The 68704-nt window shown below is 43.4% G+C and overlaps 1 protein-coding gene across 2 annotated transcripts; it reads right to left on the reverse strand.

Moving 5' to 3' along the window:
• Positions 1-12622: 12622 nt before the first annotated feature.
• On the reverse strand, positions 12623-60292 carry Basp1 (brain abundant, membrane attached signal protein 1). 2 transcript variants are annotated; one of them, XM_039103039.1, is made up of 2 exons: positions 26156-26223; positions 12623-14214 (listed from the first exon to the last, which is right to left on the reverse strand). In XM_039103039.1, the coding sequence occupies exon 2, from the start codon at positions 14203-14205 to the stop codon at positions 13540-13542; it is 666 nt and encodes a 221-aa protein (XP_038958967.1). In that variant the 5' UTR covers positions 14206-14214; positions 26156-26223; the 3' UTR covers positions 12623-13539. The 2 variants fall into 2 exon arrangements, with proteins under 2 accessions (XP_038958967.1, NP_071636.2); NM_022300.2 differs by lacking the exon at positions 26156-26223 and adding an exon at positions 60089-60292 and having other exon boundaries at positions 13394-14214.
• Positions 60293-68704: the final 8412 nt, after the last annotated feature.

A 68704-nucleotide genomic window follows, 5' to 3' on the forward strand; every position in this document is an offset into this window, starting at 1 on the left:
TTCAACATCTTTAGTCATAAGGGAAATGCAAATCAAAACAACCCTGAGATTTCACCTCACACCAGTGCGATTGGCTAAGATCAAAAACTCAGGTGACAGCAGATGCTGGCGAGGATGTGGAGAAAGACGAACACTCCTCCATTGTTGGTGGGATTGCAGACTGGTAAAACCATTCTGGAAATCAGTCTGGAGGTTCCTCAGAAAATTGGACATTGAACTGCCTGAGGATCCAGCTATACCTCTCTTGGGCATATACCCAAAAGATGCCTCAACATATAAAAGAGACACGTGCTCCACTATGTTCATCGCAGCCTTATTTATAATAGCCAGAAACTGGAAAGAACCCAGATGCCCTTCAACAGAGGAATGGATACAGAAAATGTGGTACATCTACACAATGGAATATTACTCAGCTATCAAAAACAACGAGTTTATGAAATTCGTAGGCAAATGGTTGGAACTGGAAAATATCATCCTGAGTGAGCTAACCCAATCACAGAAAGACATACATGGTATGCACTCATTGATAAGTGGCTATTAGCCCAAATGCTTGAATTACCCTAGATCCCTAGAACAAACGAAACTCAAGACGGATGATCAAAAGGTGAATGCTTCACTCCTTCTTTAAATGAGGAAAAAGAATACCCTTGGCAGGGAAGGGAGAGGCAAAGATTAAAACAGAGACTGAAGGAACACCCATTCAGAGCCTGCCCCACATGTGGCCCATACATATACAGCCACCCAATTAGACAAGATGGATGAAGCAAAGAAGTGCAGACCGACAGGAGCCGGATGTAGATCGCTCCTGAGAGACACAGCCAGAATACAGCAAATATAGAGGCGAATGCCAGCAGCAAACCACTGAACTGAGAATAGGTCCCCTATTGAAGGAATCAGAGAAAGAACTGGAAGAGCTTGAAGGGGCTCGAGACCCCAAAAGTACAACAATGCCAAGCAACCAGAGCTTCCAGGGACTAAGCCACTACCTAAAGACTATACATGGACTGACCCTGGACTCTGACCCCATAGGTAGCAATGAATATCCTAGTAAGAGCACCAGTGGAAGGGGAAGCCCTGGGTCCTGCTAAGACTGAACCCCCAGTGAACTAGTCTATGGGGGGAGGGCGGCAATGGGGGGAGGGTTGGGAGGGGAACACCCATAAGGAAGGGGAGGGGGGAGGGGGATGTTTGCCCGGAAACCGGGAAAGGGAATAACACTCGAAATGTATATAAGAAATACTCAAGTTAATAAAAAATAAATAAATAAATAAATAAAATAAAAAAAAATATCATGGACAACATTTTACTTCATCACCACTCAGCACACAATGTTTGTATTGTCTCATCCCAGACCCGGCACTTCTCTTCTCTCACTGCCTACATACAGTCATTATGTCCAGCGAAATGCTGTCTCATCACAACCAACTCAGTTTTACCCTTGGCCTTCTTTGAACTACCCCTTTCTTTCCCTTGGTTTTGCCGAGGTGCCTCAGGACAAATCACTACCCAGCAGCCATCTTACCTAAGGTTATTTTCCTCCATGTCCCCTACCACTGCTTGGAAAAATTATTCCATCACCTCATGGAAAACAAGAGGGCATTTTGACATTTCTGCCCTTTGTCCAGACGATCCTCTTCCTAAAACGGTCATAGGTTTCTAGCCATGTCTTTCTTTCTCCAAGTCTCTGCTACTAGCTACTAGCCTCCAAGGTGGCAATCCCTTCCACAAAGCTCTCTGCTGCTTTTTCTCTTGTAATAGGAAGGATGTCATCTCTACCCCTATTGATGGATCTAGTGTCATGTCATCAAGTCTCATGATTCCCTAAATAACAGTGTCTCCAGTTTCTTCTTCCTGGCTGACACCTCCATTAGTTTGCCTGCAAAGAACTTCACGGTCAGGGTGCTGGGCCCTTACTACAACCTCCAAGTTCTCCACCTTAAATCCACAGTGATTATTCTGCTTCAAGCAGTCTATGGTTTCTCATAATCCTTGGGATAATGATTTGAGCCCTCAGTCTAGCCCATAAGGGTCCGCGGGGTCAGATCCCAGCCCACACCACACTCATTGCTGCCTACTTTACTTACTCACTTCAAACACCCACCACCATGGTCTTCTATCTCTTCTGGCCTGCCTTCTCCCTTGAATAGCAGCCCCTGTGGCACCTATTCCCTCTGCTTCAGTCTTCCTTTTCTTCCACCTGTATCTGGTCAGGGTTACAGTTTCAGGAGAAATTGTTTAGGTCTCCTCACAGTGACTAATTCAAGTTTAATTATAAATATTGTTGGGTGATGGCTTAAATTCTGTACCCAGTACCATTGATTTATTCATTCCCACAAATAAGACCTCCCTGTGCTATCCACAGAGATATAACATTAAATGAAAAGGGTCAGAGGTTCTGCTCTATAGAACTTATAGACACTAAGCATCTATAAGACACTATCACCATCAAAGCTCGGTGATTTCTCTAAGGAGAAAAAAAGAAGCAAATGTGGAGGAGATCAAGTTGTACATGTAAGGAAGCTCTTGGGTGGTAGGTGGCAGTGTAAAATAGGTGGTCAGGAATAATGATGGCCTTGTTTGGAAGGGAGTGAGTTCGTGGAGGAAGTGGGGTTGTTAAAAATTCCAGACAGATGACTAGCAAGAATGAAGGCCTAAAGGCAGCCCAGCACCTGCAGAGTGCACGTCAGAGCAGGGCTAGAAGCCACAGGCACTGGTAGGCAAAGCAAAGGAACAAAGATAGCATCAGGAATGACATCAGACAATGGACGAAGAGGTGAAAGGAAGGTCCCATTGAGAATGTGAGGGTAGGACCAGCCTACTGGCTATGAGACCTGGACAGCCACACAAGATCTCACTTATTAGGGTTCCTGGTCTAGTTAGTGCTTTTTTCTTATCATTTTGAAGGTTTTAAAATATATCCCTATAAGCATTTAAGTATCTGGGAGCCATTGGTTCCTCTGACAGGCCTAGTCTACTAAGTCTAAGATCTTCGCTCTTCCTCTGAGAAACACAGAGCTAGTTGAATGTTTGAAGCTGTGTGGGGGGTGGAGGGAAGAGAGAGATAGAGAATGTATGTGTACATAACTGTGTATGTGTGGAGTGTTGAACATCACATTCTACTTTACCAAGATCAAAATAGCTATTTTGTAGAAATTTTTAGCTAATGGGGAATACAGAAGCTAAGAAGTTATGAGGAAGTACTTGATAGGATCTGAGCAAGAGTAAAGCTCTAGACAGCTGCAAGAAGTCTAGTGGTCACGTAGGCCTAATGGTCATGTAGATGACAGCTCTCATTGTCACGTAGACGACAGTCCAAGACACGTAGGCTATGAAGCGTGAGAAAAGGCAAATCAAGGGTAGAGAGGATGATTTCGATTGCTTATCTGCAGGATGACATCATCAGTGGTAAGCCACAGGAGACTGAAAGGAAAAATGCAGGGCAATTAGGTGGGAGTGGGTGGGTGGGATGGGAATATCCTCATAGAAGCAGTGGGAGGAGAGAGGGGGGAACCGGGAAATGGGATAACACTTGAAATGTAAATACATAAAATATCCAATTTAAAAAATGCAAAAAGGGGCTGGGGATTTAGCTCAGTGGTAGAGCGCTTACCTAGGAAGCACAAGGCCCTGGGTTCGGTCCCCAGCTCCGAAAAAAGAACCAAAAAAAATAAATAAATAAATAAATAAATAAATAAATAAATAAATAAATAAATAAAATAAAATAAAATAAAAAATGCAAAAAATAAAAAGTAAAAAGAAGTTTGCCTTTGGACATCTTACCCTTAAGATACTTGTAAGCCATCGATATGGAGGATTTGAGGTGAGTTTCATCTTGAACTCTAGCAGAGAGGGTTCTGAACTCAATGTCCCTGCTATTAGGTCTTAGGACCGGAAGTGGTAGAATGACTGCCAGTTACTGGCAGACTGCAGCTATGCTTTGGTTTTGTTTGTTTGTTTTGTTTTTGGTGGGGAGTGAAACAACAGAGACCACGTTAGGAGAGCTGGAACATGAAAATGTCACATAGAGAACCGGTAAACAGCAAGAAACGAGATTTCTCTTTAAAGACAATCTGTTTCTTAAAATCAGCTTAATGGAAATAAAGAGAATTATCCCAACCTCCATTGTTCATATATTCCAGAAGCAAGTATGGATGATGGTGAGGCCGCCTTTAGGGGGTGTTTAGAGACTGCAGTAAGAAGCACAAACTTCTATCCTCAAGGCATGGGGCAGGCTCATCCCCCAGTTCTTAGGCAAGCACGAGGCTCAGAGAAGTTAAACCTGTTTCCTGGCCACAAAGGCAAGTAGTAAGCAAAGAATTACAGCGATGGCCCCACCCACCACCCACCCTGCAAAGGCAACTTGTTAGTCTCTGGGTTATGTCTTAAATATCTCAGTAATGTGTTAGAACATTCTCGAGGGGGAAACCATCTTGGATTTTCATGTCCCCTAAAACAATACTTTATATTGTGTTTATTTTAAAATTTCCCCACAAAGTTGTTTGTCCTCTTAGGTAGCATAGGTCTCAATTCCATGGTGGGTTTTTTTTTTTCACTATATTTTCAAGAAAATATTAAGTACTGTCTTTCCATTAAATATTCCTTTACAAAGTAAGGGGCCAGGACGAGGCTTCCTGTGCATAATTAAATGCTTTATTACATACTTATATATTCACTTATTATTGTGCTTGTATGTGAGCGCACACGCCAGGGCTCATGTAGCAAGATGGAGGACCACTTACAAGAGGTGCTACTCTGCTTTCACTGCATGGGTCCCAGGGTTCAAACGGAAGCCCTCATTCAGGCTTGTCAGCAAGTGCCTTCCTTGACTCACTAAGCCAGGCCTGGTCTCAACTCTTTGAAGGAACCAATGCTCCCTGTAGAGTAGCTTCTGAGCTCTTAGGTTTCTTCCAGGATCACCACAGAAGCCAAAATGCAAGGATATCCAAGTCCCTTGTACAACCTGCCTAATCTTTACATACAACCAATGTGCATCTGCCTGCACATGTCCTGTCCTCTCTAAGACTACTTGTCAAAGTTAATGCATACAAATAGTTGTCACAGGGCGGGATGTAGGTACTAAAGACAAGAAAAAACGTCTGCGCGTATCCAGTACAGATAGAATTATTTAAAAAATATTTTCAGTCCCTGGATGATTGATTGTGCAGATAAAGAGCCCATAAATATGAGGGGGGGTGCTGACTGGGTGCCATCAACCAGGCCTTACTAAAAACATCCCTAGCAACTATGCTGCTATTCTTTCCGTGAGATGATGTGAATCAAGGGATATTAAATGATTTTCTTACAATCTTAGATCAATACACTGAACTCGGATTGATTCTGAATCTTGTGAATGTCATACTTGCACCCCAACATAACCCCCGAGATAAGGGGTTTTTCATCCAGCTTTGACCCCACTCCTTGCCTTCCGTAGGAACTGCAGAATCAGGGCTACCACTCGGGAACTAGATGGATTTCTTCATTTTAATATGTCAGAGATTTCCCCCCAAGGTCTCACACTGTAGTCCCGCTTGCCTGGCACTTAGAGATCCTGCCTCCTAAATTTGGGGATTAGAAATGTAAGCCTCTAAGCCCAGCCAGACAAAGATTCCTTTTATAACAAAATGGAATGGCATTTAAGAACCACTTCTCTTCCTTCTGGAAACAGCTTGTGGTAGAACCTTCTAGAATCTTTTATGAAAAGTATCCCTATGTGGGGACCATCTTGAATTACCTCACGTTCTGAATAATCCTCTATTAATCTCCCCCATTATTCTTGCAGATGACTTCGGCTAGGAGAAGGAGGATAGACAAATCAGTCTAGTGCTGAGGAAGGTCCAGAACTAATAAAGTTTAAGGCTCTGCAAAGCCAGAGGGATGGAACACTTGAATTGTATTTAAGATGACACATCTGGGGCTGGAGAACGGTCTCTATGGTCAAAAAGAGCTTGCTGCTTTTGCAGATAACCTAGGTTCAATTCCCCACACCCACATGGCTATTCACAACTCTAGTTCCAAAATATTTGACCCCTCTGCTGGCTACCATAGGTGCATATATAAATGCAGGTGTTACAATAGTGCACATAAAACAAAAATAAATAAACGTGCAAAGGCTGATAGATTTAGTAGAGAAAACAGTAAACAACGAATTAAAGACAAATTTGTTATAATGAAGTTCTGACAAGCCTCAGAAATGTAAGCGACTCTCTTTATGTGTATTCTAGTAGTTCATCTTCTTACTGGTATATTGTTGGGGATATCTTGGACTCTGTGTGTTTGTGTGTGTGTGTGTGTGTGTGTGTGTGTGTGTGTGTGTGTGTGTGTGTGGTGTGTGTTTATTTTGAAAAGCTAGAATTTTCTCTGAATGCCAAAGCAATTTCAGCTCCTGGAAGAGAAGGCAGCTGAATAGATAGCAAGCAAAATACAGTCTCTATTATTCTTAGCTTTAAAAAAAATTTAAATACCCTCTGGGGAATTTACATACTAGTCAGACTTCAGTGCTGAAGTGGGTGGTTCCGGCTGAGAGCGAGCTCTATTCTCGGATGTCTGCGCCGAGGCTGAGTAGGACAGAGATTGCTCGGTGCTGCTATGGAACCTTAGAGTCATTTCTTTTAATGGGGTTCACCTGTCAATTCAAATTTCCCAAACCCGTGCAAAAAGCCCTTGTAATGAGGCATGCCATCCTTTTCTTGACAAAACCGGGCTGTTTCTGTCGGTGAAATACTGAAGCCTAGTCTTTCTCTTCCATTAACAGGATTGCTTTCTCTTCAGATGGAGGGCTCGGGAATGTCTCTCTTCTCTTCTCACCCCTTTTGTTAGCAAAAGTGTGTCACAAGTCAATATGCTTTCCTCAAGGCAAAACAGGTGCCTTCTTCTCCATTGGTTTTTTTTTCCTTCTTTGAGTAACAGTGTCATTATGTAGCTGGATTTCAGGTCATGTGACCCTTAACTACACTAAGTCAAGGCTTTAGCGTTCCATCCCCAGCACCGAGTCTTTGGTGCCTATTCAAACATTTTCTATTTGAATAAACTCACAGCTTAAAAGGCAAAAAAGACGGTGAGGTTGCCAACGCAGAGCCTTTCTTTCTAGCGTTTGGACTTCATGATTTTAGACTTTTTGTTTATCAAAATACCTACATCATTTTAGAAGTCAAACAAATATATAAATTAAATCAGCTTAAAGCCTCAGTTGTTTCTGTATAGGGGGAAGCTTGTAAACTAAAAATTTCTCATGTAATTATTATCTGAAACTGGTTAGTGATTGATAGAGTGTACTTTTTTTTTTTAATGTGAAGGCCCCATTTTCTTGAGAAAGTTTTAGTCCTTTAAACCTTAGAAGATGTGGATGAAGCTTAATGAAAGAAAGCAAATGTGAATGTCCACCTAAATGATTCCAAATCTGGGCAGGTTAATCTGTCTCCCGTCTCCTGGCATTTTAACTGACCTGAGGGAAGTGAAAGAAAAAAAAAAGTGAGATAGTGTCAGTTGATTTATATGTAGCATTAAAAGTGAATTTCCTGAGTCCAGAGGAGACTCTGGGGAAATATAAAATTACTTTGAAACAAAACAAAATAAAAAGCAAATGTGATGTGTCCCTGTCAGAACAATGTGAAAGTGGGGATGGGTGAGACAGGAAGGTGTACTCTGTGGGGCTGTGTGCTAACAATGCATGCAATGGCACTTGTCTTGTTTCCAAGCTCACGTTCTTTCTGAGTGAAATTCCCTCTAGGAATGACCATGAGTGTAGACGTGCTTGGAAACATAGGGCTCCACCATGGAAACTGCTCTTAATAGCACGGACACATTATAATGAGGAGGAATGTACTAACCTGGCCAGACCTCGGCCTCTGAGGTTTCATATACCACTGAAAAATGGTGTCATTTAAAAAGTCAGAAAGCATATAATCTCATGATGAAGAATGTCTTATTTCAAAAATAATGGCATATCAAGCTGTCACGGAAACCTTCTGTATTTCCCTTCCTACTTCTCCATTAGCTGAGCAGGTTTGGGAAGACCGACACCGTTGTTAAAGAGCCATTCCCAAGCTAAATGCTTTAAATATCAACTGCTTGGCAGAAAAAAAGGAAAAAAAAAATACTGCCAGTTCAAATGAAACTAACCATAGCTCTTTTTGCAAAGCTCCTGCTGGCTGGGAATAGTGGCACATGCCTTTAGTCCCAGCATTTGGGCACCAAAGGCAGGCAGATCTCTGTGAGTTCCTAGATCAAACCCAGCCTGATCTATGTGATGAGTCCCAGGCCAGACTGTATAGGGCTGTGTCAAAAAACAAAACAAAACAAACCCTCCCGGTATGAATCCCAAAACTACTAATGATGCCATCATGTTGCATATTTAAGATTGTCCCCTGAGAATCCAGTTTTCAATATTGTGCAAATTAGTTATAGTGGATATCAAATAAAATACACCTCCAATGTTTCAACTACTGTTGAAAGGCTGGACTGAATCAAAATGATAGATCTCAGTGGTCCTAAAACAATCGACTGGGCAAATGTCAAAAGTTTGGTAAGTAAAGAACACACAGGGGCTGGAATGAGGCCCCAGGGACATATGTAACAGATGTCAGTCTCCATATAGCCCACCCCACCCCCCAACAATTGGGGAGGAGGCTATCCCTAAAGTTGTAACCTGACTGTGGTATCTGTTCCCCAACAGGGCTGCCTTATCTGGCTTCAGTGGGAGAGGATGTGCCTACTCTGGCAGAGACATGATGCAGCAGGGTAGGGGATTATTAAGGGGGACCTGCCCTCTCAGAGGAGAGAAGGGAAAGGGGCATGGGGGAGGGACTCTGGGAAGGGAGACAGTGTTTGTTTGGGATGTAAATAAAAACAAAAAGTAACTCCTCCATTGAGGTCCCTGTGTTCAGTCCAATGGTTAGCTGCAAGCATCCTCATCTGTATCAGTGGGGTCCTGGCAGAGCCTCTCAGGAGACATCCATATGAGGCTCCTGTCAGAAAGCACTTCTTGGCATCAGTAATAGTGGCTGGGTTTGGTGGCTACATATGGGATGAATCCCCAAGTGGGGATAGGGGGGCAGTCTCTCCATGCCTTTTCTTCAGTCTCTGCTCCATTCTTTGTCCATGTATTTCCTCCCATGAGTATTTTGTTACCCTTCTAAGAAGGACTGAAGCATCCACATCCCAATGTAAGGGAATGCCAGGGCGTTGAGGTGGGAGTGGGTGGGTGGGAGTGGGAGCATCCTCATAGAAGCAGGGGGAGGGGGAGGGGGTTTGGTAGGGGGAGGAAAGGGGATAACATTTGAAATGTAAATACACAAAGTATCCATGGAATTTTTTTAAAAAGTGAAAAAACATAGAAGAATACACTGAATTTTCACTATGTCAAAAAATAAATTGGTAGGTTTTCTAAATAGATATTTTCTCCAATAGATGAAATAATTGAAATTTGCTGTATGTCAAACTCTGACATGTAAAAAAGGCAGTATAAAACTGATGTTCCATTCAAGCCAGTTTGCTGGTGGGCTTTAGGTGTTATGTTTCTTGCCTTGGTAAGGAACTCGAGTTGCATGATGCTATCATGTTTCCCTCAATGAAGATTAAAGTTCCAGGGTGCTCAATGAAAGCAGATTTTGGGTACCAATCCATGACCTGGTCAGAGAATATTACATCAGGTAGTTGAGAACCATGTTCTTCCTGTCCTCCCAGCCTGGGTCTTGACTCCAGTAAGCAGAAGGGGCCCCACAAAAAGTGGAGGATGTTCTTGACACTCTTCCAAGTGCCCTCTTTCTTGATGGCTGGAAGTTGCCCAAGGGTGACCCCCTCCAGGCCTGAGGTCAGATTGGACTGTCCCAGGATACATAACACAGCCTAACTCTTGTAGACCTGCATCTTTCTCCAACATTCAGGGGTAGCATCTGCTACAAGGTAGGACCTCCGAAGAGGAAGGACAAACCTAGCAACCTTGGAAACATTTATTTCAATCCCTATTCATGTCCCCCTTTGCAAGATACAAAGTAGCACCCAACAAATGTTAGCCCTAAAGCCACTGAGTAGCCTTCAGAAAACTGTCAGATGTGTCCACCTTAGTTGAAGCAAAAATGTGTTCACAGACAGATGGGACTGACTTAGCCCAGTCTTCACTTCACTGCTGGGCCTTCGTGTCAGGTCAATTTTAAGGAGGGGATCACCTAGGTTAATCCCAATTGAATGGGAGTATCCAACACGGTTCCCTCCCTGGCTGAGACAGTCCTTTTGACATTCTAGGTCTTTCTGCTGAATGTAATAGTTTCAAACTCCATTGTTAGGGTCTTTAAAGGGTGACGGAATTAAGAGTCAGATACTTTGATCATGTTAAAATGGTATCTCCTGTGTGGTGGTGACCGAATCTCTTTATTTGCTCCAATACGAAACAGTTAGAAAATAAATGAATAGATGTAGTTCAGATTTTAATTACGCCGCATCCTTCAACACATAAGCTGAAGGGTGTCACCTTGTTTTACTTATCCCATCTAACGACTTAGGATGGTAAATGTTATCCTGAGAGCCCATGCTGGTTCTTCTCACCCAAAACCCTGTGAATATTTTAATTAAAATGGTAGGAGGAGAAAGTAAGTCTATTAAACATTACTTCCACCAAAGCGTGTTTTACTGCAATGAGTGGCATTTAATATTCATAACTACTTCGCAGTAGTTGATACATTTAATTCATTTTTCAAAGGTAAGTTTTTTCATTGTAAAGATCATTTGTAACTTCATACATGTCTTCCAGTTTGTTGACCCTGTCACCTCCATAATACACAAACCCTGACCCCACGAGATTTTATGTATTTGAAGACATCTGGGCACGCTCTGGATGGTCCCTGCTGCTTTTCTTACCAAGTGTAGTTGGCTGGTAGTTAATGCTTTTACATATTCATGTGTGCTGTGCTGTCAGGCATTAAGAGTTCGAATTCATTTCATTATAAAAACAAGAGCCCCAAGAGCTAGACCTGATCACGGGCATGGCCTGAACTTGCAAAGTACATTAACTAGTCCACCTTCACCATTTCTGCTTCTCCAGGCGGGGTACTGATTCTAGATAGTCAGAAACTGTCTAGAGGGGTTCTTTGTCCTATTTGTGTACCCCACAGGAATGGAGCCAGGCTGATCCAGACCCACAGGATCATGTGCATCACAGCCTTCACAAATCCGACCAGAAACTAAGTGACACTCAAGTAAAAGATGGACCTGTTAATCATTTTTCTGGGCATTTCTGATTCAGGTCTGAGAAATCTGTGCAGTGGCTAGGGTTTTGTTTTGGTTTTTTTTTTTTTCTTTCTTTCTTTTCTTTCTCTCTCTCTTTCTTTCTTTTTTTTTTTTTTAGTGGTTTCCAGTATCAGATTGGAAAACACCCAAGTTACTCCCTCAAAGATTCAAGAGAGTCACTTCTTTTCTTACACTCAAGAACTGATGTGCACGCCCAGTCTACACAAAAGCCACCTTTCTCCAGCCTCTTCCCCATGTGTGGCATAGTGGGACCCTGAGCACAGAGACAGTCACTATTCCAGTAATGGGGTCATCAAGGGGTGATGGCTTAGCACATCTGCCTGTGGCATACAATGCTACCTGGCATGTGCACAAACGTCTAAATAGTTCAGCTATCAAAGGGATCTTATCTTACAGATCACACCTTTATGTTCCCTTGAAGCCAAAGCGAGTGAGGTCTGGGTAAGGTGGGAGCCACTAGCAGCTTTCTTCTGGCTACGATCCCATTACCTACTAATGGCATTCTGGTCCTCTGCTTCCTGTTCACCTGCAGGCAGGTAGGCATAGATGCAGCCGCATGGCTTCACAATTTATACACATAGGATGTTTCTGAAAGATTATAAAACTCTTCCCAACCTTCAAGACACAGCTCTTCTGATATAGCTGTCTGCTGAGAGGCTCAGCCAGAGCCTGACAAATACAGAGGTGAATGCTAGCAGCAAAACACTGAACTGAGAATAGGGTCCCCATTGGAGGAGTTAGAGAATGGATTGAAGGAGCTGAAGGGGTTTGCAACCCCATAAGAACAGCAATACCAACCAACCAGAGCTCCCAGGGACTAAACCACAACCTAAAGACATGGACAGACCCATGGCTCCAGCTGCATATATAGCAGAGGATGGCCTTGTTGGGCACCAATGAAAGAAGCCCTTGGTCCTGTCAAGGCTGGACTCTCCCCCCCCCCCCCACTCAGTGTACGGCAATGTCAGGGTGGGGAGGCAGGAAGGAGTGGGTGTTTGGGTTGGTGAACACTCTCATAGAAGGAGGGGAGGCGATAGGTGGTTTATGGACAGGAAACCTGGAAAAGGGGATAACATTTGAAATGTAAATAAAAATTACCCAATTATAAAAAAAGACACAGCTCTTGGTCGTCATTTCATTTCATTCGAAATATTCGCTCTTTTAAAGCATTAATAATCATTGTTCACACCATTGTTGGGTGTGAATCCTTAGACGTTTTTCCTGTTCATCTAGGGGATAAGTGACATGGATTCCACTGTTTGGGGGATTTTGTTTTTAAGGACAATAGGTAAGAGCACGTGAGGATCCTATGTCTTACCTGAATTCAATTGTACTCAGGAAAAACGCCTAAATTATCGAAAAGAAAGCCAAGAGTCCTTCCTACTTTTTAATTGTTTAACTTTATTACTGTCGCACCATTTATACAATTACATATAATTTCAATGCATCCATTGTACATTTTTTTATTTTTTGTTTTTTTTTTTTATTTTCCATTTTCCAATGGGTGGTGTGTTGGTGTCTGAGACACAGGTGGAAGAAACTGGAGCTGCAATGAAGGCAGACTTTTTTATTTTTCATTTCCACTGACCAATAAACAGAACTACAGGTGCACCCAACCACGGACATGCATTAACTCGTCATGAGAAATCTAGGTAGGCTAAGTATGATGAGAGAATGTTTGTCACTCCCAAAAATATCTGGAGAGGAAGAATGTAGGGTTGGCATTGAGATACAATGTGGACAAGCTAAGTGGGCTCCGTCTGAAAGTTGGCATTCATCCACAAACGTTAAAAAAATACCAAAATAAGAAAAGGCTGTAAATTAATAAGGAAACACAGAAAATACTGCTTTCATAAAGATCTGATTGCCTTGGCACTGGCCCTGTGGGCAGAATCAAACGCCTCCCTCCCCAGCTGCATCGCAGGAGAGACGCTGGGGTTTTTAAGGATGGAGCCTAGGGGACAGCGGTTCAGGTACAGATGATGTACTTTCAGACAATGATCTCTAAAATCCAGGACTGACTGGTCAAGTTGACTGAAGGTATATTAGATATTTCCCCACAAAAATACTATTTGGATTCTCCCCGCCCCCTCCCTCCCCTGATGGGACACATCCTCTTATTTTTTCTTTTCTTTTCTTTTTTATTTTTTTTAATCCCTTGGGCAATACATATCCTCACTTCCAATTTGAAACAAGTTAGTATAGGATAGAGAGACAGAGAGAGGACAGAGTGAGAGACAGAGAGAGCGTGAGACAGGTCGTTTGCGAGTGGCGTCGGTTCTGGCTAGGCTGTCCCGGTTACTCTTTGACGGCCACGCTTTGCTCGGAGCTGGCGACGGGTGCCTCGGCCTGGGGCTCGGCGGCAGGCGCGGCGGGCGCGGGGGCCTTGGCCGCGGAACTGGGCGCCTCGGAGGCCGCGGGCGTCTCCTTGGACGAGGGCGCGGGCTCCGCGCTGCTAGGTTTAGAGTCTGAAGCCGCCGGGGCCGCGTCGCTTTTCGCTTCGGGGCCGGCGGCGGGAGCCTCAGTCTTTTTGGCCTCGCCCTCCTCCTGGGGCGCGCCGTCGGCCGCGCCCGTGCTCTCCGCGCTCGCCTCGCCGGCCTTGGGGGCCTCGCCGCCCGCAGCGGGCCCGGGCGCGGCCGCCTCCTGCTCGGGCGCCGGCGCGGGCTCGGGCTGCTCCTCCGCGGCGCCCTCGCTCTTCTCGGGCTCGGCCTTGGGCGCCTCCTCCTTGGCCGCCGCCTTGTCGGCCTCCTTTTCCTCCGCCTTGGCCTCGCCGTCCGCCGCGTCCTTGGGCTTCTCCTCCGCGCTCTCCTTGACCTCGGTGGCGTCGGCGGCCGCCTGGGGTTCGCTCTCCTTCTGGGTCCCCTCCTCCTCGGTGCCCGCGCCTTCAGCCTTCTTGTCTTTGTCCTTGGCCTTCTCGTCGTTCACATTGTAGCCCTTCTTCTTCTTGCTCAGCTTGCCTCCCATCTTGGAGTTCTGCAAGGAAGCACAAGCGGAGACAAAGGAGAGTTAGGGTCAAAGATGGCAAACTGGAGGGAGGATTCCTGCAGAGCGAGGAGGACATCAAGGACCCCGGGCGACTGCACAGCGGGGTGCAGCCTGGACGGCGCAGGCAGTCTACATAATTAGAAGTAACACTTCGAAACAAAGAACAAATAAAGCTCCAGCTGCGAAGCCTGCAGGCCAAGCAAGAGGAAGAACAAGTAATGGTGATCAATGACCTGTCTGCAGCTGCCAATATTGAGGGCAGGTGGTTTGGTATTGGTTTCTTATTTGTCTACCTTCATGTATCTCAAGCATTCAGGCTTGAACACCGCAGCACAAAATGGCAGGGACAGCCATTTTAGGACCACAGTATAGCTGATTTTTAAAACAAACAAACAAACAAACAAAATCCCTGATGATTTATAAATTACTTTCTGGAGGAACTGTACAGCATACATCACAAATCTCTCATTCATTCTTTCTGGAAGCACGTTTTTATAGCGTCGGGTGCCAGTGAGAAATCACTGACATGTTGCTTCCTTCAGAAAATTTAATTGTTTTCTATTAATGTGAGATGGCAAAACTTTCAAAAGCTAACACATTCCACCGCCTCTCAGAGGAACAGGTGAGAAGAGAAACACTGGGCGGGTCTACAGGACAGAGTGGAAACTCCCGGTGAGCTCTCCTGGTTCTGCTCACTCTTGCACGGCCCTGAGCAGGCCTCTCCAAGCAGCTATTCCTCCTCCCCTCACTCTCACCTATTCAGATAAGAGGGGTAAAAAAAGCTTTTTCTTCACTACACCTCTTGTAATCATGATTCATGATAGTGAAATAACCCACACTGTTTGAAAGTCAGGTGTGGGAAAGAGTACTACTATTCTTCAGTCAAAATTCCTCTCACCATTCTATGCTAATTTCCCGTCTGGGTTACCTTTAAGAGTTGGAGGAGAAAAAAAAAAAAAAAGAAACAAACACAAAGATGACTAAAATACTCTTCCTACTCTCAAGAAAGGTCTTTATTATGTCATCTAAGGATTGCTGTTCCACTCTTAAACGGGAAGAAGAAATGGCTTGGAATCCTAACCCACTTCAGACAACTAGTCTTTTTGGTAGGACGAAATACATGTGATGAAACCGCAATCAAAAACATTTTTACCACGAAGCAATAAATGAAAACATAAACTGACTAATAAGGCAAACTGTAATTTATAACACCTTCATCAAATTCTTAAGACACTTCATCAGTGGCTGATAATCACACACAACTTACAGCTCCGATTCTCCAGTTAAGTTCTGATGCATTGGGTGGAACTGGGAAATAGAAAACCTGACAGGTTACCTTTGGATCCTTCTCCCAGCTATATAACAGAAACCCATACACCAACCTAGAAATTACCGCCTATGAAGGGAAGGGTAAATGTAGTCTCGCTGTGAACAAAAGAGTGGAGTGCTGGGTTCTGACACCCACGGTATGAAATCCTATATAGCAATCCCCAGAGATTTAAAGTCCTGTTGGTTTACAAACCTAAAGTCTAAGTTACTAAAATTGGTTTCCTGAAGCACAATTAAAGCCACATTCTACTCTTTGTTTTAAGCCCCGCTGTGATTCTTTTCTTGGTAGAAATCGAACAGAAGAAATCAAGTTGTAAGAGAATGTGTCTCAATAATGACAATTTAAAAAAATAAAACACAGACACCCCCTGCTTCAGCTGATTTACCTGTGTGATATACAGCAGAGTTCTGGGAGGGGGTTTATGAAATGCACTAGACTACCAGGAAAGCAGTTATCTGGTTATTTCCCACGATAATAAGAGTGAACCCAGCACCCAGAGGGGTAAATTAAAATTACAAATTAAAATCTAAGGTGTCAGGAACAGTCCTAATCCTACACAGTTTACAGAAATTATTGAACCTTCTCCAGAGCATCGTACAATGGCGTGCCAGTAGCCACCTCCTTTTACTCAGAGGAAAACTAACTAGCTGAGCTCATGAGCTGTCCAATAAAACAAAGGCCGACGCCCAAAAGAATGTGTTAGTACAAGAAACTCCACCTAGCAGAGGAAGGGAGAACTCTACACAGTAAGACGTTGGTCTGGCAATGGAGCTTCAAGCCCAGGAATGTTACCTTCCTGGATTTTGACGCAGGACTTCCTGGAATGGCCTGGAGCTGAGGACTGGAGAGGATACAGACTACAGAAAAAAACTTTGTAGCTACTCTTCTCTTTCTATTGGCTAGTGAAGTGCTTTTATCAGATCCTCAAGAAATGAGAGCCCCCAAGGAACATGGGAATGGAGTTGAATGAGTCCTCTCTTCCATAACATCTGTTTTGGAAGGAAATTATTTAATATAGAAAGTTGGAACAAGTGACGTTTGTTGCTGTTGTTGTTTTAAGATACAGGGCTAGAGAGATGGCTTGACACCTTAGAGGTGCTTACTGCTTGTAGGGACTGCAATTGGACCTACAACCCAGTTCCCGAAATTCTAGCACTGGGAAGATAAGGATTGGGAGTGCCTTGAGCAAGATAGCTAGGCTAGCCTTATCAATCAGCTCTGGGGGGGCATTGAGAGAACCTTCCTGGAAGAATACAGTGGAGAGTAACCCAGGAAGACTCAGGACATTTACCTTGTGCCGCCATACAAATGAGCAAACATCCGTGCACACATTTGCGAACGTGCCATACATCTACACACATGGGGAAGGTGGGGTGAGGGAAAAAACAGGTATCTCTAGTCAAAAGGTAATCTGTCTTGGAAGTCACTTAAGCCTAATCAGAAGTAGCACTCACAGGGCTAAGCTTGCCTGTGCGTTTCCTCACACATAGGATGTCTGCTAGCAATGAGTGGGACCAGGAAAAGCATGGGCAGATACTGAACGCATGGACTGGAGCTCTGTGTGCTCATAAGGTCAAACAGTAGAGTTCACCTCTATTATTACCTCTGTTACCTCTGTTCAGGAGGCTTTTGAGACCTGTCATTCCCAATTAGTACTCTTTCTCTGCCTCCTGTTTTGGTTGAAAATGTCTGCCTACAGCCATGTTCCCTGCCATGATGGCCATTTACTCTAACCCTCTGGGAGTACAAGCCCCAAATGAAATGTTTTCTTTTATAAGCTGTCTTGGTCATATTGTATTATCACAGCACTAGAAAGGAACTAGACTACAGCCTTGGCAATTAATCCTCAGCCCTGTCTCTTGGGTCACTGGGCCTGGAAGTTGTCAATTTGGCTAGACTGGTGACGGAGTCCCAGGAGCCTCCTCTCTCCCCAGTACTGGAATTACAAACATACCACCATGCCTGGCCTTTACCTGGCTTCTGAGATGGAGTTCAGGTCTAAGTAACTGACCTAGTCATCTTCCCAGCCCCCTGTGTGACACGTCTAACACCATGTTTCTTGAACACCATCATGCCCAAAAGAAGGTACATAAACATCCTCCCAGCCAGATAGCTCAGGGACAGTGAGTTCATTTTCCCTAAAAGCTACTGGAAAATGTAATAAATATTCTAAAAATTATGCTTCAGTTCCTTCTCTAAATCAGGTACGAGGACTCTTGGAGTGGCAGGTATATCTTATAGGAAAAAAATATTTACAGCTAGTTTTAATTTCATAAGGAGAAATGTGGTCATTTGTCTTGTCACTACAGCAAACCTTAATGATAAGTTGGTTCTTGATCCTGAGAATTTCAATAGGGAAATTTTATAGCTACAAAAGAAAATGAATATTTGCATAAATATTTATCTTTTATGTTTACTCAAAGCGTTGGGAGATCAAAGGTGACAAATAGTTCAGAGCTTGTAATGAAGGCACTCTCATAGAGACAGTCTGAAATGTTTTTGTAAGCCTCTTTTGCTTTCTCTCCAGGAAGCTTGTCAGAAACCAGGAATATATATATTCCTTAGCTGTCCGAATTACATAAGTTGTGCTTATTTTGTGTACAGTCCTCAGGACGCAGCAGGTCCCAATCAGCTCTGCACCATTATCACAGAAGCCCAGAAAGCCACCCTGGGTCTCACAAACTACAGTATGATTTTGGTGCTGACATAATCCCCCTCATCCAGAACAAAGCTCAGCTCATATTTTCAATCTCAGAGTAAGCCAGTCTATCAGTATAGCCAATTAAATTAAATTTTACTTTTCCCACCTAGGAAAATAAAGGTAGAAAGGCCGATCTCAAAGAACATTTAAGGGAAAACATTAATTAGCTATAAACTTTTTCTTTAAGACTTGTGGCATTCAGTATGAAGTTGGCTAAAAGTTGACTGAATTGTTGAGAAATAATTACGAATCTAAGCAGAGCATCTCTCTTCTGGGTCTCAAACTCCCTGACCAGTAAAGGGATGATACTAAAAGTTTGCTCAGTCTTAGCATGGGAGGGGGCACATGAATGCTTATTGCACTATAGAAAATGCTATTGGGAATGAAAGTATAACATTAGTGCCCGTGATCACTAATCTAAGACCATCTTTCCCCCTTAAAAACTAGATTGACATCCACCTGGGTTATTATTGTGACGAAATGTCTCTGGCATGGGATCAATATTTCTGATGTTTGTTAAAAACTAGAAATAAGGAAATAGTCATTATAGACTATCAAAAAAAGTTAAAAACTTTATGAAACCCTGTCTAAATCTTTGCCAAGGAATAGAATGGTTTAGGGATCTCAACTACATTTCAAGGATATTTTAGCACAGTGCGTCAGCTTATGAGTCAGAATGGGACTTTGCTGAACACATCATAGATGAAGTCATAACTGTCAGAAAACGCAGGTTTCAACAGCTTCCCTGGCACAGAACTATCAACAGTGAGCACTCCAGTTATTTATAAGAGACAGCTGTGTCTGCTTGCACTGCTTGTGACTGTCCTCTACCACCATCCATGGTCCTGCCCAGCAGGATTCACCTCCTGCCAAGGGAAGGGACCTGCCACGGCATGTGTCCCTTCCGTTACATGCTGGCCATAGCCTTTGAAAACCAGCTTAAGTAGAAGGGTGGCTAATAAAATCCCACAAATTAACATGTTATTTCACTTAATTATGTGGAAATGTTAAGAAAAGGTGAGTAGGAAGAGGTTTGGGGTCCTAATTTCTGTAATATATGCACTTAATGAGCTCTCTCTCTCTCTGTCTCTCTGTCTCTGTCTCTCTCTCAAAAGAGGCAGTGACTGCTAACCTAATAGAAACAAAGAAATTTAAAACAAATTACAGAACCCACAGAGCTAAATTAAGAACAATTTTCTTTACCCACTCTACTTCCTATGAGAACCATATATATATATAGTATATATTATATATGGTCAGTTTTCAATAATCTAAGAGGAACAAAGAAATCCATTTCCTGAATATAAAATACACTTGTAAAGAAAAAATAATAAGTCGACTCTCGTGAATGTAGGAAATATCATTCTACAGCCACATCCTCCACCATCTCTTCCAGAACTGTCCATAGAGCAGACATTGTGTGCAGAGCCTCAGGAACACATGATCCATGCAAATAGAGCCCTTCTGTTCTCTCAAGCTGCTTCACAGAACGCTAACTCTGCAAGCTTCCCCACATATAGAAGCATATTGTATCGTCCAGCAACTTCCTCCCGGGAAACCGCCAGTGGTGAATAGAATCACCTGGGTAGCACAGCAGATACCCTTCCTTGGTGCATCTCACAGCTCTTCCGGTCCTAACCACAGACTCCAGGAACAAGCAACCTGGAGAACCAGGGGACAATCTCATATATAACCAGGGTGACCTTCCCCGGGGGCAGCAGCGTGCGGATGGTGCTTGATGGCATCCTAAATTCTATGCAGAGAATAGGAAAAAAAATCCCTCCAAAGAAACGAATGATAAGATAGTACAGCACAAATGTTTGCTGAGATCATTCTCTTTCCTTCCTTCCTTCCTTCCTTCCTTCCTTCCTTCCTTCCTTCCTTCCGTCCTTCCTTCCACAGGCCTAAGGCTTAACACACAAACATTATTCTCTCCAGTTGATACCTCTGACCTTGGAAGAAACTATCTTCTGTTTTGATTTTAACTGAGCTCAGAAGCCTGGGGAATTATTTTCTAAGGGAAAAATATTCAGTTCATTTCTAAATACCCATGGCCTCTCTAATAGACTCAAGAATTATGGAATTATCTAAGAAATGCTTATCCACTGATTTTCTTTTTAATGAAAAGATACTATTTTTATATTTACTAAAGTAGAAAAGTCACATCAAAGGACACATTACAATTTGACCAAGTCAGAAAAGAGCAACACTTTAGGACTGAGAAGGCAACTCAAGTGGTAGAGACTAAGTTTATTGTAGGACCCACAGTGTTGGGTGGTACATGCTGACAATCCCAGCACTCAGAGTTTAGAATCAGGCATGTTCACAGCCTGGGATGGAGAAGACCTTACTTAAGACAAAAATGCTTATTAAAAAGGTTTTAAAAGACAACATTTTGTGAGATTTTGTTGGGAATGTAAAGGCTAACGATCTTGAAGAGCAGTTGTGACTTTTAAAGCAACTGGCCTTGCTTTGAGAATAGCAAAGTCATGGTGACCTGAAGCATGGTTAGGCCACAGATCCTTTACTCTCATAAGAAAGTCAACAGCGGAGAAAGCCATCGGGAGAGCAGAGTGGGAAAGAGCTGCTCGTTTTGGGAGAAGCCAAGTCTCTAACCCTCCTGATACTATCTTTGGAGGATGCTCTGCTCCACACCCAGTCCACTCTCATATTTTTATCTTACAGACACTAACGTCACAGTCTTATCCTAAAGACATTTTCAGAAGAACCAGAGGAAAAGCATGCAGCAGCTCGCTCTCTCTCTCTCTCTCTCTCTCTCTCTCTCTCTCTCACACACACACACACACACACACACGCACACACCACAAATATAAGAGTTTCACAGCTTTACAAACAAAAGACATACATACATACATACATACATACATACATACATACATATATACATACATACATACAATCATATAACAAGCGAGTCGTCATAGTCCCACATCCTATGATGGTGTCTGATCCACGTGTAGGCCACCATGGAACTTGTTCATGTGGTTTCCTGATAAAATGTGAGTTTCGTGGAGCTGTTGTGTCCATGTTGTTTCTCTGTTCTTTGAAGGAAAACACGTTTAGTGGTGTGCCTGAGGGTCAATGGAGAATGGGAGAACTCTGGATTAAATCAAGCAGTGAGGAGGAGAAATGGGAGCTGTGTTGATTTTGACAAGCCTTCAGCCCTTTGAGAAAGATCTAAACAATGCTACTGGATGAAGCTTCCTCGAAGGCCCTTAGACTGACTTGAGACATCCCAATGGACCTCAGCTTGGCAGTGTGCAAACCGACGGCACTTACATGTAGATGTCTTCAGAAGTTTGGATGCTTGACATGTGGGTGAGCACGATTTGCAATCACCCCATGTTCACTTTAGCAGAGTTTCCTCGGTCCTATTTCCACAGCGCCAGGCTACCCAGTTATTTGAGTAACTGAAGAACAGAATTCCCAGTAGGAGCACAGCTCCTCTTCAGAAAATGCCCGAGTGCACGAGGAGGCAAATTCAGGGCATTAACTAACATTTGCCACAATGTACCCAACTCTTTCTCACCAGCATGCTTTATATTAATACTACTCCATTGGTGAATACAGCTTTGTGACTTAATAAAGCTTGTTGACATCCATTAGTCACCATACATTAACAGCACGAAGACAAGAAAATGGCTTCAAACTCCTGTGTGTGATCCACAGACTAGTATGTATGCCTATTACTTCACGGGCTATCTCTATTTGTGTCTTTGCACTAATAACATCTAAGCACTTCTTACATAACAAGCTGCCAAATACTGCAAAGCTCCTATTTTGAAAATGCAAATTTGGATTAGTTAGCCACTTTATCTCGAATCAGCAGAATAGAGTTCTTAAGTTTGGTAGCAAACATTTTTAGGCAGACGACTCCATATCTGCAGTAAAACCCAATGAGAATATCCAACAGCCTGTTCAGAGAGACTAGAGTGTTATTTCTGGATTGATTTCAACTTTATCTTGTGGCACATACAAGAAGTAATCTTCTGATTGTGTTTCTATTTTATAATCAGAAGAAAATATGTCTGCCATGGGAGGATGCTAGGCACCAACCCTTTCTTGATGAAGTTCCGTACATGGCTATGGTATGATAACTACATCCTTGGACAAGAAATTGTCAGCCCTGTTAACTCAGAGCTGCAAAGCTAAGCAGTTTTAGATACCAGAAAACCAACTACTGGCATTTTTGAAAGCAATATAAAGTTACAATTAGCCCATGAATTACATCCACTGACACATTTATCACTGGACAAGTTGGACTTATAACCACTCAGAATAGAAGAATCTAAGCTATTTGTCAAAGCTGGTTGGGACTGGGTGTGGTAGTATATGCACATCTATAATTCCTACACTGGAGCAGCTGAGGCAGGAAGATTGAAAGTTCAAGAACAATCTAGGCTACACAATAAGGATTTCTCTTACAAACCACACACACACCCACACCCACACCCACACCCACACCCACACACACACACACACACACACACACACACACACACACACACACGCTGAAACATGCTGAGAGGGAGTTTCCCCTTACCTTAAAGAAAATAGTTAACAGAGAAGAAAGAAGCAAAGGGAGTTTTTAATTAGTATAAATAGAAGAAAGTGTCTAAAATAGTTTGTCAGGCCTACTAATTTCTATTTGGAATAAATGATTGGTTCCTTTACTCTAAATGGTCAAAATTTTTATTCTAGAAGAAGGGAACGAGGTAAAGACAATGCAGCCTCTGTATCTGGGGGACTCTTAGTATAGTACCTGTTCCAGCACAGTGATTTCAGGTTTCTTCAATGCCTGGTGATAATCTCCATTATTAAACTTACTGCTTGTCACTGTCTGGTTCAGTCAAAGCTTTTATTCAGCGATTCTAACATCACTACTCTTGAAGGATGGCAATGTTCTCCATGGAGAGAGAACGGCATTAAGAGTTGTCAACCCAGCTTAAATTCCCAAGGCAAACCTTTAAAATATCATGAGTAAAAATTGAGAGAAAGCATTTTTAAGACAATATTTTCCCTTGTCACAATAACATGGGCCTAGTATTATGAAAACATATTTGAAGGCATTATTGGGAAGGAAAGAAGGGAGGGAGGGACGGAGGGAGGGAGGGAGGGAGGGAGGGAGGGAGGGAGGGAGGGGGAAGGAGGAAAGAAAAGGATAAACGATGTACCTCCACATGCAAATGAACACACTCATGCTTCTATAACATATCTCTGGGGGGAGGGGCACACAGCATGCAGAGGGCAGAAGAACCTAATGAAATTTATGATCAAAATTCATTCTAGAAATATATATATTGATCAGAGTGAGGAAGGGACTTTGTTTGAAGTCTATGAGTGCAAAACCTGATAGACAGTAAACAGAAGGGAGTGAATACAATATGGGGTGGGGGGCGACATATATAAAAAAAACCCTAAGTGTGAAAAATGAGATGACAGTTGAGGTCAGAGGAGTGAGGAAAGTTTATTGATTAAGTAGAAACATCAAAATTAATTACATGTGTGACTTATTCTCCCTAAGATAATTCCAATGGTTGATCTCTGTGTACTTCGACAAATTAACTGTCCTACAAGGAAGAACTTATTACAAATCCCACTTCCAATGAGAAAATTGAGGATGATAGGAGGTAAATAACTCACCCTCAGCCAACAAACAACTAAAGTTTGTGAAGCTGAGACTTGGCTCACCAACCAAAGGAAAAGCACCCTGGAAGGACAGTGTGGTTCCTTCAGCATAGAGCGAATGAAGTAGCCTTGAAGGATAAAAAAGCTTTCAACTGGGAAACCGCGGAAAAAATGCAAAGTGTTAGCATCCCTGGCAACAAACAGGAAGTGCTCCTTAAAAGCTATCAGAATGTCCTTTAACACTCATGAAATAGCTAAAGACAGTCTTTTCCAAGGAATGAGAAACTATGGACCAGAAAAATACAAGTTGCCTCATGAAAAAAAAGTATCTAGGTTGCCACAGAATAGTCAACTGTGTCAACAGTTAGAAAAATAAAAGGCATAGATAGATAACTCAAGTATCAAGAAGAGAGTTTTAGGAAGTATCTCTGTGAAGTCATAAGGTACTTTAAGAAAGACAAGGACAGATTATACAAGTTGACCAAGTCAGGGATCTGTGGACTGCTGCCCCCTCCATGACCTTGCTATGGGGGCGGCAGGGGTGTGTGTGTGTTTGAGAGGATGGGGTGGGATGGATGCCTCTTGGGAAGGCCCAAATAATATCTGAGGGGCTTGTAAGGACCTCACCTCAGTCACACCAAGAGTCTGGACAGAGTGACTCCAGGAATCCAGAGCATTGGCAAGGCCAATTTCTTTATTGCAACAGATATTTGGAAGGAATGAAATGAATGTGCATGGGATGTGGGATGAGGCAAAGAACAAAGAAACTAGAACAGAAAGACGAAGAGGTCTTCACGGAGGAAGGTTCTAGAAGATTCAAGATGTACGTCAAAACTATGCTTGTTAAAGACAGACTTGCTACTCAGAAGAGGAAGAGAAGTGTATCCAGATGAATGTGGTGAAATATGAACTATTCCAAGCAAAATGATTCTTCATAAGGTCTCTGAATAGTATTGTTGACTGACAAGTCAACGCACACATACACACACGGGGGGCAGGGGGAGGGAGAGGCATGCATGCAGAGGGACCTGGGGGAATTAGCATGATTAAAATTCATTCTAGAAACATACAATCCTCAGAGTGGGGGAGGAGGTTTATTTGAAGCAGGTGAGTCTAAAGCATGATGGACAGTAAGCAGTAAGCCTTCAGAGTTTTAGGTTTTCATTTAGCCAGTTGTCTATCCTCTTTGGCTCCTTCACATTCCACACAGAATTGATTAAGTACTGGGAGCAAAGGGGCAGGCATTTATTTCACTAGCTGAAAGTTTGCACGACTGATCTAGTGACCATTACACTTGAAGAGGTCTTATTGTGACACAGTGGGCCACATAGCAGTAAACAGACTCTTGGCATTCCCCCTGGTTTCATGGGCTTCTGAGACAGAGGCACTATGTAAGAATTCAAGTGTATATTCCCAACCAGTACCAAAAGGGCCTTGAGTCATTCGAACCCCCTTATTGTCCTAAGAATCTAGACAAACTTCATCAGTAGTCATTTGATTGCTCCGTTCTTTTATACTGTGGGGAAAGTTCTAGCCATCAAAAGGACCTGTGTGATGACCTAAAGCTTCCCTTCAATATTTATTCAAATATATCTGATGTCTGTAGAACAAAGGTTTTGCTTTGTGTTTGCTTTACGGGCGTTACTGTTCAATGGGAGCTTGATAAAGGCTATAAAGTCACTGTACACAGGAACATGAAACTCTGACCAGAAAATTCTAAGGTGGAAAAGAATCAATACAGCGACGTTTACAGACTAAACTCTGTAAATCCTCCTGTCACACAGCGGTAGAGAATTAAGTGTGCTAAGCTGGCTCCACTTGAGATTTCCATTCCAGTAAATGAAACATGACGAAGTCCCCTGGCAGCAAACTGTCACTGTGATCCACAGTACCATTAACAGTAAGAATACAGACAATCTACAAACCATAATGCCATGATTTTTCCACTTTCAGTAACTGCGTGCACAATAGACAGGTCAGTTTTCAAGCTCTACCTCCTCTAACTGATCCTACAAGGCTTTACCCATAAGAGACTGAGCTGATAATTGTGTTGTTGCTATGAACCTGACAGGTGAGGGTTCCCATCGAAGGTTGCCTGGCTGCTGACATTATGCAGAAACACCCCCACCCCATATATCCTGCCACAAGTGGCAAGCATTCTCAGAACTCGTGAATTATGCATTTTCATGCACCATGGATTTGCTTTTAGAGTCCATCATGGCCTCTCATTGTTATTTATTTGCACTTACCGGGTGGTCCTTTCAAAGGCACTGGCTGCAGAATCCTCACACAGGATTCTCCGCGAATCACCTGCGCCTTCCAGTCAATAGAGTAAGTGAACCGCAACCAACTACCTCAGGAAATGGAAGCTGCTGAGATCATTTCTAAGCCACATTTCCCTTCCAATGACTCAGGAAGGCAATACACGTCTTATTACCACAACTAATTTAGGACTCTCAAAGAGAACCCAAAATAAAGTATGGGGGAAAATAACTGATAGCAGCTGAGGTATTTTTGCTGTTTATTTGTGGACCAGACAGGGCGCGATGGGCTTCGAGCCATGACAGTTTCTCTTACTTGTAGCTGCCTGACAAAGAAAGGAGGTCCACTGAAACTAGGAATAGCTACAACTTATTTTCAGTCATTCCTAACCCCAAATATAAACAGATGAGTCACACATTTTATGACTGCCTAAACTTGCAATATGTTTTTATTTTAATGTATCCTTTTTTTTCCTCCAATCAACAAGTATAGTATGTCCAGCCTTAAAACCACTTTTAATTTTAATCGCTGCCACGAAGAACAAAACAACACAGAAAAACATTCTAGAATCCTTTACACCTATCCTTAGTTAACTAAACATAGGATGTGCTTTTCCTTGATGTCTTGCTTAACACAAAGAAATGCTCAATGAGCGTTTCCTAAGTTAATAAAGGAATGAAAAGGCCACTAGGCAAATAGTACATGGTAGATCTACAGCTAGGAAACTGATGCAAAGCCGAGTTCAGATGGCACAGTGTGACATCAGTGACATCATGGGGTTCTTCCTGACCTGGATATGCCACCCCAGGATTTCTCCCTCAGTGAGCTATTCTTCACATTTTCGCCTTCTTCAAGCCTGAGCCTCCACGCTACCCAATGAGACACCACTCAAGGAAGAAATGCCCCTGCATGCTGTGAGATTTCAACAGAAGTGACGATATTGCTTCTCACCCAGGAAACCCAGAGAGAGATCCTTTGGTTCCAAGCACAACACATATTTGACACCCAGTACCACTTTCTGAGTGGATGAATGGGGCTTGTTTCTAACCTGAATTCAATACAACTTAGAGCACCCCCTTCAACCTCTCTTGCTTTGCCAACCACTTCAACACAGTGTCCAACAGTGCTAAGACTGGCGTATACCACAATCATCGAAGAGCCTGGAAGAGCAAAGGGTGGTGGTGGCATCACAGAAACTTCTCAGGAGATTAACTGGATGGCCTAGACTGGCTCCTAAGAACCTATTCCTTCATCAGTATACCATATAGAAACCTAGGACATGGGCAAGGGTACACACTGAACAGTCCATTTGTGAGGTGTAAGAGGCCTAAGACTTTTGTGTCAACTCTACTTCGGAACCATGAAAAGAGAACTAGTAAGATTGCTGGGGGGCCATAAAGGAAATTAAAAGTAAATTCTGAAAAATAGAAAGCCAGGAAACCTAGCCTTGTCTAAGCTGGAAATGATGAGGTGACATGGAACATAGTGAGTGGTCTTGGTCCCAGTGAGACATCATCAGTTCACAGGACATATTTACTGCCTTTGAGTTCTTTCTGGCAAGCAGAGCCACACATTACTAATCCAAACCTTCTCCAGCAGCCAGCCCTCCCATCCCCCACTCACCTCTGCTGCTCTCTTGCCAACTCCTCAGTGAGTGCCAAAGAGGGAACAAGCAGCCTTTGCTGAGAAATGCTCCAACAATGGGGCAGAGAAACCCCTGCTTCAGAACTCAGGCAGGCTCCTGTCCACCCCCACCTCCGGCAACTTTGTCCTTAATTGAGGTGGAGAACGTGGAACAGGTGCTCTTTGGTTTTGAATGCCCTCTCATTGCATAAGGGAAGGCTTTGGTTGTTCAAGATTTGCAGCCTAGGCTATGAGACAACACCGCTCTCAGAGGCAACCACTTTATGTAATTAGAGTTCTTGTTTCAGAAAGCGGGTTTTTCTCTTTGGGTTCAAATAGAACCTTAATGGCTTGAACTCTGACCCAGTATACTTGGTAGAGAGAAAAAAAAGGCATGTGGGGTTTGACATCAGCAGGTCTCGATGAGGACCTGGGGCAGAGAAGTCAGCCTCTGCAAAGCCAAGCTTGCCGGAGGAAGAGAAGGGTCAGCAGGTCGTTTTTACAGTATCTGCAGGAAAGGGAATGAAATCAGCTCCTGAGGCACACAGTAGGTCTTACTGCATTTTTGTTTACATTCTCCTACCGGAAACAAAGTCTCTGCTGTACTTATATGTAACAGAGTCTACCTGAAATGCAGGTTACCCTGAAAACCTGGAAGAAAATAGCAATCAGACAATCACCGCATTCACTGTAGAGAATCTAGAGAACGTTGACTCAATTATAATAAAATAATCAGCTTCCTCAATGCTCCGATCCTAGGTCAGACACTGCAAAATGCACAGTCTACTGTATACACTAGGATTCTAGGAGCAGGTAATGTAAATAAATCTTACAATGATAAAAACAGACAGTGCACACCAGTAAAGGATGGATAAAACCCAGAACTCCAAATGGCTGAGTCCAGCACACTTAGGAAAATGCCCCCAGGGAACTAGCAAGAGCAGAGATTCCATTTAATGCACCCTCAGAAGACAGTGTGCTTTCCAAACGATCTCCATCTTTCTTACTTCAGGCTAGATTAGGAGGCCGTGGCAAAGAGCACGAAATAAACACTGTGTTCTCCCCTCCTCAGTCCACCTGCTGGAGGTTCAGTAGCAGTTTTCAAATTGAACTGCTTTTCCACAGAATGTTTTATCTTCCATCCAAGGGTATAAAGCACAATGTTTGAAAAGAACTACCAGAAATCTATCATCAACCTCACACAGAATCCAGGACAAATCTTAGGTATGGCCGTTTTGTTCTTACAGCTCTAGTGAAAGCAAGTGAAGAAACTGAGCTTAGAGGCCACATGTATGCCATGATGGTGTTCATTCAACCTCGGATCCTAAATGTCAACGTAACATGGACTTGCCACAGTCATGACACTAACTGTTCAGGTTGAATCAACTTCCCAGGGTTGGTTATTGTGATTACAGTATAAATGTCTAGAACTGCACCTCTTGGCTCTATACCTTGGTCTTCATAAAAATATGTAATAATAATACATGTGTCCAATGAGAATGCCTAGCATGCTCAAGTCCACCTACTGACTTGTTTCAGAAATGATACAAACTTCTTGGCTCTGTGCTACACACCTGTTACCCACAGGAAAACAAGATCAACTCTTGACTTCCCCCTAGACACTTACTGCCCATGTCACAGAAAAACTCTGCCTTTGGAAAGGGCCGAAGGGAACACAGCAAATGTCAGCCTGAGGGTTAAAGTGAGGTAAAAGCTGCTGAAGCAGTTTTAACAAATCAACTACAGTAGAAAATCGAAGTACTTACTAGAGTAGAAAGATGCATAGTGAAGGTTTCTTCATGCTCTCTTTAAAAATGTGAGACACGGACCAAGGTGTGAGCTGCTAAGAAATGGGGTCCAGCAGGGTAAGGTGGAAAGTATGCAGACACCAAGGTAGAAATAATCAATGTCTGATGCCAGCAACAGTGCATGTGCAGATTCATTTGATCAGGCATACATTTTTTTTCTTAGAGTTGGAAAAACGAGGCTCCTAGCCTAGGCACTCAACCATGTGCCCTACATGTGGCTAAGGCACACAACCAGGCTCGCACAGTTACAACTTCCTCTTCTTATTGTACTGCCATGGGCGGTGGGATACAAATTAAACTTCCTCATTGACAAACAGTCAACACAGAGAGCAGCCACAGATGACACCAGGACCAGCGATCTCATACACCTCTCAGATATTGAGGTAAGCGTAGATTCGAGCATGAAAGGAAGTACTAATCTATGACTCATACGCCTGTTTTAAGGGGGAAAACCCTAGCAAACCTCATGTAGAATTAAGTGGGTAGAATGTTTTACTGTGTCATTAACATGAGGCAAGAGGACCTGAAATAGATCTGGTTGAACTACATCCCTTAGAACAGAAGCCCCAATTCTTTGTGATCCAGAACCTGTACCTCACATCTCTATACACACAGGATCTTCTCTACAAAACGACTTAGCTTCTTCCCCTCAAAAACCCATGGATCAAAGACTCAAATATAGTTAAGTGTGGAATTTCTGTTTGACTTTGTTACATATGAATACAACAGAGACTCTTTGGGTTAAAAGGATCTAAACAAAAATTGATTGAAGATCTACTGTGTGTGCTCAAGAGCTCATGTCCTTCCCATTCCTGCAGACGATCTATCTTGAAGGTTCTCTTTAGATGTTTTGGAAATGGATGCAACAACATCGCTGCTTAGAATATATTATTACAAAAAGCAGGAGCGGGAAGACAAAATCTACATCTTCAATGAGCTGAAACAACCAAGAAGAAGCAAATGGTAAACTGAAACTACCCAAGATCATGCCTAAGCCGAGGCACATCCACAGAGATAGTGATCAGAACCAGAATGTTACTTCCCTTGGCGCCAACTGAATCGGGCCGTCCCATGTGGGAGATAGGTACTGAAATAACGATACCCAGTATTGATGGCACTAAAGATCTGCTCTCTTCATTTTGCAATCTCTAGTTCCATCAATTTTCCCACAATAACATAATTTGTTCTTTATGGCTGAATAACTCTCTCTCTCTCTCTCTCTCTCTCTCTCTCTCTCTCTCTCTCTGTGTGTGTGGATATGTGTGTGTGTGCATGTGTGTGTGTGTGTGTGTGTGCCCGTGCCCACTAATTTATGTCTGATTGCATAACTTGGAACAGTACTGTCAAAAACATGGAAGTGAAGTATCTTTGTGGTATGTTGTGTAGGAAGCATAAATCACATGATAATTAGTGATTATTATTATTGTCGTGTGTGTTATGTGTTGTGAATGCAGGTAGTGTGTGTGCACTCTGTCTTCAGAGGGTGCATTAAATAAAATCCTCCTCTTGCTTGTACCCTGGAGGTGTTTTCCTGAACCAAATCCAGCCATTTGGTGTTCTGGGTTCTATTTGTCCTTTACTGGTATGGGCTGTCTGTTTTCATTGTCCTAAGATGTATTGTGAGAGAACACCGTTCAGGAGTCAGTTTTCTCCTTCTCCCACTAGTCCAACAGGCCTGTGTGGTGAGCACTTTTAGCTCCTGGGCCGTATTTCCAATCCCGCTTTTCTCTGGAGCATCCATATCGATTTCCATAGTGGCCAGACTTCTTTACATTTTCGAGGTCTCTAGATGGTGAACAGGTGCTGCGACCACACACCCTCACCAGGGGTTATTGTTTGCTTTCTTGATCACACACCTTTTGACTGAAGGGAGAAGTTAAAGGTGGCCAACCCAGAAAGGCAAATGCCACATTCTCTCTCCTATGTGGAACATATATGATACATGTGAACTATTAGGATCAGGAATGGAAGAAGGTATTTTGGCTGAACAGGGCACAAGGTAACGCTGACTGACAATGACATTGGGACACTCTCACTTTCTCAGTTAATATCTGATCATTTCCAAAAGCTGTATAAAAAGAGAAAGCATTACTCTCTCCTTTTACCCATCAGATCGCATGATTGTTTTTTCACACAATCCTTATGTGTGCCTTAGGACTGGAACCCAGTGTGTCTTATATGAAGTTTCTAGTGGTCTGGGTCACAGAGCTCACACTTTGTGGTGGTATATACTTGGGACTTGCACTTTTATTTAAAAACAGCATGCAGAACTCACTATATACAAACAACTTGCTAATCAGCCTATAGCATTGTAGTTTTGCACACAGACTGACTCTAACGATGGCTTGGAAACTGCACCCCCCTCCCCGCCAAAAAAAAGAAAGAGAAAAAAAAAACTTATACACAAAAACAACCACCACAAAACCAGAATGATAGTCTTTGACAAAAACCATATCCCTTTCCTTAGAATTAGTGAGTAGGACGCCCCCCCCACAACATCCCCAGCCTCATCAGCTCTTCCCACCCACCCCCATCATTCTCCTCTCCAGGGGTCATCTCCAGCAGAACTCTGTTATGCTCTGTAGACAGAAGGAACACCAATGTCAGACAGAGGAGCCACAATCACCAGGCACTCACTTGTACACCAGTGCCCCACACTCTTGCAGTATATGCAGCCTTTAATGGTAAAGGTAACTTTAAAAAGAGAGAGAACATAAACTACAGTTGTTTTAACAGAAATTCGCTTTCTCAATTACATTAACTGCTAAAAGAGAATAGAGAAGCTGCTTACGGTTCTTTTAAAAACAAAACGTGCTCCTTTTTCACAACCAGCCCTCATTTCCATATAGGATATTAAACCACTAGCTTGTTCGTTTCTTTGAGAGAGGAAGAAAAAAAAATCCCCCTCAAGATTTGTTTAGCTCGAAATGCTAAATACTCTCAAGTACGGTGAAAGTAAAGATCCCCAATTAGAATCCATTGTTCAAGTGCCCGAATGCAAAATGTTTATAATGTTTTTTCTCAGGGAGCCAGATACATCTTTACATGGTACAAACACAAAGCACCATTATGTGATAATTAACTCTGAAGGATTCTTATGTCCCATAAATCCGCCCACTCGAGTTAGCCATCTTCTCCCTATTGGTGGATAAAGTCCACGTCACTTGCATAATACTGTGAGAAGTCAAACCTGCCCTCGACCATGTAAGCACACAGGCACTGGGGACATAGATATGCGATCAAAGCAAGTTGCCCTCCCTGTTTGGTAATCAACTGAATTTGAAGGGAAGTTTTGAAAGATATGGTTTATTTAGAAATGTCGGGAGGAATTTGGTTACTCAAATCTATCAGAAGCACGCAGGAGAAATCAAAATTGCAGAACCACAGGAGCGTCTAACTTCACAGTATAGCTGTTCTCACGCAGGATTCCCTTGTGAACGGTACCATTGTAAAGACCAAGAATTTTCAAAACCGTAGCTAAGTCCTCTGAATCCGGTAAACGAAGAACAATGGCTGATTTTCAGTTTTGTCAGGTGATTTTGCTTGTAAGATTAAAGCTGAAAATCCCAGAACTTAACCCCTTCTTCAAGAGCTGTAACCAGCAAATTGGGCTGTTTCTGCTCACCCGAAAACTCTGGAGTGACCTTTCACTAACACTGCCTGTTCGTTGCTCCTTTGCATCCCAAGAGCAGAGCTGAACAACTCTAATAGACACTGTGTAGCCAGAAGTCTAAAATAGTTCCCATCTGGCCCTTTACGTTGGCTAAGCCGGGAGTGGTGACAGCAGTGACGCATTAGTCATCCCAGCTCTCAGGAGGCTGAGACAGGAAGATCACAAGTTTGAGGCCAGCCTGGGCTACATATGCAGACCCTGGGTGGCAGGAAAGTAACAGAAGTGGAGAAGAAGTGTTTGCTGAATTGCATCTCAATCTTAGGTGAATGTACTCTACCCAGTGACCAGATGGGGATCTTTGATTCATGTGTAATGGAGGCTGTAAAAATAAATCAGATATTTGCTCGCTTTCAACAGGATTATCACTGAGAAAGAATGGCACATGGGAATGCATGCAGACTGGGAAAAGAGAGAGTTGTGGGTGCTGTTTGTGGGGGAGGGTTGGTGGCTTTGTTGTTTGTTTAATTGATTGTAACCCAGACTTTGTGACAACAAAGAGACAGAGACTGTAATAGAAGCAAGCACAACTCTTAGAAGTCAAACACTCAGTGCTGGCCATAGGGGACGGTAATGCCTTTATCTGAGGGGTTATTTATAATATTTGAGGTGAGAGATTTAAATGTTCCCCCCTGAACAGAGGACATAGTCATGCGTGGTCATATCGTGCCTGGCCCTCTCCAGTGAGTTATGATGCTTATCTCTGTGATGGTTCCATGATGTCAAAGAATCACTCAATGAAAAAAGGAAGAGGAAAGATATGTCCTCCTCTTCTTTCCATGAGTTTCTCCCAGATGCTTCTTCTCCATTATTAGGCCTAGCCTGGGCTCTTCTCCATCATTAGGCCTAGCCTGGGCTCTTCTCCATCATTAGGCCTAGCCTGGGCTCTCCTCTATCATGAGGCCTAGCCTGGGCTCTCCTCCATCATTAGGCCTAGCCTGGGCTCTTCTCCATTATTAAGCCTAACCTGGGCTCTTCTCCATCATTATGCCTAGCCTGGGCTCTTCTCCATCATTATGCCTAGCCTGGGCTCTTCTCCATCATTATGCCTAGCCTGGGCTCTTCTCCATCATTATGCCTAGCCTGGGCTCTTCTCCATCATTATGCCTAGGTTGGGCTCTTCTCCTTCATTAGGCCTAGCCTGGGCTCTCCTCTATCATTAGGCCTAGCCTGGGCTCTCCTCCATCATTAGGCCTAGCCTGGGCTCTTCTCCATTATTAAGCCTAACCTGGGCTCTTCTCCATCATTAAGCCTAACCTGGGCTCTTCTCCATCATTAGGCCTAGTCTAGGCTCTTCTCTCTTATCCATGGCTGCTTCCAAATGTTCCTGGGAGCATCACCTTGGGCCCAGCTAACATCTTGATCTTATTAAGACATCAGACCACTTCGTTTCCAGATCCTCTGGGATGCTATGACTTCCAGACCACCAACAGCACAGGATTCACATTCAAGCTCAACTGTAAACCGATTGGATAGCTCTCAAAACCGGCTAACACGGAGTTTCCCCAGGTTAGCCAAAGGCTACCTTTCTCATTTGTTTGAACCTATTCTTTCTCTCATATTCAAATCGAAGAGATGAGAGCAATCAAGTGCTCAGCCACCAGGCAGAGGTGTTGGGGTTTTAGCATCAGCACCACTAGCCTTGGACGCAATCGCGTGTGCACTCCTTTCATTTAGACTCTTGGTGCAACTCCACCACAAGATGACAAGGAAACATGCTGGGCATGGTGGGACACACCTGCCATCCCAGCAGTCGGGAGGTGGAGGCAGGAAGAGCAGGACTTCATGTTTAACACAGAGAATTCAGGAGAGCTAGTCTTCTGAGACCAAAAGGAAAGAGAAACAGAAGAAAGACAAAGGGAAGCATGCATCCATATGTTGCCAGTCTCTCTGCACATTGTGTATTAACTCCAATGAATCACTTCCACAACCCCTTCCTTTCTCAGTGTTTTCATTTTGACTCTACATTGACTGAGTAAACCAGAAAATCTGAAAGCAGTAACTCCATCTGTCCTTGCCCCACAGCTCAGGATGTAACTGTCAGCCCCAAGGCCTGAGAGAGGAATGGGAGACGATATCTACACTCCGGTCACTAGATTGATGAAAGAAGAAAAGAGGCCAAAGGGCTACAACAAGGCTGACACTCACTGCACCCCACACAGGTTTGCCCCAAGAGAACAGAGGATGCCCGACAAGCAGCAGAGATGGAATCTTCATGGACAGGTAAGAATGTCTGAGCTCACAAACGTGCTAGAAGGTGAGATCTCAGGTCAGTAGATTACGCCCCCAAATGACAGCGATGAAGACCTCCAGATTTTAATTAGTGCTCGCCTGCAGTACTAGGTAGGCCAATTAGTTTTACAACTCCACAGATTTCTAATTTTACAAATTACATTTAATTTAGGATGTGAGCATATGTTAATGCTTAATAAAATTTTGAGCTGGGCCTCCCTGAGGAGATGATAGAGCCCATAGAACGAGGAACATGAAAGGGAGGAAATGAATTCAGAATTCATGAAGTAGGCGCACTGGTGTATATTAGCATTTTATATGTATTTCTCCCCAAGAGCCAGTCATGTCTGTGCCGTCTTGTTTAATGTAGGCACACAGAGACATACTTGTTTTAGGACCTGGTGCTCCTGTGCAGACAGGAAGTCATTCACATTGTACAGTGGAGCATGTTGGCTTCCTGCCTCCTGAGTGTGAAAGAACACTGGTCATATTTGGCCCTCATATAAATATTATTAACCATCATCACTCCCTGGACTAAAGTTGCACTCAAACTGGAGCTGCTATGTTGCAATAGTTTTCTATCACACTAGCCTTGGATAATAGCAAACGGACTGACAGTCCAATATAGAATCAACGCCATGATACACCGACACTCAGAAAAACTTCCAGTTACAAAAACGTATGCAGCTCACAGAACAACAGGTAATGGGGGCGTGGTACCACTCTTTTCACACCAAATGGCTAAGACTAAGGCAGGATAAAGGCTGCCTCAAAGGATAGGCTCTGTATTAAACTGGGTCCTTTAACTGTAACAGGGGCCAGGGACAAGTAAGGCAAAGATGTTGCCATGGTTACATCTGACAACAAGTCTGCATGCACCCACCTAAGACACAGTCACTGGCTACACACTAGCCTGGAAGCTCCTGTCCAAAAGATCTGAATGCTCAAGAGCTGAACTACAACAATGAAAGCAACAGAGAACAAGAGTCTGCTGAATGCGAGTCTAGGACTCAGTCTGGGATACAAGGATTCAGTGTCCCTGACACCCTTCCTTGGAAAGGAGGGGGTACCACAGGGCAGAATACAGAACCACTGCTCAAGTCCCCTGGATTCACATCACACCAAATCTTCAAATGGGAAGTCAACTGTGAACTCAGACATGAGGAACCAAAATATTGGCCTAGCCTTGCCAATACAGTATACCCACCACTGTGTCACAGTGAAAGAGACCAGGTTCCACAGATCTGACAGAGACAGTATGCTGTGCAAGGCTGGCTCGAATGCTGGCCCAGAAACCTAACAGACCGTGTCAAAGCTGTTTCCCAACTTCAGATACCTTTTGAAGAGGCAGCATTCCCATGGTGAAGACTTCAGCTCTGAGTCAGTCTCCAAACCCCATGGGACACAGAAAATGTATTCATTGGGCTGTCTGGTATTGAACCTACTTCTTCATAATTAAATGAAGACAAAGAAACACAATTTCAAACCTCTAAACTAAATAAAGGTTTAACATTTTTTTTAAAAAAAAATGGCTGACATATGTGAAAGTCATGATCTATAGCCCCAAAGCTGCAGGACACATCCTCCAAAACCTGACACCCAGGGGTCACCACTCCAGATACTAACCAACACTCAGAAATTCAAACCATCCATACAAGGCAATCCAAGATTAGATTTAAAATTGGGTGATTCTTAAAAGTTCACATAAAGTTCACACCAGAGGCTGGGGTAGGGGGTTTGATGGAGTGCAATTCCTTCAAAGACCTTTAACAGAAAGGTTTGAAAAACAGATTTGGAAAAACTGATGAAAAATTTGGCCAATTCATATGTTTCCAAGTAGCTACGCCTTTACAAACCTGTGCCTGGTCAGAAAGATGGTTCACTTAAGCAGTGGTTCTCATCCTGTGGATAGAGACCCCTTTGGAGGAACCCATATCAGGTATCCTGCCTATCAGCTATTTACATTGAGATTCATAACAGTAACAATATTACAGTTATGAAGTAGTAACAAAATAATCTTATGGTTGAGGTGACCACAGGAGGAACCACTGAAACTACGCCACAAACTCTCTGGTACTGACTGATTCTAAACAGTTACTTAAGTAGCCCTAATTCCAACAAACCAACACTCAGAAATCCAAACCATCCACACAAGGCAAATCCCAAATTAGATGAAAAACGGGGTGATTCTCAAGTTCACAAAAAGTTCACATCATAGGTGTAATGAAGGTAATAACCCAGACCACAACTTAAATCTAGATTTCACTTCTCAGGCTAACTAGAATGGTTGTCATTCCATGGTTGTGCCTTTCCCATAGAGGACTGGAGGAGTCATTTGTAGATTGGGAACCTTGGCTCTTTTCCATTAGTTGACACCTATGCTTTGATGAAAATCCAGTCTCAATGGCTTCCCACCACCATTATATTTCAGCTCTTCTCATGGTTGTCTCAGATTCTGCTATCTGGAACCTGTCCCTTTCTAGAGAGGTTATATGCTTATCAGGTAAGTCTCTGACATACTCCAAGGAAGCCAAATTCACCCCTTCTGGTGGCTGCCAAGCTTCTAGCAGAGAAGCATCTTGAAAGTTCTAGAGGAAGAAGGCGCCCTTGAACCATGGAGGAAGATGATAGGATCCAATCCATGAGACAACCTCCTACTCTAGAAAATATCTACTCAAGAAATATTACCTTTCTCAAGTCTCTGGATATTTCTTTCTCTGTCAACATATTGCATGATATTTTGTGGTTTGTTTGTACTTCTCGACAACTCCCATTCTTACCTGGACTCTGGAGTTCCACACGTGAGCTTTGTGAATCCTGGCACTTCATTGGACACCTGAGTTCTCAAAGAATTGTAGCTTCTTTCTACCTCGAGCCCATCTCCATCTCTCCATTTCCCCCCTTTCCACACTAGAGAAACTTTCACCTTTGTTTATTTCTTGAGAAAATTAGACACCATAAGATCAAGAAAGTTCTAGACCTAGAAGGAAAGAAAAAAATCTATAATTTTTCTATGGGGAAACTAATAATTTTTAAAGCCTAAATGACTTTAAATTTTATTGATCAAGAATCTTAGACTTCCATATATTAAATTGCTGATGTAAGAATGCTCATGAAAACAGAACTGGCTATGAAAACATGGATCGGTGGATGGCCTGAATATAGATGTACAGGTGTTTGGCATCTTAAGGTTATCATTTATAGTGTATTTTAACAACTAGATAATATTAGCAGACTAGTTCTAGTGAGAATGCAGGGTCTCCAATGATAACAGACATGCTGTCATTGCAGTGGAGGAGACGAAGAATTGTCATTATTTATTTAATAGCCACTATAGGATAAATTTTATAAACTATAGTCTGTGTGTGTGTGTGTGTGTGTGTGTGTGTGTGTGTGTGTGTTGTCTGCTTCTAGTAGGTCCCATTTATGTTCAAATATGTTTAAAATCTGACAGCATCTGTAATGGCAGCATACTTTGGGACAACTCTTAGACCCTTATAAGCTTTATCATCTGTGGGATGAGAAATAGGAAGAGATGACTCCCGGAAGTCCTCAGAGCATGTCCAATGTTAGTAACCAACCCTTAAAGTAATTAACTAGAACACACCTCCTAGATACTCACCAAAATAGGTGTGTGTGTGCATGTATGTGTGTATGTGTATGTGTATGTGTATATTCCTCAAGCATAATGTGGCTTCCTGTCTTTTTCTTTATTCATGTTTAAAGGTCAGTAAAATTTTAAGCCCACACATATAAAACAGACACCATTCCAAATCCTGTGTGTAAAATAGATCATGCAGAGACACAAATCTAATTTACCGGAGTAAGCTAAACTCATTGATTCAAAAACTGAGTCAGACACATAAAAGCTGTTGACTGACCACTCACCTACCTCATCCTTCTGTCTCCAGAGTTGGGAAATGGATAACATATATTCCTATCAGAAACTAATAGAAAGGATTTTGCTTACATAATCTTACCAAATTGAAATCTATCTCCCAATATTTGAGAACAAAATATATTAGCTAAGAATCTTTAACTCTACTTCAGAGCTTATACCATAAATATACACAAAGAATTAATGTCACTACGCTCCTCATAGTACCCAGAACTTACTGTGTCTCATGAACACCTTGGCAAGAGCTATGGTGGTCTGCATTGACTGTGGACAAATACCCACTGAAAACCAAGATGTAGACTCTCAAAGGCACTCCCAGGGAGACAAGGCCTGATAGCACAGCGCTTACAGAACACTGAAAGGAGTTAGTAAGTCCCATAACAAGGCTGACTCACCAATTACATCATCCTCTACAAGCAAGAAATGCAAATTTACCAACAGGATACTTAAAACAGGCTACAAGGGCTTTGAAGGAAGCAAAGGCCTAAGGAAAGAACAAGAAAGGGGCTGGCAGGGACAGTACACAATAGGCAGGGGACCGTGTGCCCAGCTTATCTTTACAACAGTGTGAGACTGACATCACGGTGTCTACCTAGAACAGCTCACACAAGCAAAGGAGGGGGGGATGGGCTCGTAGCAAGGCAAATAATAGATCAAACACCAGGCTACAGCCATGAGGGTTTATCATGATGCCCACGCATCATCCACCCCAAAGGCCTGAAGGACAGTGTATACTATAAATGTTCCAGAACATTCTCTTTTACCTTAGACAGTGTAAGCTACTCCACAACCTGGATTTTATGAAGGGCACACGCATAAGCACATGTCTGCTTACTTACCTCCACCCTCAAAAAATCATTTTAAAAGGCAAATAGTCTGTGTGTGTTTGTGTGTATATGTGCATGTGTATACCTGTGCATGTATGTGCTCCTGGGCTTAGAACCATGCTCTATGGCTTAGTATGCTCCTAGCCCTTGTATAACTTTTATTCAGGGTGTGACTAAGGTTCCCGGTCTGGGGTGACCTTGCTCTGTGACACAGGCAGGCCTTAGACTTGCAGTCCTCCAGCCTCTACTAGGAGGCATGTGCATTCTGCATATATGTCTGTCTGTGCCATCAGCCCTGAGTACCTTCTGTTAACTAGTCTGACTTAACTCCATTCTTGAAACACATGAGCGAGTGGAGCTGGTCTTCACTATTTACAAATCACATTAACATTTGTGGTTTAAAGTTGTAATTGGAAACAGCAGGCATCTTTTATTAAACAGGCATAATGTCCTAACAAATGTACTTATCATCATTTAATCCCTCTTAAATTAAATGAGCAGTCCTAACTTGAGCATTTATTAATAGACAAATGGCCAGGGGACATGACTGGGCAGTACCCTTGCCTGGCATGTGCATGGCCCAGGACTCTATTCCCCCAGAACCATAAGAAAAAGAAAGAGGGGGAAAAGATTGTCATGCTATGATGGTGGACATGCAATAAATTTGTTTTAACCCTCATTGTGTACAAGAGTAGGGATAAGTTCTTCTGTAAAGTATGGACTTAGGGTGACAGGCACTCGTCTATGTAGGTGGCTCAGCTGTGGGAAAAGTACCACCCTCATAGGGAATGTGGGGAATGGGGGAGGGGACGGCTGTGCGTGTGGGAGGGGAGGGCACATGGCAAGTCTCTGCACCTTCTGCTCAATTTAGCTGTGAAAATGAAACTGCTCTGAAAAATGTGCTATTAAAGAGGAAGAGAGAAAAAACCACCAGGTCCTTCTTACCTCTGCCCGTAACACATTAAAATACCCTCAATAACTTGTGCCGTTTCCTGCCTCTCTTCTTCCTTGCCTTTTTTTTCTCAATTCTGTTTGTTTAACCCTACTCCTATAACCTGTAGAAAAATCCTTGAGCCTGAAAGAATTATGAGTTATTTCTCACTATTCTCAAAGCTGTGACATCTGCAGAGGAGAACAAAGGTAGAGATGAGGTCCCATTGATGTCTTCTTTTTTTTTTTCCAGAGCTGGGGACCAAACCCAGGGCCTTGCGCTTCCTAGGCAAGCGCTCTACCACTGAGCTAAATCCCCAACCCCCATTGATGTCTTCTGTAGAAACCTAGTCTCCTAACTTGGGATGGAAACACACATCCTAAAAGGTTCCTCCTCTTAGCGTATCCTATGATTGAGTTCTGGTGTATAAATTATGGGGGGAGATGATATATTGAAAGTTCAGCATAGGTCCAGCTGTGTACCTGGTCTCTATAAACAGTACTTACTACTACCAAAACTATTCAAGAAAGAAAGCAAACATCGCCCTTCCACTGTGTTAACACTTCCTTATGGCAGTTTCCAGGGAAAAGGGCTTGGGTCAGCATAAATGAACAGATGTGAAATCCACACCAAGAGTCTTTTAATAATTTTATTAGTATACATTAATCGTAGAGGATGGATTTCCTGTGACATATTCATATACATGTCACATGTTCTGATCGTTCTAACAGCGCCCCATCATTTCCTTTTCACCCCTCTTCTCACAGCACATCCAGAGTTTTACCTCACTAACTCAAATGTGTCTTGTCCACTGTGAGAGGATATTATCAAATGAAGATATGCCACACATACCAGAATTCCCCAGTGAGCAATGGGCTCAGTCTCACTACAACTCTTGGGCAAAGAAAAACAGATGTGAACTGTAAGACTAGAATGTTCTGTACATGTCCCAAAGTCATTTTTGTTGCACATAGTAAGCATGGGATTTGTGACTAACATGAATCCTATGGCTGTCTGCTGCCTGGGCTAACAGGGACCTGTTTTGCAGAGCATGGTGGGGTATACCTTTAATCTCACCACTCTGGAGGCAGAGGCAGGAGGATCTCTCTGTGAGCTCCAAGGTAGCCTAGTCTACATAATGATCTCCAGGCTAGCTAGGGCTACATAGTGAGACACTGTCTATAAATAAATAAATAAATAAATAAATAAATAAATAAATAAATAATAAATAAATACTTTAAATATACCCTAAATTTGTTGACCTTAAAAACTATTTCCTACATGCTGGAGGCTGTGTGTAATATTTAGGCATGTGCTGATTGATTACTCAGATAAGGAAGAGTTGTGTGGCTTTAGTCTCCAGTTATACATCCTGCCAGGAGAACCAGGCTGAGTAGCTTTCTTATATGGCTTAGAGTGAGGGCTCAACCAATCTTCTTCTGTCTTACACATTTATTATTGACTGGGGAAGTCCCTATTGGGGAATACAAGGCAGCTTTGCAAGAGATAAGCAAGGTTAAACAGAAAATAGGCATGGAAAGAAATCTGCACAGTCTACGAAAACTCATGAAGTCCTACCGGTAATTAAATATAATTCCCAATGAGTCATACTACAGCAGTTAGACACCTTGCATATTTATCAGAAATTACATCCAGCTCCCAGTGCCAGAGAGGGGAAGGACACCATAGAAGAGATGGCAGAAAACTGAAAAAACTTGTAACCAACTATACCAAAACTTTTGACAATCCACTGAAGTGACCCGGGGGCCAGACAAGATTTTGATAAACGACCAGCTCTCATGGGTCCCATGCGGCTTCTGAGTATAAGTTTCAAAACAGACTATTAAAAGTCTTGTCCTAAAGCTGAGTCTCCATTAACACACCTAAATACAGGTTTCATCAAATAGGCTTCCAGTTCTTGCCAAAATAAACACCAGTAGGTGTTAGTTGAAAGGGAGAGGAGAGAAGCCCGAGGTTCTTCCGATTCTTTGAAGTTTTACTTTAGTAAAATAAAAACTCAGAGAGTCAGCCATGAAGATGAGCTGGATAGAAACAGCGAGCACCTTTACCTTCAGGAGAACTTGGAGAGAGTGAGGAGAACCAAGGGATTGTGAGATTTAACAAAAATTCAGTGCCGCTCTAAAAAAGGAAAACAACTAAAATACACACACACACACACACACACACACACACACACACACACACACACACACACAAAATAAAAAGGCATCTAGACAATGGGCCAGGTATTGTTCACCAAAACACCTTCAGTCAAAACGCACAAGACGTGTCATGGGGACTGCCAACGGACAGGCAATTAGTTCACTCACAGAAGGAATGCTACTCACAGGGCGATAACGCCAGACTCAAGGAATGCCAGTGTCTTCTCTGTCTCAATATGGCTTAGTGACACGAAGCTATAAACATTCCACGTCAGGAGACAATCACACAGAAGAACCAGGTCACATTTTTAGAGTCTCCAGCTATAGACTTGGGCAGTCTTCCTTCTAAGTGTGGAAATCTCTAAATCGTCCTTGTTAAGAACAGACCCTCAGTCTGGGCCTTAGTTCAGAAAAGCATCCCAATGACCTCAGAGGGAGCTCTTAGGCCCAAACTAGACACGTTCATCAGTTTTCCTAATTCCATCTCCATGAAGAATTCTTGGTTGATGACCACAGTGTGGGCTGGAAGATTCCATTGGTGAGCTTGCAAGGTATATTGAGACATTCCAGCTTTTTTAAATTCCAGAAGAATTACACAGTAGCATAAGCAGATTCTTTAAGACCAAGAACTGTGGTTTTTTTTTAAACCAAGATGGCCCTATTAAGAAAAAGGATGAGGACCTACTCACTACATTTGAACTATTGGAGATTCAAGATGAGTGTCATTAGATCTTTCATTCCTATTGCTAACCTATCTCTGGTTAATTTTTTTTAAACCAATAATGATGTAAAATCCAAGCTTTTAAGACATGCTCTCAGGACATAGTAGCCATGCAACTATTTAGCACTAACTTCCATTTATCGGCCTGGAAACAAACACCAGATGATCTGCCCATGCTTCTCACCAGTATAAATAAAAAGAGTAATAATAAACTGGTTTTGCTTTTCTTCAAGGAAGAAGACAAAATTGTCTCAAAGATGAATGTGTCAATTCGCTTCGAACAACTACACTGGGCCACGTACTGTGTGAAGTTCTAGAGAAGCAAAAGTCAGGAAGGCAGGGTTTAACCTCCAGGAACTTCCCAGTGAAGTCCATCAGTCATCCACCCGAAATGACAGGGAATCAAAAAAGTAGCAGAGGAGAAGGTGAAGGCTGGACCACAGCAGTAAGAGCTGGCTTGCTAACATCTTATGAGTTTGATGAGAAATTTTAAAAAAAATCCTGTGGCCAAGAGTCCAATCTCAAGCTATTCAGAAGTCAAACAAAACCAGCACTTTAGGGCAGAAATGTTATCCACATCTGACTAGACACAGAAGTACACTTCTTATGAAAACATTTATGGAGAATAATCTGATGTCAATGCTAGTCTTGCAAAGAAACTTACAATGACATGTTCAGATCACAATTTATCAAAAGAAAATGCTTCCCTTGTATAGATGCCCCCTATCCTAAAAGGTCAGAGTCCTTTCCACAGGCCCTGACTTACCCCATCCAGTACACCTTTGTCTAGAACAAAGAACAAAAGCCATTCGTTCCTTAGATTAAGTAACAACTCTTTGAGAGGAAAGACTTGAAAGATCTTCAAAACTATTGGGAGCTTTCCTTAAGAATTTGAAGGTTGGCACATCAGCTCTCTGCAGGATCCTCTCCCACTGAGGCCAAAGGGATATCCAGGGGGCCCCACCCTCTCAAAGGAGAAGGGACATTTAGGGACACTCCTTCAAGATATCTTATAGCCCCAAGCATCCACTGCCCATGCACCAAACACATTCTCAACTGTGGGTTGACATCAGCTCCTCTTGGAAGGCTTTTTTCTTCTTTATCTAATTCCCCAAAGGCCCGGGGTTTGATGAAAACTTAGGATATTTAAGTGCCTTTTGTTTCTCATGATTAAGACCTTGGAAGTAAACCAATCCAGAATGCCCCTGCATTGTCAAAAGTGGTCTTTACACTAAACTCTTTTAATAATAGGTAATTAAACTCAAACTACCTCACATGCTTAAGATCTAGAAATAAGCAGTAGCAAAAGAGGAAGGGCTAGACTAATGACTGACCAAAGTTGATTTCATGCCTTTTCCCAGGTTGGTGTCCAGTGAATCTATTGCCTGATATTTATTTCTCTGTAATTACATGTCTACTCACTTACCTGTAAGTTTCTTTAAAAAATTAAAAAATAAAAATAAAAAAGATAAGTCCTCCAAGCTCCATCAACAAATAAAAATGACTTCCATGATATTTTACTGTTGTTTGTATTTTCCCAGTTTGAAATTAAAAGAGTAGAGGCCATGTACTCATCATGGATTTCCAGAAAGGAATCCGAAAACACATAAACCTCTCCCTGTTACAGATGCTATTCATCTTTTAATAATGAAAGGGAATTCATTACAAAAAAACTTGCAAATTTTATCTACCTAAAAAAAATTATTTTATTTGATGTCTCAAATGCTTAAGTGTATACCATGTTCTTCTAACCCAATGACAGCAAAGGGTAGGAACAGAAAAATCTTCCCATATTCAAAGTGAGGTGAAGAATCAGCTATACTACCAACAGACTGAACCCATTCCATGGGCTTTCTAAGAGGTCAGATCTACCCCAATTGTGCCTTGGGACCCATTAGTGATCCACAGTGGCTTTTCTTGCTGAATTCTCTGAATCTAAATGTTAACCTCAGACATTCAAGGAAACGGTGGGAAGAAAAAAAGAAAAAAACAAAACAAACCTAGCAACCACCTGGAAATACAGGTCAAAGGTAGACTGGCCACCTGGACACCAGCTGTGTCGTAATCAGCTGCTCAACCACCAAAGCACGTTCTTCCAGCCACCTGGAGAAGTGGTAAGTCACAGACTCCAAACTGAACATGGAATAGAATAAAACTAACTTCAAGAAGCTATCTGCCCTGTTGCCTCTACTCTCCCTATATTTTTACTCTATCATTTAGTTTAATCAACAAGACTTGACCCTTTCTAGGCACTAGGTGATCTATGAAGACGCAACTGGAATATCTGCGTTTGTGAACTGAACTCATTTCCAAGGACACAGTTTTAAGAAAAGGTTTGATTTAATAATAACCAAATATTTGTTGTATAAGTTATGTAGAAAGCATGAGCATCCTCATAGCCCAGCCCCGGAAGCTACTTCAACCATAACTACAGTCTTACTATGGAAAAGAGAGGCCAATCCAATTGTTTAAAGAAAGGATCAAAATGTGAGGAGTGACTATCCCTAGGAATGGTGCAGCCACTGAAGCAAATGATCTTTGTCTCAGTCACAAATCACTTTAGAAATCAATGTCCTGTCACAGTTTTAAAAATATAAAAATACTAATATAATAAGCACTCCATGGATAAGAATGAGATCCAGCCATGATGGAGCTGAAGAGGTGGCTCTGTAATAAAGAGCACTTGCTACACCTGTGAAGGACCCCAGATCAGTTCACGGTACCCATGTTGAATGGCTCACAGCCACCGGTAACTGCACCTCTGGGAATCCAATGCCCCTCTGGCCTCTGAAAACTCCTGTGCTCATGCCACAGACACACACATAAATAAAGAAATCTTAAAAGAAAACTAGACCCATTCTGTTACAGTTTGCAGGATAGACATAAAAAAATCCTTTAATAATTAAAAGTAAAGCCAATGATATTTATGAATAAGACAATGGAGGGAAAAACTCCTCAGGGCCGTCTGTCATGGAGTACATCAAAACCAGGGATGGTGGGGATAAATCGCAAATGTCATTGTGTTTGTTGAAGGTGCATTACCAGCTGGTTCCTCTGTATGTGATGTAAAAACAAGGACAACATCCTGAAACAAGCCTTACTTGTCCACCCTGATGTGTGTGGCTATGAAGTGCGAGGCCTTTCCAGTCCACAGATTCCATTAGAAATGGACCTATGGAGATGAGGAGATGCCCTGACCTCGGTGAACTCCCAACTTAGAATAAATGGTCCAAGCGTAGAGTCGGGGAACAATTCACTGTTCCCCTAGCAGGTTTCATAGTCTCAGATCACGTGTTCATCTGAAAGCCTAAGACTCCCAACTTCACAAAGCCTCAGTGTCGACTGACCCAGTGCAAGCGAATCACACTCTGTGACTCGGAAGACCAGGCAGGCAATGCTCGCTGCACTCTGCCCAGCTCTCACTCACTGAGTTGTGCTGTGCAATGTTCCCACAATGGGATATTATTTGTTTCCCACAAATAGCAGTTTTACTCTTCACTTGAGACTCTGTCTGAGGAGGATGCTCAGACTTGTGAGCCATCAACACTGATTACTTGTAATGTCTCAGGGCTCTAGGACAATCACTATTAAGGTTACTGCCTGGAAACGGAATAATTGCACTAACTGGAGTGCACCATCTATTCATCTTCATAGTAAGCATAGCTGATGAGGTGAATTTAGTGTCCATATAAGGATGTCGTCTCAGCTACCATGGGCAACTGGCAGAAGACATGTGCCTGCCATGAATATACCGTATGTTGGACAAATACAAGGGGCGTGGCATGTATCAGACCAGGATACCTTAAGGGTTAATCAGAGTGGCACATCCCTGTCTTCTGAGCATTTTATTTCAGGAGGAGAAAGGCATCCAATCATCGCAAAAAACGTCCATGGTGCTATGAGACACAGATATCATCTTTGTGAAGAGATTAAATGTAGTCTGTGCCCTTTACTTGACATGATTTTGAGAGTCAGGCAGAAGAAACAGTGGGAATGAAGTGGGAGAATGATAAAAACGCAAGCAGGCATCGTAGCCCAGCCACTGAGGGAGGATGACTGTGTATAGGAAAGGCATCAGAAGATGCACAGGCAGGACCCGATACATTGGCCAAAGGCATCTGTGTTTTATTCGAGATGCAACAGAGAATTACAATTGCTCGTATGGGGTGAAGAGATGCCAGGCTGGAAATCGAAAGTCTGAGTAATGGCCCTGAAGAGGGATGACACTCCACACCAGCCGTGGCTCAGTATGTAACAGTGGGCAGGCGTAAGGGTCTACACTGCTCCGATACCCAGGATGGGCCTTAGAGGGAATGGCATAGAGAGCAACTTTCAGGCCTCGGTGGAAGAAGTTCTACTTAAGAAAGTGTGGACTTAAAGAAGACCACTGATGATGGTTTAAAAATACACATTGCATAGAGCCAAAAGGTTGAGATTCTAAAATAAATACAGCACATGTTTTCCACAGGAGATCTCTCCCAGCAAAACTTTTTAAAAAAGATACTAAGTAGAATCGCCTTTCTATTTGGTTAGAGCTCTGGGCTTGTTTATTTCATGTAGTGAAATTAAATTATCATCTTCAGTTTCACAGTAGGCTAATGAGGTCATATTTGCATGGCTATAGTTAACCCTACCTGACATGACCTGAGACTGAAAACCAGAAACCAGTGGCTGACTCACTTGAGAAATCACCCTCTACAATGGCAAACAGCTCTTAAAAAAAAAAAGAGCAAGAGCAAGTGTTAATAGCAGACATACCTGCATCTGCACGTGTCAAGAATGTACCTCAAAAACTCCCTTTGTGAACCACTGCTTATTTTGTTACAGGGAAAGGCCCCAAAATTTATTAGTCTCAGTTTTTTTTTAGTCACCAGGGAAGGCACATGATGTCTGACATGGTCAACAATATCCCTACCTCAATGTTCTACTGATCTGAAGCCATCCATGAAAACTCTCAGGCCCTTTGGCCAGAGCCCCAGAGTGGGGCTGGGAGAGGGAGAGAGGGAGGGGGGAGGGCAGGAGAGGGGAGGGAAGAGAGAGGAAAACATCTAATGAATTCCTACCAGTAATCCTGATGCTCAGGTAAGATCCAGAAGACCTGCTTGATGCTTCTGTACCCATCATCACCACCGTTGATAGGACTTCACAAGAAGCTCCCCCCCAGAATACTCTCCTTTCTACTCTAGAAAACGAAAGATTGGCCCCCATCTCCCTGCACTGAGAAAGCCTTTCTCTGATCCTTTCTTCAGTCTCTTGCAGTGTTCGGGAATCATCGTGTAGAAGAAAAGCTTTATAAAACAATTCCAAAAGGAAAGCTAGGTTTTACCATGTGTTTTATATAACTACTAGGGGATGCTTGCTTCCAAAAGCACAGGGGGGGTTGGTGTGTGTAAAGATTTGGGGGCCCCTTCTATGTGCCCAAGTCCTTCAGAATTGTACAGATAATGGGACCTGCACACCCCTTTATCATCCTTAACACAGTAAGTCTAGGAACCTGTCTGATTCCTGTATCCATCTCTGCTTTCTCTAGTGACGAGAATCTGAAATAAACCTTTAATTTTCCTTCATCCCATGCACCAAATGGGAACCTTTATGCTTGGCTTCAATGGCTTCGTGAAGATTCAACCAGGACTCTAGTTGTATAGACCTCCCTTGCTCCCTCTTGAGATACTGAGTATCCAACGATTTCCCTAGCAAACTATCCTTTTTTCAGATCAATCAGGAACTGTCATTGACTGGTTGAATTGTAAACCCCTGAAATTCCTGAGTTGAAGCTCCACTTCCTGGCATTGTGACTGAGTATGGAGAACAGGCCTATCAAGAGGTAGTTCAATCAATACTGAAGTGGATAAGACGGAGCCTAATCCAATCTAGCCTGTGTCCTTACAAGAAAGGGAAATTAGGACATCCAAAAGGACAGTAGTAATACGTACACTCTATGATGGTTAATCCTCATCATCAACTTGACTGTGTGTAGAATCACCATGGAAACCTGTCTAGGTGCTTCCTGAAATATGTAATCGAGGTAAGACCCACCGTGGAAGGTGAGTGATCGCAGGATTAGGGTCCCATGGAAAAGAAGGACGCCAGGCTGTCTCAGTTTTCCTTTCTCACAGATTCCAAACTGCATGCAATGTGACCGGCTGCTTCACCCTCCTGCCGTAGCGATTCCCCATCCCTGACAGACTGAACCCTCAGAAATAAACCTTTAAATTATAACAAGCCCAGAAAAGGCAGCCAGAGGACGAAAGAGGAGGGACCTCAGAGGAAACCGACTCTGCCCTGCGGCTCCTTGGTCTTGGACTCCAGTCTCCTAGAAGCACAGGGAAAGAACTGCTGCTGGTTCTGTTTCCCTGTCTGGGAAGCTTTGTGCTGGCTGCTGGAGGGCACTGAGCTGAGAGCAAATACCTGTGCCTCCACTTCCGTAATGTGAGTCTTCCCACCCTCCCTTCCCTCTTACCGTTTCTCCTCTCCTTCCTTCACACTCTTCCCGTCTCCTTCCCCCAGACAATGAAGAGACAAGGGTCGTGCTTGGATTCCAAAGGCCACCAGCTACTGACCCTGCAGCTTTTCTTCCTGCATCGTACTTATCGGAAATCCCACCCACACTAGGGGAATCCAGACACTTCTAGAACCAGAACAGATTGTCTTTCCCCTTTTCCCCTCCAGAAATATGGCTGTGAAAGTACCCTGGCTAAAACTTCCCTCGTGTTTGGTCATTTCCTCCTTTGCAGAAGGGTTTTTACCAACGTCTGGATTTACCAAGGAACCTTCTGCTCACAATTCCTCTTTGCCCCTCAAGACTGGAGCTATGGACTTAGTGGCAGAGGCAGATAAAGGTGTTATCAGAAATTCTCGTGTAAATGTATCAGAAATTCTCATGTAAATGTATCCCACCCAACTGAATGTCCCACTAACCCAAGTATGCTGTATTCTAGATCCTTTCTCTGATTGGTGGCTATTTCCCCTACCAGGCAAACTAAGCAAATAGTGGCCAACATGCCAGGGCACGCTGCTTTGCCACGAATGTGTACTAATATTAACAATCATCTAATACCCTAAGGGCATTTTTGAAAGGCAAACCTTCCCCCAGTTCCCAGTTCTCACTTTTCTCCAATAGAAATCGCAACAATCCCAAAACAGCTGTGGGCTCACTGCCCTAAGAAAGAGCAGCTCAATTTTTATGTTTTTTACTCTAAAGTGCCTCAGTCTGGACTCCTTTGCCATTTCTCTGGGAGTCTCGGCTTGATGAGCTCACTGTAGAGACGACAAACAGCCCTTTGATGGTGTGCCTAGAAAGGGAAATCAAACTAGGAGAGAGAGCCATCAAATCGCACGTCTCCACATAGAGACTTCAATAGCACAAGCCCATTGTCCCAATCTGTGAAATGCCCAGTCTGTTCCTTCCTTTTCGCCTTAACATGTATTTGTTGCTAGAAATAAGGATACACTCAAAGAATGGGCTGCTATTGGCAGACTTTCAAGAGCAACAAAGTAATGTTCGTTAGCTAACACTGTTTGGGGGTCACCATTAGCTAACCATTTTGGGGGTCGCTGTTAGTTAACACCATTTGGAAGCCACTGTAGTAACACTGTTGGGGGGTCAGTGTAATAGCACTATTTTGGGGTCACTGTAGTAACACTGTTTGGGGGTCATTATAGTAACAACAATTGAGGGTCACTATAGTAACACCATCTGGGGATCCCTAGAGATGAGAACCATGGCGACTTTTGCATTTGTTTCATAGTCACATTGTCTTTTTATTAAAATTTCCTCTTTCAGACCGGTTGTCAGTTAAATATACTCTCAGAGATATCAATAAAATTCCTTCTCCATTGAGAGATCATCTTGCCTTACCTTAGTGAAATCAACTGCTAGGATCCTATGACATCACTGCCTTTCTCTGCACTGTAGTGGGTTGAGTTTACCCAGCGATCCTGCCCATCTGGGTCAAAGTACAAAGAAATACAAAGCCAAGCTCTCAAGATGGCGGAAACAGAAGTAGTCAAAGAACAAAACCAGTTTGACAATTCTGAAACCAAGTTTCTAGAGTCCCGTTGAGTGAGCCCTGGGAAGTTAGAGCTTAAAGTGTCAACAGAAGATCACCAAGGCTACTGAGGAAGCCCTGATACCACCACAACCTTGTTCAATAGGGTGCTACTTGTAATGTTACCTGAGGTTGCTTGATCAAAAACCCCATGAACTACTGTCACCATCAATTGTTAACCAAGATTCATCCCATTGTCCTAGAGAACATGAATCATGCAACGATTCCAAGGTACCTTAGTTGATCATATTAATATCTTTAGCAAGCATCCAAGTGGTCCCCTAGTTTCACCCTATCCTAACCATGAACTACGGGACAAAGGCAGGGTAGTGGGAGGGGCCTCACATCTATAAGTCACAGATTTCTCCTTATTTTCCTTCTTTCCAATCATATTTGATGACCTTAAAAGCAAATATAGACTGCTGATACCGTTTCCCCTGCTCAAATAGCTGAGGACTTCTGTAAAGGTCAAAGACAGCAAATACTCTTACACGACTCTGAGTCTCAGAACCAACCTCAGATGGCCTGAGTGATGGAATGGAAGTCTCTGCAGACTTCACCATCCAACCAGAACGTTGTTCCCTGCGTCTTTAAGGACTAGCCACTGGGTGCTGCTGGCTTCCTTTCTGATACACTAACTCTACTTAACAGTCTGTTAGCATTTAGCTTTCCTCTTGTCCTAGGTCTGTGGTAACTGTTTTGAATAGACCACCAATGGGAACTAGTTGTGTGCCTTTTCAAAGCCTCTCCGCTAGGCAATCCAGGAAGTTCATAATACACAAACTTCTATCAGACAAGCTTTTCTTGTGTGTCTATTTCTTCATCGGCATAGAATAAAACTCTTAATATCAGTTTACCCTAGGAATAGATCCCCTTCTGAGACTACTCATGAGTAATGACTAAAAAACATTCTGAAAGCTGTGAAGTCACTCACACACTGCAGTTTTCTCTGGAAAAACGCAATTCCTCAAAGCTACCGGCCACGCAAAGGTCTAGACTGTTTTGAATGTGAACACAGAAGTTTCCCACCTAAAACTAAACATGATAGCTTGTCCCATTCTGAATACATGTAAACAAAACCTGCTCAAACCAGTTCCAAACATTCCAAAATTAAGCTCCATATCTAACAGACGACTCAGGATGCCACAGCCCTTTCAAATGCCCAAATCAGCTCAAACAGTGTAACTGCTAACTTTAAAGAAAAATTAAATCTTCCGTTTCCTCAAACTTCCAAACCAGACAACACTGGCAATGGGCACAAACACTCTGGGCGTCTGTCACCTCTCTACAAAAGTTCACACAGCGGATGTCTTCAGAGACTTCCAAACATGTTTAGGTCATTTAGACTCAAAATTAGTCTAAAACTGTTTTTTTTTTCCCTCAAATGTGTACCGTCTATCCACAAACATTTAATTCTGCCACCATTGTTCACTTTAGAAGGAAAGGCAAGGTCCAATATCAAAACCTGTCTCTTGGGTCATTTTAATTCATGTCATATATTATTTGGAATAAGAAGGAAATCACGTGCATAGAGTGTAAGAAATAGAGCCAAGATGGATGACATGGGGATAAAGGAATAGGGAGTTCCCCGAGTGGGGAAGTGTGATGTAATAAAGGTGAAAGAAGCCCCGTAGAGAAACAGGGAGAGGTTCAGAGGCCCAGCTGAACTGTCCAGCAAGGGTGACTTGGAGAAATGGTATTATTGTCGTCATTGTTGTTACTCTTATATGTTTCAGGCCATGAATATAAATAACCCAGTTGGACATTCTTTTTCTTCTGCCTCACTCAGTTGGATGGTACAGCGGAAATGACATCCATGCTGGGAAATAACCTAGCTTCCCCTTAGTCACGAACCAGCTCATAGCACTTTGTGCAAACCACTGACTTCCCTAAGAGTTCCAAGGTAACTATTTAGGTTTTAGGTACTGAAACTTTCACCCTTCAGCTCCAGTGAGGCCTGAATTCACGAAGAGCTGAGGTTCAGAGAGAAGCTAGAAACACTTTCTGTGTGTGTGGCTTGCATAGAGGAAGACAGGCTAATTCTTACAAAGTAACCCTAACTGCACAGTTGGAAACAGGTGTGCTACTGCCCAGTTTCGAACTTCAGAGCCGAGTTATCGATAAGACATTTGGAATACTGCTTGTACCTGTGAGTACGGAAGGCAAGAGAAGTATCAAGTGAAGCCACACTTATTGAAAGTCTGAATAACAGGCACCATCATTGTCACCATGCCAGGAAAGAGTGACTTGAGGACATTAGCCTTTAGACACTAGAAGGAAGCCATCTCTAATTGATAGCCTTAACTGTGTCTACTGCTTGGATAGTTAAACTGTACAGTAGATGTCTTTCATTAGAAACTTAGTATCACTCACTCTAGGTGAAATACTGACGGTGTTAGTATGTTAAAAATCACTTACTTAGCTTTGAGACTCTGCGTTACATAAGATAAAATGGATCAATAATTAACTATGGTGAATGGAGTAGGGCTGAAAACCATCAGATCTTAGGCACACTAGTTGAATCTCTACTTTCCTTTTATTTACAGGTGAGATACATATTATATTAGTGTGAGGGGATTAAAATTCAGTTATGGCATGTGCTATCACAATATAATGGCATACAGGAACTAGGAAGTATCTTGCAGACATCCTCAAGGGGCGATAGCTTAGTTTGACTTTTACCCACTGATATCTAACTTCTTCCAAATGCTTCCCTAGGCCCTCACATGGGCCTGGCTTGTAACACTGACCTCATTTGAAGAAGCATGTGACTAGCTATAGACGTAGAGGATGAAGTAAAGGATATGGGTTTGTCCATCACTTTAGGGTGAATGTCAACTCAAAGGATGGGACAGGATTCTATGGTACTGATCACAATCCCAGCCATACCAGCCTATAAAAATCTTACCTCTGAATACCATACTCCATACACAATACACAAACTATTGCTAAAATATGTATTTCCAAAAAAGAAGGGTTTAAAAGCTATTGAAGCCCAGCTATGCAAAAGTGAGCTCTTATTAAAGTTTAATGAATTAAAAGTTCACAGAATGCTCCAAGTGACACATACAAAGGTTTTTGCCTTCTTCACTATACCATGTTTCTCCTCCATTATCCTGAAGTATTTCCTCATGTTCGAGTCCCCTCCAGTGCTCACAAATAGTTTCTGTTTCCAAATCTCCTAAGCTTTCAGGAATATCTTCCTGAACTCCCACTTAGCCACACCCTCTGTGCACCAAGTGCCTCAGCTACCCAGAATCTTCTCTACGTGCTTCCTTGGATTTGTACTCAAATCCTCTGGGTACAGAAGGAAAACCACTCCTGGGCTCCCTCTACCTCAGTTCATCCCATGCCAAACTCCCAGAGGAAAAGGAAGAATGCTGTTTGAAGCCTACCATTTCCTACACTGGCATCTCCTCAGAATGAAAACTGATCTGCACCCTGGTGAGAACATGACTGTGATTCTCTGCTTTCAAAAGGTTTGCCACGCAACATTTGTCTGCATGTTTGTCTTCCTAGCTACAGAGGGATTGCCTTGTAACAGTTCTTTGACAGTCTGGTTATGAGTCCCTCTTGACTTTCATAAGCAGCCTGGGATCAAAGGGGCCAGACTGAGACCATGTGGCCCACTTTGGAGCAAATCCACCCAGTGCCCACAGAATATCAAATTATGTACATGCATCATATATGAGTGTGTGTGTGTGTGTGTGTGTGTGTGTGTGTGTGTGTAAACATATGAGCTATCTGAGTCCTTTTATATTGAGATCAGCTGTTTCTGACTGACTGTTGCTAAGTACTCAGGTCTTCTTCTGTCAGCCAGGATGAGAAATGCAGCTCAACCTGGTAGATACTGGTCAGTAATGTGTTCCATTTACTACATCAAACAACACACAGGGAGAGGTTAAGGAGCCCTTAAGGGCCAGTCACCATTCTTAGTCATCCACAGACTTGCATGATCCTTGTTATAGCCTGAAAATGGGCATTACTACCTCTGTTTTACAACCGAAAGGTGCTCCACACCCAGTTTCTTTCCATTAAAACCTGGGAAATCTCCCTGCAAATTTCCCCTGAAAACACATATTTTATCTTGAAAGCAATTCTGCCTGTTTGCATCTCTGTAGTTATTTCAAAGAGTAAATCTCATGGTCACTGGATTAGCTGAAGTCTGGGGAGAGAATGAGTCGGAAAGGATTGAGCTGAGCAGACACACACTGCACCCATTCTGGAGAAGAGCAACTTGTCCTTGTATGCTGTCTTCAGCAACTGCCTAGGTGACAGCTATGGCGATCATCAGGGAGAACAGGAGGTGAAAACTGCTTAGAGCAGTAAAGGCCTATGCAAATCCAACAAACCAGATACCAGCGTACCAGCTTTGACGTAATTCTCAGAACTTTTTTGGACAGCTTTTGAAGGTGAAATTTTACAAGAGATCACAAAAATCAGACCAAAAAATAATAATAATAATCTGTGTAAGTCCTTTATTTAGTAGTAATTGTTCCAGCACGTAGAGAATAATGGTGGTTAGTGTGAGTTTGAGGCCCGAGCTAAACTCAATGTAGATCATTTATTTTAGAAGTATTGATAAGATGTTGATGGGCTGGTACCAGTAAGACGTCCCTTTTCGAGCATGTATTTACAAGGACAGAAATGAACTGTTTCAAAATATAAAACCATGCCAAGCAACATTCTAAACCCATTTCTTTAGTACTGTCATTAACAGGATTTTATAGTGTATTCATATAGACATACGTGTGTACATCCATGATGTACATATGCACGTGTGTAAACGTGCTACTCGAGATATTTGAAGAAGGACTCTGATGTGCCATGTTTTACACAGCTGCCATGAATGGCACAGACATCTACTTTACAGTGAACAATATTCCCAAAAGGTAGCTTTTTTTCTCTGATTTCATACACCATTTATCTTGACCATGAAATACAAATGGCTTGAAGTTAAAGGGAAATAAAAATAAAGAAAACATAATTAGTACACTTAAAACCATAATGTGATTTGTTCTGGAAACTCCAGGAGGATTACAAAGAGGCCTCGGAGCACAGGGAGCCTGATGCTGACGGCCCGGCCACTGAAGATGTAAGTTAGGGGAATGGAGGGAGATCCATTTCATAAGCCACAGACAGCGTAAACGCCAGCTAAGGACCACAAATGTCCAGATAATCAATGTAGTCAAATGCTGGTGCAATATATCAGGATTTTAAAGAGCTCCCTCTCTCCTTCTGCTAATGTGTAGCAAGAAAGCTGACTAAATGGGGGGGAAAGTAACAATATCTTTAATTGATTTTAAAATTATGTTGTTCAAAAATCTTAAAGCTCACTGACTTGAAAGCTATTGGTTTTAGACTATATCCAGCACTCTCTTCCAAAAATACTACCTAGGGGGAAAAAAGACTTCATTAACATACTATAACCCTCTAAATTATACTACTCAATGCATAATTCAGACAGAATATAATACATGACTCTCAATACATGAAATTAATTGCTAAGTATCAGAAGAATAGAACCTTTGCCACCTAAGAAGCAGCCAGACACTCACCCTACCAATTATAAGCTGTGGCATAGTGACTGTGGTCAATATTGAGGGTATTTTCTGTTTTTTAAGGAACAAAAGGGAAGATTGACGTTTTCTGCCACGTGTTATTCCACCAGGACCTACTAGAAATCCTGTGGCATGAAAGCCTTTCAAACACAATCCACCATTGCAGAAATAGGGCATTAGCTCCCGACACATATAGTAAGCCCTGTTTAGAATAGCAGAAGTAAACCAGCACCAAAAAAATTCTGAGGAGCCATACGCTGAGAAATACATCATTTGAAAGAAAATCTGCCATCAAAGGACTATCATGGCTCCTGTTAAATGGGGGAAGGGGGTATTATGAACTTGGTGCTTCGCCATCTTCTTCCCAGCAATGCTAGCGCCTTCTTCCTCCCCCCCCCTACCCCCACCTCAGCGAGGTTTGCCTTTTGGAGTCTTTAATGAAACAATAAAGTAGGAATAAGAGAATTCAGAAAGGCTTAGGCTGCTGGAAAGGTAACCATTTTCTCACGCTGGCTTCTGTAGGCCATCTTGTTCATTTAAATGCCAAGATGTCTTAATCTGTCCCAGGTGGTATCACCAGGGGCAACACCATCGCTGGTCTGAGACTAATGTTCCTTGGTCAAATGACCCGCAATAAAGATCTGTCAGGCAAACAGCTAATTGGTGCAGACTAAGAAAACCACCATCCCTGCAGTGCGTTACAAACAGAAAGAACAATGGACAGTTCTAGAAAGGAAAACAGCAGTGTGCATCATATTCATATATATATATACACATATACATGTATATGTATATATATATATATATATATATATATATATTTCACAATTCCCCCTCCCTTTTTTTTTTTTTTGACTAATTGCAATCCGTAAAAATGGGTGAGATGTGAAAGCTTGAGGGGGGAAAAAGAAGCATACACAAGACCGAGACCGAGCCTCGCGGGGAAGGGAGTAGGGAGGGGGTGATGGGAGGGGTGGTCATTTGTGTCCAAGGGTTTCATGAAACATTTAGGGCAAACGCCTTTGTTCCTAGGCTCGGGAGGGGAGTGGGTGGATGGATGATGGGGCTGCCTGGCCCTCCACACCCTACTCTCCGGCGCATGCGCGAGGCCAAGACAAAGGAATAGGTAATTACAGTCCCGATTCATTCATTTTGCCTGCAATACTGGAGGTCTGCGGGCCCTTGCTATATTCCCAGGGGCGGAGGTTAATCCACACCCCAATAGCAGTCCCCTTGATAGCCGTGTTTTATTTTAGCCCGCCACGTAAGTGGCCAGTGGTCTCGGCCAAGACAGAGGTGTGTCAACTCCCATGCCAAACACTGAAAAATCGCACCCATGTGCGCTGTGCTCCTTTCAACAGAGTGAAAATCTCTGGGGCAGAGGCTGTCCACCGAGCTCGCTTAAAGGCGGAAACGTCTCGGCGTGGGGGGTGGGGGTAGCAGATTAGGAACAGGGCCAAGCGTTCGATGAATATTCATGAAAAGAATGCGGTTCCCAGCCACGCATTGTGTGCCATCGGATCCAGGGATTCTGAAATTTTTCTTTTAATGGTGTAGGGAAGCGGGAACCAGACGTTGGGTTGTAGCGTTTGAGATACAGGGGGGAAAATCTACAGAAATCTTGTCTTGCAGAAGGGTTGTGCCGGTTCGGACCGCGGGCTGTCAGGTTCAAGCCCACCCCACCCCCAGCCCCCCCAGGCTGGGGCGGCGGTGGAGGCGCGCGGCCCGTTTTCTGAGCGCAAGGCTCAATAAATAAATAAATAAAATGTTGGCGATGTCCACAGGTTAGTGGGAAGGCAGTTCAGCCGCAGACCGAGCTAGGGCTTTGATCTGCCCCGGGCGTGCACACGGTCTTCCGAACCTCGTGTTCCTCGGTTACCCCAAACCAAGATCCAGGAGTCCTGAGGGCCAATCCACCCCCGCCCCTTCCGATCAGACCAGATTCCGTGTCTTCTTTCTCCCTCCCCACCCCACCCCCATCCTCCATCTTCTGCTACTGCGCCCCTCACACGGAGCGCTTTCTCCGTGGCTGTGCCCGTTCCGCTGACAGAAGACTGGGTTTAGCCCACAGAACCCAGGCCAGGGGATTCGATGCCTTGAAAAAGATTTCGCATTCGGTATTTCCCGGTCACCAGCCGCTTCCCACCCTCCCGCCCCACTCCCTCCCGAACTCTGTTCATCTGCCTCGCCGCCACCCTCCGCAAGCTCCCCACCCTACGAAAGGCTTCCGAAGCTGTCCACCTTGGGGGAAAGCATCACCATGGATCCCCAAATGCGACAGAGCCCACTTAGAGGAATCCCACGCCCACTGTGTCTAAACCCGGCCGCACCCAGTCTGCACCGTTGGAGAACCCTAGGCTTCAGGGTGGGGCGGGGCCCTGGGGAACCGGTGGCCCTGAGTCCGCGGTGGCGTGAGGGACCCACGGCGCGCCTCCTTACCGGCTTTGGGTGCCTGTGCCGGCCCTGGGTGAGCGCGGTGCCTCCAAGGGGCCCGGGTGTCTGGTGTCGTCCGGCCGAGTGCCTGGCCGCTCAGCAAAGGCTCTCTCTCTCCCGGCTCGACGGCGGAGCCCGGAGCGTGGAGCGAGTTGGAGCGCTGCCGCCGCCGCCGCCGCCGCTGCCGCTACTGCCGCCGCCGCTGCAGCCTCTGCATTTCTCGATCGCTCCCCCTCCCCTTCCTGCCCAGCGCCCTCCCCCCCCGCGCGTCCGCCCGCCCAGCTCCTCCGCTCGCCGACCCCGCCCGCCTCGCGCCCGCCCCTCCTCTCCCAGCCCGCGGCCTGCACCCCTCCCGCTCCGTTCGCACCCCGCCACCCGGGGGGTCCCCAACTTCTCTCCTCCAGCAGCCACTGCGCCCCGAGACGCCCCGTGATCCAGCGCCCCCGTCACCACACCCGCACAGTCACCCCCACCCTCTGCTATCCTCATTCAGATCCCTCCCCTACAGCCCTGTGCCTTACCCGCCTCCCCAACAGTTTCTGTCAGTCCCCCCTCCTATTGCCTCCTTGCACGCCCCTCCATTCCCCCACTCGCGGCGGGACTGTCTGTGGATTTCTCTCCTCTCTCTGTCTCGCACACATTTTATTTGAAAGCATTGAATAATTAGCTCGTGCTCTCGCTCAGACTTAAGGGGCTGGTGAACTATTCCCTCGCCGCAGCCAGCTTTCTCTGCCCCTCAATCCAGCCCGCTCCAGACGACAGGCTGAGATTCTGCTATCACGTAGGCAGTGAGACTGGAATAGACGCGACGCCTCTCTTGAAACCATCAAGATAGATATCCGCTGGCTTTAGGGTGTCCCCCAAGGCAAGCATCTGGGATGCCTTCGGCAGATGCTCGCCCTCGGGGCCCACCAGGAGGCTGCAGTTTGCAAGGCGCCACCGCCCAGAGCCCAGGTCCGGGTCTGGAGGCGGCACCGCCTCTCAGGGGACGTTCTCCCGACTTCGGAGAGAAAGAAAGGAAGAAATGCACCCTAGGAAAATGGGCTTCGACTTTTTTGTGCCTGTGCTTTCATGGAAGTCACCAGCTCTCGGGCTGCTTAAGATACCACTCAGAATCGCGCCCTGCCAGGCTGTGGCCATCCGCGCTAAGTCCTCGTGTTCTGGTCGGTGAGCACTTTGGGTAGCACCGCGACACACAATAGCCATCAGGGTTAGGAGATATGCTCGCCATGTTTACCTGTTGGCAAAAATAAAATGCAAAATAAAAATTTAAATTGTGAAGCTAACACATGGTGACGTCTTTTAGAACCACATCTCTTTTCTTCAGACAAAAGCCAATTTTACCATCCCGCAAACCCATTGAGCCCTGGAAGTTCCGTTCGCGGCACTTTGGCGCCCTCTGGCTGTATCAGGATTGCTTGGTTGTTCTGCTTCATACTGAAAGAAATGGGGGGGTGGGGGGGTGGAAATGTATGTTCCCTTCTTGGTTGGATTTACCCTCATGAGTGAAGCACAGATTTGAGACAAGCTTGCCCTCCAGGATGACAAAACCCAACAACATTTGGGGAAACGAATTCCAGGTAAGTGCTGGGGGGGGGGGGGGTCACTTTCCTTTAACAGAAAAATAAATAATAGAACTTTAATAAGAGTGGAAAAGGAACTGCCACATCTTAAATCAAAAAGTGATGAAGAAAAGGTGAAAATGTTTTGTGGTGGCTGCTGCTTCCTCCTCATCTTCCTCCTCTTCTTTCTTCTCCTCCTTTCTTCTTTCTTCGTCCTCTCCTTCTCTTCCTCTCCTTCTCCATCTCCCTCTTCCTCTTCTTTCTTTCTCCCTCTCTTCCCCATCCCCAACCCCTTCTTCCATCCCTCCTCCCCCTTTCTCTCTAGATAGATAGGTAAACTAATTGATTGATATTCCTTTCAACCTTCTCTCAGCCTCCCATCTTCCCACTGCTTAAAGTGATTAAGAAATCAAACAATACAAGAACAAGAAATCGAATCACGAATTAGCTGTGGTTCGACTGGTCATTGGAGGGTTTCATTCTCTTATGTCAGTATACCACCTATCCATGAAGCTATTTGGGGTGCTATGGTTTCCACGCCAGCACCAATTATGACAACCAAAAATGTTTCCAGGTATGGCCAAATATCCTCCAGAGGCAAAAAAAAAAAAAAAAAAAGGTTAGCTAGGTGAATATGTATAATTTATGGTATTTATGGTATTTACTGCTTACTAAAGGAGCTAAGTAGTAGTGTGTGGGGTGAGTAGGGTGGGTGGGTGGGTATTACACAGTGTGGCATCATTCATTTAGGATTCAGTTGTTTTTTATCCCAGTGATCATCTTAAAATTAATGGAAATTTCTACTGTATTTTCAAAATAAGCCCATAGATATTATCTTCTTCTGTGTATCCTCATGCTTATTTATTTTTTAAATAACAGATAACAGTTATCGTTCAGTTGCTTTGGTGCTGCTGGCTAAGTTTTTAGGATGGAGAGAGAAAAACAAGCCTTTCAAAGGTGTGACTGGGATACAGATCACTGGTTACCATGGAAACTGGAGGCCAAAGCTTATATGGAGGAACAGAAATTGCAAGTCTCTCTCTCTCTCTCTCTCTCTCTCTCTCTCTCTCTCTCTCTCTCTCTTTGTCATGGTCTCTGATTAGATTTAGTTGTCTTCCCCCTTCTTAATAAACGATTATAAACGAAAGAAAAGGGGCACGAGACAAGGGTGGAGCTCCGCTGTGGAGCTCTTACCTTGGATGCTGGAGGCCCTAGCTTCAATCCACAGGGTCACACAGGTGTGTGCACGTACTCCTACACAGAGGAGATTCAATAGAGACACCGAGAGCAGTGGGAGGGGAGGGGTTCTTCTCCAATCAGTCCTCTCATATTCTCTCCAAAACATCTCTAAAACACGCACTCGGGGAATCAGGGATGAAGCAGTTTGAAGCTTTGAGTTTTAGAAAATTCGCTGCACTGTCCGGTGCACAAACTCGTGAATTTAGGAGCTTAAAGGGTTAAGTATATGAATCCCAGTAAATTTGCTTAACTTTCATCATTACCACCATGAAAAATGTTTTCCTTTCCAAAAGACTGAACATTTAAAAAGAAGAAGAAGAAAAAAGCAAGGCAGACTATACAGGTTCTGTACTGCCTCAGACTGCCATTTTTACTGCCTCTAGAACTTGTCCGAATAAAACCCTAACTTACATTATAAAGGTTTTCATCAAAGACACAAATCACTCCATGTGTGCTTCTTTTTGCTAAGTGATTTGCCACAAAACTGTCTGCAACATAAGGGCCTCTGTCCCTAAAAAGATGGCATTCCGATTTATCCCTGTGCCTCTGCTGGTTGAACCACCTTTGCTGGCACTGAGTTGTATAGAAAAAGCTAGTCTCACCTTCCTGCCTTACCTCTGAGCCCTTGCTGTACCTCTCCCACCAAGGCGGAGCATCCGTTCCCCTCAGTTCACCCAGTAAAACAATATGAACAGAGAGGAACCACAGTGACTGCAGTGTGGGTCCAGCCAGCTTCCATTGAAGTATTCTTTGGATTATCCCCGTTCACATCACTGGGGTGACCCAAACCCCCAGAGACTCATTTTAAAAGTATATCCCACTCTACTAGTATAAAAAAAAATAGCCACAGAACAAACGGATCTCATCTATAGATTACAAGCAAAAGGTTAGTCAATATTATACATGATAGTGCCCTACACTTTTCCCCTAAATATTTAAGATTTTAATCAAAGGAAATATCAAAATCTATGTGTCCCTCTTTTGTTTTGTTTTCTTTTTTTTTTTTTTCTTTCCCCTCTCCAACGCCAACTTTGAAGGTCATATAGCCAAAGGAAAGGCTTTCTTTGGTTTGATCAGTGCTGTGAATTGTCTTGCTTCCCAGACATCATTTGACCATGTCATCTGGTTGTCATGTGAGAGTTGGAGAGATGGAACTGGTCTCTGGTTGGTAGAGGCCAGGGAAGAGCCTCAGCGGAGAGGGCTCTCCAGCCCAAATTATCAGCCATGTTAAGAGACTGAGAAACTCTGGTTGAAAACTGAGTATGCCATTCTACCTAGTTGGAGAAGGCAAAATGGCTTTGTTGTCACTGTTGTTGGTTTGATTTGGTTTTTTGTTTTGTTTTGTTTTTGTTTTTGTTTTATTTGTTTGTTTTTTCATTTATTGTTTTCAGTAGTGCTGGGTGGAGGAAAGCTGCCTTTTGTTCCTTTATCTTCCGCAGGGTATGACAGACACACTTGGGTCAGACTCCTAGTAGACAGCTCCCTTTATGAGCCCTCCAGGGCCCCCTCCAACCTCTGCAACAGAATCCAGGCGGGTTGCTTCAAGAACAAGGCCAAAGACTACCAATTGAGGAATTGGAATTCCATTCCCTGTTGCTACAGGCTAAGCAAACGGCTTAACTCTGATTCCCTCATTTCACCTGCTCCTTATGTATGTAAAAGGATAGCTGAAAACCCTGAGTGGATGCTTATGTATGAGGAAACACCAGGCTTCAGGTGGGAGGGACTGGCTGGCGTTGGCATTGTACTAGGAGAATTTTCTCAAGATGAAAGCAATCTGAGTCCCCCAGAGTAGTTCTCACTCCCTGCCATCACCCATAATTCCCCCACAAATCCCTCTGTTCCAAAGGACATTTCTATTCACCAGCACTTTGTTTGAACAAACTACCTGAAACCAAAGGAGAAACAGGGTTTCCCTGCCAAGCAGCAAGGGTTCTTCTAGGCAAAGCAAGCCTGTTGCTACAAGATACCAAACAAGGGATTAAAGTGCAAGGGCTTTCCCTAATTTGAGGGCTTCCTTACCTACTAAACCCTTTAGGGTATAAGCTACTTCGGCATAAAAAATGCTGTAAAGCATCCACTAACTTCCCGGAGACTGTTGAAGGGACCTGTAGAGCAGGGAGGGCTGTACATCTACTTCTAGAGCATCTGTAGCACCTGCTTCTACTCCAGAACAATCTTGCAGGGTTATGGTAATGAAAACATTTCTGCTTTAAGTACATTGCAAGGAATGGTGCCCGAAGGTAAATGCAAAATCAAGTTGCCAGCGGAATGTCAAGAACTCACCGTTCTGTTATAAGCAAATCGGAAGGCACTGCGATGCCCACTCCAAGTGTAAACACTGTCCAAGTTCCCTGCCTGCCTGCCTCTGCTTTTTCAATGGATCCTTAAGATCCCAAACAGTTACTATAATCCTCTTTACTTCTCAAGGCCAGGCAGCTCCTATGCTGAAGGAACATCAGAGTGAAGTATTTTTCTCCAAACTAATGAAGTGATATGAAATAAAAGAGTCAGAATGAAAACATATAAAAGGGGAGATCTGGACCAGACAGTTGAAAATGAAAGAAAGACAGAGACAGAGACAGAGACAGAGACAGAGAGAGAGAGAGAGAGAGAGAGAGAGAGAGAGAGAGAGAGCAGGGAGAAAAGTGGAGAGGAGAAGAGAAGAAAGGAGAGGACAGGAGAGAGGGAGGAAGGAAGGGAGAGGGAAAAACTATGTGTCAATAGTTATAAGGAGAAGCCAATGATATATTCTGTGAAATGGAGACTTAGTTTTCTTTGTGTGACCACTGGTAGGTCACCCATGACCCAGTAGAAAGCCACACATCCAAGAATATATGTGCAGGACAAATTACACTTGAGTTTTAAAAAAAACAACCAAACAAAAAAAGCACACAAAGTTGATTGGGTAGGAAGGGGGTAGATTTGTGAGGAGTTGGAGAAGAGGGCTGAATATGATCGAAAGACATTATATGAAATGATGTATATGTTATATACATATATTTATAGATAAATAAATATGGGAGTAAAGGGTTTGTCCACAGATTATTGACAGTTCTCCCTGGGTATTGGTGTTATTTCTGAAGTGGAGTGAGAGGTACCTTAGCATTCTCTACTAGCTAATTTTATGTCAACTTGACCCAGGCTAGAGTCATTCCAATTGAGAAGACGCCTCCATAAGATGGGTTTGTAGGCAAACCTGTAGGTAATTTTCTTAACCAATGACTGATATGGGACAGTCCAACCCATTGTGTGTGGTGGCACTCCAGGCTGGTGGTCCTAGGTCCTATAAGAAAGCAGACGGAGCAAGCCATGGGGAGCAAGCCAGTAGGCAGCATCCTCTCTAGTTTGTGTTTCCAGGTTTCTGCTGTTTGATTTCCTGCCCCGACTTCCTTCAGTGATGAACAGTGGTGTGAAATCATAAGCAAAATAAACCCTTTCCTCCCCAACTTGCTTTTGGTCATTGTGCTTCACCACAGCAATGGTAACACTAACGAAGACTCTTTGTAATGTCATATTATAAAATTCTGTGTTTAATGCAGAATTTTTGCAATGACCATTTATTGCTTTAATGGCCAGAATATATACATATATATAATTTGGGAGATAGTCAGGGCTAAGAAATAGCTACTCAGAGACTTTTTTCTCCTCAGCTATGCCTGGGCTGACACTTGTAAACATCATTTTTAACACTTTTTAATGGAGGTATCCCAAGCCTTTCTGTTTCACTTTTACCTACTGTCTCCACTTGGATGAAGAATGTACCTCATTCTGACCCCAGAACAGAAAGATCTGGCACGGTAGCAGAACTTCTAATGACCTCTTTGTTTGGCTTTCTTGGTTTTAAGGTGACACATTGATGAATAGCAATCACAGGAATAAGGTGTTTTTAACCTGTAGTTAGCCTTTCCCATTGATCTATTTATAAACTTTCTATGCTGACGAACCACAAACACGGGCACAATGACCTGCTTCCTGTGTAATACTTTTGTTTTTACCTAGGTTTATCTGAATGGCCTACTACCCAGAATCCCTGCCAAATCCAAATGTTTCAACAATATATATTGGCAAGCCATCACTTTCCTCTTTCTTGCTCCTAACAACACAGCTATGACTGCTTTAAACTTCAAAAGAATTTTCACCCTTTGAAATATTCTGTATACTGTTCGATATATTGAGTGTATCAACCACATCTGTGTTGTTTTTCTTTCTTTTTTTTTTCATGGCTTTTGCCCTCCAATAAGATTAAATAAGTTCAGTACCAACAAAAGAATTTATGAAAACCGGTTCATCCAGGAACCTTCTACGCATACACCCTGTAATTCTTCATAGGTACAGAGTGGTTTTAAGTTTCATTTAGTTTTTTTTTTTTTTTTACTAACTCTAAGAATTTCATACAATGTATTTCGATCATCTTCAGCCCTCTTCTCCTCCCCGATCCACCCACTTCCTACCCAATCAACCTTGTGTCCTCTTTCTGTTTTTTAAACCCATCAAGTGCAATTTGTGTTGAACATACATTCTTAGACTCATGGCCTTCTCCTAGAGCATGGGTGACCTACCAGAGGCCACACAAAGAAAATTGACTCTCCATTTCACAGCACATATCATTGCCTTGGTTAGGGGTAGAACATCACACCCACCAAACCTCTCCATACTAGGATTTTGCCTTGCCTGAACTTGCACAGGTCTTGCGCACACAGCCACAACCACTATAAGCTCATACATGGACCTCCACTGCTGAGTCTGTAAAGCACTACTTTGTTAGAGTCACCCACAGCCTCTGCCTCTTAAAATCCTTCTGCCCCCTCTCCCAGCCTTCCACGATGACCCCTGCGCCTTGGGAGGAGTGGGAATGACACAGTTATCCTATATAGGACTGAGCACTCTACATACTCTTGTTCTTTGCACCTTGGAAGTTATGGGTCTCTCTTAGTTACATCTACAGAAAATAGAACCTTCTCTGATAAGAAATGAGAGATTCACTAATCTGCGTATGGATATAACAATAAGTCAGTAAATAGTTGGTTTAATGCTATGTTGTTTTAGCAGACTAATAATAAGTTCTTTTATACGTCCTATAATCTTGAGAGCCACAGGTAACGGTAACAGAAATGAGTTTCATTTTGGGTCATGTGCCTTAGATCCAAGCAAAGAGTGGTTGGTTACTGCCATGACGTTCATACCAGTATTTCACTGGAGGGCGTTGAAGGAAAACCAGCCCACTAGAGCTCCTGGCTCAGGCAGGCCTTGCCTTTCTCCCCCACTCCCTCTGCCTTGTTAAGAACCTTTAGATCACATCCCTAAAGCTGGCCTCCAAGGTCTATTCCCTTCTTTGGCCACTTCCTCCCACTGAGGCATGTTAATTAACATGCCCAATTAAAATTAAGCACTTCATCCTAACACAAGTTTTCCCACTTTACCTTTATAAATGGCCATTTGCCTATAGCCCATATCTGTCTCCTCTTTAACAAGAGGTAGTCCTTTGTCCCTGTGGAATAAATAACCATGCCCTCCTTTCCCTTGTTTCCTTCCCCCTCTCCCTCACCCTTTATCTCATGTATCTGTCTCTTGTTCACTGACCCTCTGGGGCAAATAAATCTCCTTTGTGCTGAGAACGTGGTCTTGGGGATCCTGGGCAGATTCCATTTCTTACAGGCATGTCTTAGCAGGCTGCTTATCTCTGTATCTCCTAGAGGTCACAGCTGGGTAAGACTGGTGATATATTTCATTACCATTAGATCAGAACTTATGTTTCTAATGCTTATTTACTCTTTGGGTTTTTTCCAGCATAATTAAGTGTCTTTCTCGACTCTGGAAG

Source organism: Rattus norvegicus, chromosome 2 (genome assembly GCF_036323735.1).
Source record: "Rattus norvegicus strain BN/NHsdMcwi chromosome 2, GRCr8, whole genome shotgun sequence".
NCBI classification, from domain to species: domain Eukaryota; kingdom Metazoa; phylum Chordata; class Mammalia; order Rodentia; family Muridae; genus Rattus; species Rattus norvegicus.

Coding starts and splice junctions, on each gene's coding strand:
- Basp1 (XM_039103039.1), bottom strand. CDS start 14,205: ATGGGAGGCAAGCTGAGCAAGAAGAAGAAGGGCTACAATGTGAACGAC.